This window comes from Pleurodeles waltl, chromosome 7, assembly GCF_031143425.1.
Source record: "Pleurodeles waltl isolate 20211129_DDA chromosome 7, aPleWal1.hap1.20221129, whole genome shotgun sequence".
NCBI lineage: Eukaryota > Metazoa > Chordata > Amphibia > Caudata > Salamandridae > Pleurodeles > Pleurodeles waltl.
The window spans coordinates 1,551,110,866-1,551,182,954 of record NC_090446.1 but is presented as its reverse complement, the minus strand read 5'-3'; the positions used below and the strand labels follow the sequence as shown (position 1 = coordinate 1,551,182,954).

Here is a 72,089-nt window from a genome sequence, read left to right as displayed (position 1 = left end):
AATGATGACTACCTGCCTGCAAATGATATTGCCCAGTAACCACTGTCTGCTCAAAGATATTGCTCAATAACCACTGACCACTAATGATACTGCCCAATAACCACAGCTGCCCACCAATTATATTGCCCAATAGCCATTGCCTGACCACCACGGATACTGCCCAATAACAGCCAACTGCCCACCAATGATACCGCCCATTAGCCACTGTGTGCCCACCAATGATACTGCCCAATAACCACCAACTGCCCACGAATGACACTGCCCAATAACCACAGCCCACCAATGATACTGCCCAGAAAACACTACCCACCATGATACTGCCCAAAAACCATGCCTGCCCACCAATGACACTGCTCTATAGCCACTGGCTGCCCACCAATGACAGTGCCAAATAGCTACTGCCCACCTATGATACTGCCCAGTAACCATTGCTCACCAATGATACTGCCCAAAAACCACTGCCCACCAATGATACTGCCGAACAATGACACTGCCCAATAATCATGAGTGCCCACCAATGATACTGCCCAACAACAACGACTAATGTGAGAAGCTGGCCTGGTTTGTAGTGGGTACCAGGGGTACTTACACCTTGTGCCAGGTCCAGTTGTCCCTTATTAGTGAAGTAGTAGTGTTCCAGCAGCTTAGGATAGAGTATTTATTTTCTCTTTTCTAATCTATTTAGGTGTCGCTGTCCCATTATAGTCCTGATGACGCCTAAAATTAAATAGGCCGAAACGCGTCAACACCATGCGGATTTCGGCAGGGTTGGGTAAAAAATATAATTGACCCCATAGAAGTACATTGGAGAGTGCAAGAAACCTCAGGAAATAACTCATCTGGACTTGGCACTTGCTTATTTTACCACAAGCATTGCTAAAAAGTGGATAACACCTTTATGTTCACTCTGTACCACTATCTCCAAAGGAGGAGAATGAATTGGGACAAGTTACAGAATGAACTGATGATTATTTCGATGTTGTTCTGTGTAAATGTTGAAGTTTGATGTGATACAAATGTTTTGTGTGTGTTATATCGTTTACGTTACAGGGACAATTTGTCTCATTGGGGATTCTCTTTGCCTTATATGAGTAACAAATTTAATTTCACAAAGAAATAACTTTGCCAAGAAAATATTGAGTATTTTACTTGTTAGAAATGAGATTTTCCCAGCCGTATGACCGATGTTTACCCAGGTCAGGTAGGGATTTTTTGGGTAAACCTCTTTTTTGTTTTTGCTTTAGGTACACCTGTTGAGGTGTGAGGGATTTTGCTACTAAGCGGCAGTGCTCGTCTGCTTTCCAACACTCTCGTGGAAAGGGTTAATCATGAATAGCCAGTTCAGGACAAAGAGAACCCAGAGGCAAAGAATATCGATTTTGCCCATAGAGTTTTAAGTTTTAATTATCAGACTAGGTTGCGAGATTTGTGGTACAGTTAAAGGATGTCAGAGCCTCATACAGTTTGCGACACGGAAGATCAGATCACGAAACTGTTGGAGCTCCCCTCTTTATTAAGTGGGGAGCGACCCCCGAGTGAAACGCCAAGATTTGATAAAATAGAAAGATTAAAACAACTAAAAAAGAAAAATATACGTACTCAATTGCACGCGCAGGTATTATTGGAACACTTAAAAAACAACACTATCCCTGTAGGTTTACAAGTAAAAAACATACCAGTCATTTTTACGGGTGACCTGTTATACCTCACTCAATTTAGTGGAGTTGGGACCAAGTGCTCAAGAGATTGGTTAGCTCTCTCTGTTGAAACACATTTAGGCCCTCATTCCGACCCTGGCGGTTTCAAACCGCCAGGGTGGAGGACCGCGGGAGCACCGCCGACAGGCCGGCGGTGCTCCAATGGGCATTCCGACCGCGGCGGTAAAGCCGCGGTCGGACCGGCAACACTGGCGGTCTCCCGCCAGTGTACCGCGGCCCCATTGAATCCTCCGCGGCGGCGCAGCTTGCTGCGCCGCCGAGGGGATTCCGACCCCCCCTACCGCCATCCAGTTCCCGGCGGTTCTCCCACCGGGAACCGGATGGCGGTAGGGGGGGTCGCGGGGCACTGCAGGGGCCCCTGCAGTGCCCATGCCACTGGCATGGGCACTGCAGGGGCCCCCGTAAGAGGGCCACTAAATGTATTTCACTGTCTGCTTCGCAGACAGTGAAATACGTGACGGGTGCAACTGCACCCGTCGCACAGCTTCCACTCCGCCGGCTCGATTCCGAGCCGGCTTCATCGTGGAAGCCTCTTTCCCGCTGGGCTGGCGGGCGGCCTGAAGGTGGCCGCCCGCCAGCCCAGCGGGAAAGTCAGAATCACCGCCGCGGTCTTTCGACCGCGGAACGGTATTCTGGCGGCCCCCGACAGGCCGGCGGCGACCGCCGCCGGCCAATGTCGGAATGAGGGCCTTAGTCCGAAAGCCTGAAAGATCAGATCTATTATAGAGAGGAATTGGAAGTTAGTGAGAGCTTTAGGAATAACAAAACCTTTGTTCGCATTTAAAAGAGCCCGTAGTCTACGAGATCAATGGGTGCGAGCAGATAGCACCCAAATGTAAGAAAGCGGACTTAGGACTATGTTTCAGTTACCATCTATACAAGGACACTATAGATGTAGTAAATGTTTGGCGTGTAGGTTCACAAAAGAAGTGACAATAAATGGGAAAGTACATTCTCAAAGGCATTTTTCAAATTGTAAAACCAAGAATGTTATTTATTGTATCAGATGTCCATGTGAAAAGGTGTACGTTGGTCAAACGTCGCAGTTGGTGAAGACACCGACACTACAACACAGATGAAGAATAAAATGCTCAACAAAAGGAGCACCATTGGTGGAACATTATATGGAAATGAAGCATTCAGCAGATGACATCAATTGGACTGTGTGGACGTAGTTCAAACCAAGATGAATGGACAGCCTACAACAACAACAAAATTGCTCAGGTTGGAAGCATGACTGATAGAAAAATATCAAACAGCCCGGCAGGGGTTAAATGATATTGATGAAATGTGGACATTGATTGAATAACATGCCGATGCGTGCTTGTCTTTGGATTGTCAAAGGTCCTTGTAAAATATGGGTCCATGCTTATATTACAGCAGACTTGTTAATGATTTCTGAAAATAATTTAACGGGCATATGAATGGTGAGTCTAAGCAGCTGGTTTCCGAGTTGGGATTTAAAACACCTTCAATTAGTGCCACCCGGAGGGCGAAAATCTGTATTTATAGGCAAAGTGTTGCCGTTTATATGTGTGCAGTCAGAGAAGCATACTTAAGATTAGGTAAAGTTGCAATAGAGCTTGGCCCTGGACTTTGTACACATGTATAGTGGGCCTTATAGACTCAATGCAGCTTTACGATTTATTAACATAATGGAGTAAATGCTTCTTCTTTTTTTAACCTTGAGGACGTTGAAAATAGCAGCCAGTTTCTTATATAGCAAGTCTTGTGGCAGGTTTGTGTTGGTTTCTAACCACTTTAAGATTGCGCCACAGACATGTGATCTTGCAGCGCCCACCCCGTTCTTTCAGTCGCCGAGCGACTGAAGCCTTGAACTCGGGAGGAGTTTGTAAAGCGCCTAGGTGAGTCCGGAGCACGGGGCGGCCGAAGGATGCAGCTCCCACGAGAAGCTTTGTGAGCGTGCACAAGTAGATTCTAGTTACAGTAAAGGTTGCAGCTAGTGTAACAAGCTAGGCTAGGGACTTCTGCTTACTCGGGAGAGTTAGAAAGGCTTTAAACATACGAGAGATAATCAACTAATGCTCTCTTCTTTCTACAGGATTGTTTGCAGTAGAGACCATTCACAAACTGCTCCTAGGTACAATTAATATTGATACTAGTTTGAGTGAAGTGGATTTGTCATTGAAGTTACATTTTTGCAGAGCACAACATTGGGCAACACAGGAGGGCGTTTCTCCCTTTCACTGTCGTTTGCAGCCGTAAAACAATTGATTGGGCAACACTACCTGTCAAGCATCTTAAACACATTGCAAGAAAGGTGTTCGCCATCAGTGTCACAGGTCGAGCACGAGCTGATGTCATCGTTGGTTTTAACATAAGAGGTTGATATGGTTTTAGAGTATTTATTTTCTCTTTTCTAATCTATTTAGGTGTCGCTGTCCCATTATAGTCCTGATGAGGCCTAAAATTAAATAGGCCGAAACGTGTCGACACCATGCGCATTTCGGCAGGGTTGAGTAAAACATATAATTGACCCCATAGAAGTATATTGGAGAGTGCAAGAAACCTCAGGAAATAACTCATCTGGACTTGGCACTTGCTTATTTAAGTTTACCACAACCATTGCTAAAAAGTGGATAACACCTTTATGTTCATTGCGTACCACTAACTCCAAAGGAGGAAAATGAATTGGGACAAGTTTCAGAAGGAACTGATGATTATTTCGATGTTGTTCTGTGTAAATGTTGAAGTTTGATGTGATACAAATGTTTTGTATGTGTTATATCGTTCACGTTACAGGGACAATTTGTCTCATTGGGGATTCTCTTTGCCTTATATGAGTAATAAATTTCATTTCACAAAGAAATAACTTTGCCAAGAAAATATTGAATATTTTACTTGTTAGAAATAAGTTTCATTTTTCCCAGCCGTATGACCAATGTTTATTGCATATATGATAGAGGTAGCTATAGGCTGAACTAGGAGACATGCAAAGCTCTTGCAATACCACTATAGTTATACAGTACTTATACACAAGTAAAGACAATACTTAGGGGGGCAGGCGCCCCCCAAGGTCTGACTGTCGGACGGCCGGCAATGCAGCTGCACTCCCACCGCGGCCATCAGGAGATCACAGCCGCAACACAGGAGCACATGAAAAGGCTGGCAGTAAGGGGACTCGTAATCCGCTGGGCAGCTGGCGGATTAAAACCGTCGGGACCGGCAGTGGTCCCGACGGTTGTAGGAGGCTGGACTGGCTTGTAGTGAGTACCAAGGGGTACTTACACCTTGCACCAGGCCCAGGTATCCCTTATTAGTGTATAGGGTGTCTAGCAGCTTAGGCTGATAGATAATGGTAGCTTAGCAGAGCAGCTTAGGCTGAACTAGGAGACGAGTGAAGCTCCTACAGTACCACTAGTGTCACTTGCACAATATCATAAGAAAACACAATACACAGATATACTAAAAATAAAGGTACTTTATTTTTATGACAATATGCCAAAGTATCTCAGTGAGTACCCTCAGTATGAGGATAGCAAATATACACAAGATATATGTACACAATACCAAAAATATGCAGTATAGTCTTAGAAAACAGTGCAAACAAAGTATAGTTACAATAGGATGCAATGGGGACACATAGGGATAGGGGCAACACAAACCATATACTCCAAAAGTGGAATGCGAACCACGAATGGACCACAAACCTATGTGACCTTGTAGAGGGTCGCTGGGACTGTAAGAAAACAGTGAGGGTTAGAAAAATAGCCCACCCCAAGACCCTGAAAAGTGAGTGCAAAGTACACTAAAGTTCCCCAAAAGACAAAGAAGTCGTGATAGGGGAATTCTGCAGGAAAGACATAAACCAGCAATGCAACAACGATGGATTTCCAAATGAGGGTACCTGTGGAACAAGGGGACCAAGTCCAAAAGTCACAAGCAAGTCGGAGATGGGCAGATGCCCAGGAAATGCCAGCTGTGGGTGCAAAGAAGCTGCTACTAGGCAGTAGAAGCTGAGGATTCTGCAGGAACGACAAGGGATAGAACCTTCCCCTTTGGAGGATGGATGCCCCACGTCGTGAAGAGTCGTGCAGAAGTGTTTTCCCGCCAAAAGACCGCCAACAAGCCTTGATAGCTGCAAATTGTGCGGCTAGGGGTTTTGGATGCTGCTGTGGCCCAGGAGGGACCAGGATGTCGCCAATTGCGTCAGGGTACAGAGGGGGCGCCCAACAAGACAAGGAGCCCTCTCAGAAGCAGGCAGCACCTGCAGAAGTGCCGGAACAGACACTACAAGGAGGAGTGAAACGGTGCTCACCCAAAGTTTCACAAAGGAGTCCCACGCCGCCGGAGGACAACTTAGAAAGTCGTGCAATGCAGGTTGGAGTGCCGTGGACCCATGCTTGGCTGTGCACAAATGATTTCCACTGGAAGTGCACAGAGGCCGGAGTAGCTGCAAAAGACGCGGTTCCCAGCAATGCAGTCTGGCGTGGGGAGGCAAGGACTTACCTCCACCAAACTTGGACTGAAGAGTCATTGGACTGTGGGAGTCACTTGGACAGAGTTGCTGGATTCAAGGGACCTCCCTCGTCGTGCTGAGAGGAGACCCAGGGGACCTGTAATGCAGTTCTTTGGTGCCTGCGGTTGCAGGGGGACGATTCCGTCGGCCCACGGGAGATTTCTTCAGAGCTTCTAGTGCAGAGAGGAGGCAGACTACCCCCACAGCATGTACCACCAGGAAAACAGTTGAGAAGGCGGCAGGATCAGCGTTACAGAGTTGCAGTAGTCGTCTTTGCTACTTTGTTGCAGTTTTGCAGGCTTCCAGCGCGGTCAGCAGTCGATTCCTTGGCAGAAGGTGAAGAGAGAGATGCAGAGGAACTCTGATGAGCTCTTGCATTCGTTATCTAAGGAATTCCCCAAAGCAGAGACCCTAAATAGCCACAAAAGAGGGTTTGGCTACTTAGGAGAGAGGATAGGCTAGCAACACCTGAAGGAGCCTATCAGAAGGAGTCTCTGACGTCACCTGCTGGCCCTGGCCACTCAGAGCAGTCCAGTGTGCCAGCAGCACCTCTGTTTCCAAGATGGCAGAGGTCTGGAGCACACTGGAGGAGCTCTGGGCAACTCCCAGGGGAGGTGCAGGTCAGGGGAGTGCTCACTCCCCTTTCCTTTGTCCAGTTTCGCGCCAGAGCAGGGCTGAAGGGTCCCTGAACCGGTGTAGACTGGCTTATGCAGAAATGGGCACCATCTGTGCCCATGAAAGCATTTCCAGAGGCTGGGGGAGGCTACTCCTTCCCTGCCTTAACACCTTTTTCCAAAGGGAGAGGGTGTAATACCCTCTCTCTGAGGAAGTCCTTTGTTCTGCCATCCTGGGCCAAGCCTGGCTGGACCCCAGGAGGGCAGAAACCTGTCTGAGGGGTTGGCAGCAGCTGCAGTGAAACCCCTGAAAAGGCAGTTTGGCAGTACCACGGTCTGTGCTACAGACCCGTGGGATCATGGGATTGTGCCAACTATGCCAGGGTGGCATAGAGGGGGCAATTCCATGATCATAGACATGTTACATGGCCATATTCTGAGTTACTATTGTGAAGCTACACATAGGTAGTGACCTATGTGTAGTGCATGCGTGTAATGGTGTCCCCGCACTCACAAAGTCCGGGGAATTTGCCCTGAACAATGTGGGGGCACCTTGGCTAGTGCCAGGGTGCCCACACACTAAGTAACTTTGCACCTAACCTTTACCAGGTAAAGGTTAGACATATAGGTGACTTATAAGATACTTAAGTGCAGTGGTAAATGGCTGTGAAATAACGTGGACGTTATTTCACTCAGGCTGCAGTGGCAGGCCTGTGTAAGAATTGTCAGAGCTCCCTATGGGTGGCAAAAGAAATGCTGCAGCCCATAGGGATCTCCTGGAACCCCAATACCCTGGGTACCTTAGTACCATATAGTAGGGAATTATAAGGGTGTTCCAGTATGCCAATGTAAATTGGTGAAATTGGTCACTAGCCTGTTAGTGACAATTTGGAAAGAAATGAGAGAGCATAACCACTGAGGTTCTGGATAGCAGAGCCTCAGTGAAACAGTTAGTCATAACACAGGTAACACATTCAGGCACACTTATGTGCACTGGGGCCCTGGCTGGCAGGGTCCCAGTGACACATACAACTAAAACAACATATATACAGTGAAAAATGGGGGTAACATGCCAGGCAAGATGGTACTTTCCTACCCCCCCCCCCCCCAAACGAAGGACAATAAGACTAGTCATTACCTGATGGGTCTTCATTGTCTAAGTAGAAATATCTGGAGAGTCCATCTGCATTGGAGTGGGTACTCCCAGGTCTATGTTCCACTGTATACTCCATTCCCTGTAGGGATATGGACCACCTCAAAAATTTTGGATTTTCACCTTTCATTTGTTTTAGCCAAAGTAGAGGTTTGTGGTCTGTCTGAACAATGAAGTGAGTGCCAAACAGGTATGGGCTCAACTTCTTCAGTGCCCAGACCACAGCAAAGGCCTCCCTCTCTATGGCTGACCAACGCTTTTCTCTAGGGGTCAACCTCCTACTAATAAAAGCAACAGGTTGATCCTGGCCCTCAGAATTAAGTTGTGATAGGACTGCCCATACTCCTAATTCAGATGCATCAGTTTGGACATAGAATTTTTTTAGAGTAACAGGGGCTTTTCAGGACAGGTGCAGAGCACATGGCCTGCTTCCGCTCCTCAAAAGCTTTCTGACAGTTTGCTGTCCATAATACCTTCTTAGGCATTTTCTTTGAAGTGAGGTCATTAAGAGGGGCTGCAATGGAGCCATAGTTCTTTATGAACCTCCTATAGTACACAGTGAGGCCTAAAAAGGCTCTCACCTGAGTCTGAGTAGTAGGGGGAACCCAATCTAAAATAGTTTGGATTTTCCCCTGTAGTGGTGCAATCTGTTCCCCACCAACCAGGTGTCCCAGATAAACCACCTTCCCCTGCCCTATCTGGCACTTTGAAGCCTTGATAGTGAGGCCTGCCTTTTGCAGGGCCTCCAAAACTTTCCATAGGTGGACCAGGTGATCATCCCAGCTGGAGCTAAAGACAGCTATATCGTCCAAATATGCTGCACTAAAAGCTTCCAGCCCTTGCAGGACTGTGTTCACCAACCACTGAAAAGTGGCAGGTGCATTTTTCAATCCAAAAGGCATTACTGTGAATTGGTAATGGCCTCCAATGGTTGAAAATGCAGTTTTTGCTTTTGCATCTTCTGATAATTTGATCTGCCAATTCCCTGCAGTCAAATCAAAAGTGCTTAGATACTTGGCAGATGCCAGTGTATCTATAAACTCATCTGCCCTGGGAATAGGGTGAGCATCAGGTTGGGTTACCTGTTTGAGACCTCTGTAGTCTACACAAAACCGCATTTCATTCTCTCCATCCTTGGAATGAGGTTTTGGTACAAGTACCACAGGAGAGGCCCTTGGACTTTGAGTGCTCAACCACTCCCAGTTCAAGCATTTTCTGCACCTCTTGCTTTATGCAGTCTCTGACATGGTCAGGCTGCCTATAGATCTTACTTTTGACAGGCAAGCTGTCTCCAGGGAGTCCCATAATCATGCCTTTGAGAGTTTTGTTAAATCTCTCCACCAGTCCATTTGTTTGTGGATGATAGGGTGTGGTGAACTTGTATGTAACACCACACTCCTTCCACATGGCCTTTAAGTAAGCAGACATGAAATTGCTTCCCCTGTCTGATACCACCTCTTTTGGGAAGCCCACCCTGGAAAAGATTCCCAGGAGGGCCTTTGCCACTGCAGGAGCTGTAGTGGTCCTTAGAGGAATTGCTTCAGGATATCTGGTGGCATGGTCCACTACCACCAAGATAAACCTATTGTCTGAAGCAGTAGGAGGGTCAAGGGGGCCAACTATGTCAACCCCTACCCTTTCAAAGGGAACCCCAACCACAGGCAGTGGAATAAGGGGTGCCTTTGGAGTGCCACCTGTCTTGCCACTGGCTTCACAGGTTTCACAGGACTTACAAAATTCCTTTGTGTCCTCTGACATTCTAGGCCAATGAAACAAGGGAACAAGCCTGTCCCAAGTTTTCATTAGCCCCAAATGTCCAGCTAAGGGAATGTCGTGAGCAAGAGTTAGGAGGAACTTTCTGTACTCCTGAGGAGTCACCAATCTCCTGGCAGCTCCAGGTTTTGGATCCCTTGCTTCAGTGTACAAGAGGTTGTCCTCCCAGTAAACTATGTGAGAGTCACTGACATCCCCATTTGCTTGTTTGACAGCTTGCTGTCTTAGACCCTCTAATGTGGGACAGGTCTGCTGTGCCACACTCAGCTCCTCCCTGGCAGGCCCCCCTTCATCCAAAAGCTCAACAGTGTCTGCTTCCAGCTCCTCTGGTGTAGGTTCTGCACAGGGTGGAAATTCTTCTTCCTCTGAAGAAGAATCCACTGTAGAGGGAGGGATAGTAGGTAGTGATTTACTCCTACTAGCCCTAGCTTTAGGGAGCACTTGGTCCATTCTTCCAGGATCCAAGTCACCCTGTCCTTTTTGCTTTTTGGCCTGAGCCCTGGTCAAAGCAAAAATATGCCCTGGAATGCCCAGCATTGCTGCATGAGCCTCCAACTCCACTTCTGCCCAAGCTGATGTCTCCAAATCATTCCCTAATAGACAGTCTACAGGTATATCTGAGGCAACCACAACTTTCTTTGGGCCAGTAACCCCCCCCCCCCCCAGTTGAGATTCACAACAGCCATGGGGTGGCTAAGGGTGTTGTTATGAGCATCGGTTACTTGGTACTGGTGACCAAGTAGGTGTTGTTCAGGGTGGACCAGTTTCTCTATTACCATTGTAACACTGGCACCAGTGTCCCTGTAGGCCTGAACCTCAACACCATTTATTAGAGGTAGTTGCTTGTACTTATCCATGTTAAGGGGACAAGCAACCAAGGTGGCTAAATCAATAGCCCCCTCAGAGACTAACACAGCCTCTGTGGTGTCCCTAATCAGACCAACCCCAACTAAGTTACCAATACTGAGCCCAGCTACTCCCTTGGATTGGCTATTAGTAGGTTTGCTCCCACCACCACTGCTATTAGTAGGGACACTAGGTGTAGCAGTAGGGGTTGTAGTGGTAGGAGGCTTGGTGCTTTTCTTTGGACAACTGGGATCTGTTGTCCAATGGCCTTTTATTTTACATAAATAGCACCATGGTTTCTTTTCTTTGTTTTGATTAGAAGAGGATTTGGGCCCACCACCCCCACCAGAGTGTTTTTGTGGGCCTGATGAATACTCATTTTTAGATTTGTCCCCACCCATGTCAGAAGACTTACCATCCTTCTTCTTATTGCCATCTTTGTCACCCCCTGTATGAACTTTTCTGTTCACCCTTGTTCTGACCCATTTGTCTGCCTTCTTTCCCAATTCTTGGGAAGAGGTCAGATCAGAGTCCACCAAGTACTGGTGCAACAAATCAGACACACAATTATTAAGAATATGCTCTCAGGAATAAGTTATACAGGCTTTCATAATCAGTAACTTTACTGCCATGTAACCACCCCTCCAAGGCCTTCACTGAATGGTCAACAAAGTCTACCCAGTCTTGTGAAGACTCCTTTTTGGTCTCTCTGAACTTCATCCTGTACTGTTCAGTGGTTAAGCCATAACCATCCAGGAGTGCATTCTTAAGAACTGTAAAATTATTGGCATCACTTTCTTTCACAGTAAGGAGCCTATCCCTACCCTTTCCACTAAATGATAGCCATAGGATAGCAGCCCACTGCCTTTGAGGGACATCCTGTACAACACAGGCCCTCTCAAATGCAGCAAACCACTTGTTAATGTCATCCCCCTCCTTATAAGGGGGAACTATCTTGTGCAGATTCCTAGAATCATGCTCTTTTGCAGGATGACTATGGGGAATACTGCTGCTGCCACCATGGGATTCAAATCCCAGTTTCTGTCTTTCTCTTTCTACTTCTAAGGACTGTCTATCCAAATCCAGCTGTTGCTTCTTGAGCTTCAGTCTGGTTTGATCCACTCTCAATCTATTGAGCTCCCTTTCTAACACTCTGTCATCAGGGTGGGTGGGTGGTACATGCCTTGAAACAGAAGTATGGTGAGAATGAACAGAAGGAGACCTGTCCCTAACAGAAGGCATCCTAACAGCTTGGCTAACAGAAACATCACTTCTACTATGATGAGAAGGAATACTCTTGCTATGATGTGAGACCACACTATCAGTATGGTGTGACTCTACATCAGTACCAGATATGCTAGGTTGTCTGATAATGGGCAGGCTAGGAAGTTTCCTTTCTGAATCTTTTTCTAGGGGTGTCCCAGGGTCAGATTGGGAACTATTAGCTACTTTTTCAACAGAAGTGGCACCTCTGGCCTTATCCTGTTCAACAAGCATGTTAACTAACAGTTCTCTAGAAGGATTCTTCCCTACACTTAAACCTCTTTCTATGCAGAGACTCCTTGCTCCTTTCCAGCTAAGGTGATCATAAGCAAGTTTGGACAGATCAACAGTTTGGCCTGTGCCAGACATTTTTAGAAAGTGTTTAAGTGATAGAAAAAGTGAGAAAAAAAAAACTTTCAGAACTTTTGGAAAGACAGAAAAAAACTTTTAAAACTTTTTAAGAACTTTTTAGAAAGTTTAGAAGTACTTTTCAGCACTTTAGTAAAGAAGTGAAAGGAGAAAAGCAAAACTTTTTGGTTAGGTGTACATACACTGAACTTGTTTTGTATATTTTTCTCTTATGAAAAGTACAATGACAAAAGTGGTAAGTAGTTACAAAGCACTTATCCCACCGCTGCACAACCAATGTAGGAAGGTGGACTGGCTTGTAGTGAGTACCAAGGGGTACTTGCACCTTGCACCTGGCCCAGGTATCCCTTATTAGTATATAGGGTGTCTAGCAGCTTAGGCTGATAGATAATGGTAGCTTAGCAGAGCAGCTTAGGCTGAACTAGGAGACAAGTGAAGCTCCTACAGTACCACTAGTGTCACTTGCACAATATCATAAGAAAACACAATACACAGATATACTAAAAATAAAGGTACTTTATTTTTATGACAATATGCCAAAGTATCTCAGTGAGTACCCTCAGTATGAGGATAGCAAATATACACAAGATATATGTACACAATACCAAAAATATGCAGTATAGTCTTAGAAAACAGTGCAAACAAAGTATAGTTACAATAGGATGCAATGGGGACACATAGGGATAGGGGCAACACAAACCATATACTCCAAAAGTGGAATGCGAACCACGAATGGACCCCAAACCTATGTGACCTTGTAGAGGGTCGCTGGGACTGTAAGAAAACAGTGAGGGTTAGAAAAATAGCCCACCCCAAGACCCTGAAAAGTGAGTGCAAAGTACACTAAAGTTCCCCAAAGGACAAAGAAGTCGTGATAGGGGAATTCTGCAGGAAAGACATAAACCAGCAATGCAACAACGATGGATTTCCAAATGAGGGTACCTGTGGAACAAGGGGACCAAGTCCAAAAGTCACAAGCAAGTCGGAGATGGGCAGATGCCCAGGAAATGCCAGCTGTGGGTGCAAAGAAGCTGCTACTAGGCAGTAGAAGCTGAGGATTCTGCAGGAACGACAAGGGCTAGAACCTTCCCCTTTGGAGGATGGATGTCCCACGTCGTGAAGAGTCGAGCAGAAGTGTTTTCCCGCCAAAAGACCGCCAACAAGCCTTCATAGCTGCAAATTGTGCGGCTAGGGGTTTTGGATGCTGCTGTGGCCCAGGAGGGACCAGGATGTCGCCAATTGCGTCAGGGTACAGAGGGGGCGCCCAACAAGACAAGGAGCCCTCTCAGAAGCAGGCAGCACCTGCAGAAGTGCCGGAACAGGCACTACAAGGAGGAGTGAAACGGTGCTCACCCGAAGTTGCACAAAGGAGTCCCACGCCGCCGGAGGACAACTTAGAAAGTCATGCAATGCAGGTTAGAGTGCCGTGGACCCAGGCTTGGCTGTGCACAAAGGATTTCCGCCGGAAGTGCACAGAGGCCGGAGTAGCTGCAAAAGACGCAGTTCCCAGCAATGCAGTCTGGTGTGGGGAGGCAAGGACTTACCTCCACCAAACTTGGACTGAAGAGTCACTGGACTGTGGGAGTCACTTGGACAGAGTTGCTGGATTCAAGGGACCTCGCTCGTCGTGCTGAGAGGAGACCCAGGGGACCGGTAATGCAGTTCTTTGGTGCCTGCGATTGCAGGGGGACGATTCCGTCGGCCCACGGGAGATTTCTTCAGGGCTTCTAGTGCAGAGAGGAGGCAGACTACCCCCACAGCATGCACCACCAGGAAAACAGTCGAGAAGGCGGCAGGATCAGCGTTACAGAGTTGCAGTAGTCATCTTCGCTACTTTGTTGCAGTTTTGCAGGCTTCCAGCGCGGTCAGCAGTCGATTCCTTGGCAGAAGGTGAAGAGAGAGATGCAGAGGAACTCTGATGAGCTCTTGCATTCGTTAACTAAGTAATTCCCCAAAGCAGAGACCCTAAATAGCCAGAAAAGAGGGGTTGGCTACTTAGGAGAGAGGATAGGCTAGCAACACCTGAAGGAGCCTATCAGTAGGAGTCTGACGTCACCTGCTGGCCCTGGCCACTCAGAGCAGTCCAGTGTGCCAGCAGCACCTTTGTTTCCAAGATGGCAGAGGTCTGGAGCACACTGGAGGAGCTCTGGTCACCTCCCAGGGGAGGTGCAGGTCAGGGGAGTGGTCACTCCCCTTTCCGTTGTCCAGTTTCACTCCAAAGCAGGGCTGAGGGGTCCCTGAAACGGTGTAGACTGGCTTATGCAGAAATGGGCACCATCTGTGCCCATTAAAGCATTTCCAGAGGCTGGGGGAGGCTACTCCTCCCCTGCCTTAACACCTTTTTCCAAAGGGAGAGGGTGCAACACCCTCTCTCTGAGGAAGTCCTTTGTTCTGCCATCCTGGGCCAAGCCTGGCTGGACCCCAGGAGGGCAGAAACCTGTCTGAGGGGTTGGCAGCAGCAGCAGCTGCAGTGAAACCCCTGAAAAGACAGTTTGGCAGTACCAGGGTCTGTGCTACAGACCCGTGGGATGATGGGATTGTGCCAACTATGCCAGGATGGCAGAGGGGGCAATTCCATGATCATAGACATGTTACATGGCCATATTCGGAGTTACCATTGTGAAGCTACACATAGGTAGTGACCTATGTGTAGTGCACGCGTGTAATGGTGTCCCCGCACTCACAAAGTCCGGGGAATTTGCCCTGAACAATGTGGGGGCACCTTGACTAGTGCCAGGGTGCCCACACACTAAGTAACTTTGCACCTAACCTTTACCAGGTAAAGGATAGACATATAGGTGACTTATAAGTTACTTAAGTGCAGTGGTAAATAGCTGTGAAATAACGTGGACGTTATTTCACTCAGGCTGCAGTGGCAGGCCTGTGTAAGAATTTTCAGAGCTCCCTATGGGTGGCAAAAGAAATGCTGCAGCCCATAGGGATCTCCTGGAACCCCAATACCCTGGGTACCTTAGTACCATATACTAGGGAATTATAAGGGTGTTCCAGTATGCCAATGTGAATTGGTGAAATTGGTCACTAGCCTGTTAGTGACAATTTGGAAAGAAATGAGAGCATAACCACTGAGGTTCTGGTTAGCAGAGCCTCAGTGAGACAGTTAGTCATAACACAGGGAACACATACAGGGCACACTTATGAGCACTGGGGCCCTGGCTGGCAGGGTCCCAGTGACACATACAACTAAAACAACATATATACAGTGAAAAATGGGGGTAACATGCCAGGCAAGATGGTACTTTCCTACAACGGTGCAACCGCGGCGCTTCCGCCGGTGTCGTAATTCCCTGTGAAGCACCGCCAGCCTGTTGGTGGTGCTTCCTCCAGAACAGCCCTGGAGGCCTTTGGTAGTTTATTTTAGTGACACAGGCCAAAAATATCTTAGAGGCAATACTCCTTCTGGAGGTAAGTATTATACACAATATATACACTAGACACCAAAATAAGGTAAGTACACAGTAAGAAAATAGTGCAAACTGAAAAACCTACTAATCACTGACTGCCCACCAATGATACTGCCCAATACCCAGACTGCCTGCCAATGACCCACCAATGATACTGCCCTATAACCATTGCCTGCCCACCAATGATACTGCTCAATAACCACTGCCTGCCCATCAAAGATACTGCTAAATAACCAATGCCTGCCCACTAATGATACTGCCCAATAACCACAGCTCACCCAACAATAATACTGCCCAATAACCACTGCCTGCCCACCGGTGATACTGTTCAATAACAACTGGCCACCCAACAATAATACTGCCTGTTAGCCCTCAAGTGCCTACCAATGGTACTCCTCAGCAACCATCCACTGCCACCAATGATACTGCCCAGTAACCAACAACTGCCCACCAGTAATAGTGCCCAATAACCATTACCTGCTCACAAATGATACTGGCCAATAACCACTGTCTGCCCACAAATTATACTGCTCAATTACTAATGTCTGCCCACAAATGATACTGCCCAATAGCCACTGTAGGCCTACAAATGATACTGCCCAATAGCCATCACCTGCCTACAAATGATACTGCCCAAAAACCACTGCCTGCTCACTGATACTTCCCAACAACTGCCTGTCATCAATGATACTCCCCAATAACTACTGCCTGCCCACCAATGATATTCACCAGTAACCATTGCCTGCCCACCAATAATACTGCCCAATAATCAATGCCCACCCAATGATAATTCTGCCAATAATCGCAGCCTGCCCATCAGTGATACTGTCCAGTAACTAGTGCCTTTGTACAAATGATACTGCCCAATAACCACTGACTGCCCATCAATAATACTGCGAAATGACCACTGCCTGCCCTAAATGATACTGCCCAATGACTACTGCCTTCCCACCAATGATACTGGACAAAACTCACTGCCTGCCCACCAATGACACTGCCCAATAGCCACCACATGCCTATCAATGATACTGCCCAATGACGACCACCCGTCTGAAAATGGTACTGCCCAAACACCACTACCTGCCCACCAACGATATTGCTCAGTAACCACTGCTTGCCCATGAATGATACTGCTCAATAATCACTGCCCACCCCAAACCCAGAGTAAAGCCAAGCACATCAGAGAAAAGAAGAAAATCTGTTGTAAATATTTGTAAGTTTAATGAGTATCTGAAGGGTAAAGAATGATTCTAGTAAAATACACAAGATTAAAAGTCCTGTAGCTGAGGGAGTGCTGTCCTACAGCCCTCTGGCGCCATCTACTGCCTCTGGTCTGCAGGCGCTCCCAGTCTCTCTACTTGGATTTGATGTTGAGAGCATCTTTTGCTTTCTGAAACGTTTCCGTAATCCAGTTTCTGCAACAAAAACAGAGCACAGAGTGAGCACTGCCCCTGCCGTGGGCACAGTCGGCAGCGTTAGGCACTGGTGTGGAACGGTTAGATGCTGGGGCCATGTGTCTGGCCACGTGACAGCGCCGCAGGTCCCCTTGCTGTGCTGCGTTACAGGGAAAGGGCAGGGATGTGCAGTATTTAAAAGAATACGGTGCGTTCCTGTAGTTTACTCAGCATCAGCACCCTTCTGGTGCAAGGCAGGACTGTACTTGTGCAGAAAGGGGTACGTACCTTCCTGCACAACTACAATCCTCAGAGGCTCCATCCCCTATATGCCCTGCAGCACACATGGAAAGAGGAAGTAATGAGAAACATCTCCTTGTGACACCTCACCTGGGGAGGATGAGCATTTGTGGCTCATTACCAGGTTTACCACTCCTCATAAATCTGGGAATGCATCAAAATCCATGGAAGGTGGGCGGGAACACCCTTACTCGACCCATGGAGCACCTCCCTGTGGCAGAGTAAGGTAATGCAGGGATTTGCGCTGCCCTGCATTACTCTGGATTTATCAAGCCACTCAGGGTCACACAAGGAAGTATGGAAGAGTTAGAGACTACTAAGGAGCTGTTACACTAGTATGGAAGAGTTAGAGACTAGTAAGGAGCTGTTACACTAGTATGGAAGAGTTAGAGACTAGTAAGGAGCAGTTACACTAGTATGGAAGAGTTAGAGACTAGTAAGGAGCAGTTACACTAGTATGGAAGAGTTAGAGACTAGTAAGGAGCAGTTACACTAGTATGGAAGAGTTAGAGACTAGTAAGGAGCTGTTACACTAGTATGGAAGTGTTAGAGACTAGTAAGGAAGTGTCACACTAGTATGGAAGAGTTAGAGACTAGTAAGGAGCTGTTACACTAGTATGGAAGAGTTAGAGACTAGTAAGGAAGTGTTACACTAGTTTGGAAGAGTTAGAGACTAGTATGGACAGAAGGAAGAGCATGATGTAAAGGCTTAGGCACCATTATAGACCGAAGACCAGGACTCAGTGCTGAGGCCCTCTCCACTGGCACAAACGCACCAGAGCTAACAGGAGCGATACAGAAAAGAGTGCAGGGAGCAAAAAAGGGAGGGATACAGGAAGGAGCAATAAAGGGAGGGATACAGGAAGGAGCAATACAGAGAGAGATACAGGAAGGAGCAATAAAGGGAGGGATCAATACAGCAAGGGATACAGAAGGAGAGCAGAGAGCAATAAAGGGGGGATACAGGAAGGAGTGCAGGGAGCAATAAAGGAAGGGATACAGGAAGGAGCAATACAGAGAGGGACACAGGAAGAAGCAATGCAGGGATGGGTTGATACAGCAAGGGATACAGGAAGGAGTGCAGAGAGCAATAAAGGGAGGGATACAGGAAGGAGCAATACAGAGAAGGATACAGGAAGGAGCAATGTAGGGATACAGGAAGGAGCAATGCAGGGAGGGATCAATACAGCAAGGTATACAGAAGGAGTGCAGAGAGCAATAAAGGGAGGGATACAGGAAGAAGCAATACAGAGAGGGATACAGGAAGGAGCAATACAGAGAGGGATACAGGAAGGAGTGCAGGGAGCAATACAGGGACCGATACAAGAACTAGTGGAGGGAGCAATACAGGGACGGATACAAGAACTAGTGGAGGGAGCAATACAGGGAGGGATACAGGAAGGAGTGTGGGGAGCAATACAGGAACCGATGCAAGAACTAGTGGAGGGAGCAATACAGGGAGGGATACAGGAAGGAGTGCGGGGAGCAATACAGGAATACAGTGAGGGATGCAGGAAGGAGTGCAGGAAGTAATACATGGAAGGATGCACAAGGTAAACATGAAGGAGTGCTGGGTGCAATACAGGGAGGGATACAAGAAGGTGTGCAGGTAGTAATACAGGGAGGATCAATGCAGGAGGGATAAAGCAAAAAGTGCACAGAGCAATACAGGGAGGGATAGAAGAAATAGTGCAGGGAGCAATACAGGAAGGAGTGCAAGAAACAATATAGGGAGGGATACAGGAAGGATCAATACAGCCACAGATATATACGAAGGAGTGCAGGGAGCAATACGGTTAGGGATACAGGAAGGAGTGAAGGGAGCAGTAAAGGGGGATACAGGAAGGAGTGCAGGGAGAAACAGAGGGACACAGGAAGGATCAATACAGCAACGGATACACAAAGGAGTGCAGGGAGCAATACAGGGAGGGATACAGGGAGAAGCAATACAAGGAGGTATACGGTATACAGGAGGGAATACAGGGAGCAGTACAGGGAGGGATACAGAAGGTATACAGGAAGGAGTGAAGGAAGTAATATAGGTAGGGACACGAGAAGAAGAAATACAGGGAGGGATGCAGGAGGGAGCAATACAGGAAGAAGCAATGCAGGGGGATACAGGAAGGAGTGCAGGGAGTAATACAGGAAGAAGCAATGCAGGGGGGATTCAGGAAGGAGTGCATGAAGCAGTGTAGATAGCAATACAGACAGGAATACACAAGGTAGACAAGAAGGAGTGCAAGGAGCAATACAGGTACGGATAGAGAAGGTATACAGGAAGGTATGCAGGGAGTAATAAAGGAGGTATACAGAAAGGAGTGCAGGGAGCAAGACATGGAGGGCTACAGGAAGGAGCAACCCAGGGAGGTATATAGGAAGGAGTGCAGGAAACAATAGAGGGAGGGACACAGGAAGGAGTGAAGGGACCATTACAGGTGGGGGCGGAATAGAGGGCGGACGCTTACTCGTCCCATGGGCCAGTGATGGTGCTAGGCGGGCCAGTAGTGGATACTGCACTTGCCCAAAGGGCAAGTGATATTGTTGGTGGAAATGTAATGCTGGGCGCTGCACTCAAGCAATGGGCTAGTGGCCATGCTGAGTGGATCGATACTGGACGCTGCCCTGGTCCATGGGCCAGTGATGGTGCAGGAAGCCCAATGTCAGATGCTGGCTTCACCGCCACACAGGGTGAAGTACAGGTCAGTGGTCCCCCTCCACCCCCTCCCGAGACCACAAGGCCAGTGGTTTGCAGTGGACTTTACCTGGTCTTTGTAGCAGGTTCACTGTGGTGGATTTTGTTAAATACGTCCTTGGTTTTCTCACCAACATGAGAGGCTACTTCCCGAACCTTGCCACCGAATTCCCTCAGGCGGTCGCCAATGCTGGGGGAGTCGTCAGCAGTGGTGACATCTGTGGCGGGAGGGTATAAACACTTCATTAGCAAGCATTGTAGTCACTGAGAATCAAGCACCATAAGCGAGCAGAGCAGCCTAGAGTCAGTGTGTGAATGGAAAGATCTAGATTAAGACTTCCTGCGCCAAGCCACAGGGAGCAGGAGGTTTACTGGGTGGTCATGTGGGTAGGAGATCCAGCTGAGGGGCCAAGAAAGTGCTGATGGTGTAAGAGAGTTTCCAGCATCCCTTGAATAGTCTAGTTATGGGCACAAAGCCTGAGCTTGGATTCAAGTGAGAATGTGCCGTTCATTCATTCGTTCTTGGTTTCCTTGTATCATGCAGTCGAACGTCGCAATGATTTACAAGGTTGCAATGGAGCAAACATTAGACAGTTTGAGGGTTGAACAATCTACCGATGTATCTGAAGCACCTGGTAACAGCACAGGCAGGCACTAGAAGCCCTAACCCAAGACACAGGCAGAGGAGGGAGACCTTGTTGCAGCGCTATCTGAGAGTAAGAAGACCAAAGGGCTTATCACTTTGCATGCGCTAAAATGTGCTTGGTGGGGTTGTAAAAGGATTTTAGCTGGGAGAGAAGACAGAGGGTCAGGACAGAGGGGAGGGAAGGGAGTTTGATAAGTAGTGGAGGGAAAGGGCAGAAATGAAGCAAGAGGCTGGGAGATGATGGGGAAGAAATGTCCTGACAGGAGTCTGAGGTCACAACCGGTCTGTAGAGATGTTAGGTTTGTTCTGAGCACCATAGACCTCATGCAGATCATGTCTGCTGTCAGTGTTTTGTCATGTCAAACCCACAGCTGCCAATCGAAGAGAAGCAGCTTTAGGTCTCGCCTACAACAGTGCAAGCCCTGCATGCACTTGCGCTTACGAGAGATTGAATACAATAAGTGGCTTGGAGCCCGTCTGTTGCTAAACATTTGTTGGCTTCATTGTCACTCTTTTATGCTGCCTTCTAATTGGCCAGAACATGCTGGCTTCACTTCCTTTTCTTTTGGCTGGAGCATGGACCAAGTATTGATTGTTTCAGCTCGATTGGTGCCCCTCTACTGATCACACTGTGTTAGAGGTACTATTTTTATTTCTTTCCTGTTGTCCTTGTTGAACCTCTTGCTGTTTGTAGCTGTGTTTTACTTGCCACACACTTCACAGGAGCCCTCTTCTCCTTTGAAATGGAAGTTTACTCTGACAGAGGTTATCTACTTCTAAATTTCCCTTATGGTTTTTCTTTTTCGCACATGGGGAGATTAACTGATTTGCTCAGAATCACAGGAGTATTGTGCAGAGACCTAACAAACACTGGCAAAGCAAATAAGTCTGGCCTTTGAGACTATTGGTTCTGCCATTGCCTTTTGTTCCTGCTGCACAGCATGGCCGTTGCTGCCTGTGTAGCGTTGCTGTTTAGCAGAGGGGCTGCTGTGCAGCATGGCTAAAAATCTAAATAAAAAGTGATTATGGTGCATCCAGAGATAATGCACTAAAATAAACACATTAGTCCTTGCTTTATCATGGCACTTTTTAAAATTAGTTAAACTACATTGTAAAGCTGGCGGGGGGGTCTTCTGGTCCTGGCTCTTATTTGGAAAGAGCAAGATGGGGTCTGTGGTGCCTTGCAGGCCCAGGCTATGGCTTTCATGGATCCCCAAGTGCTCTGAGACATGGGGCGGACTTCGTCAGCACTGTCAATCAGGCTTCGTTGATACATCAATGTCTTTTTGCTGCACTTAGGGCCGGACACACAAAGGTAACGTTAGACTAAAAATCTTACTGAGATCAAAAAGTAGTATATTTAGACTTTTGGTCTAAGTTAGACTTTTTGTCTGAGTCACCCTTTTGGTCTAAGTTTACCTTTGTGAACCAGGCCCTTAGTATTTACTATAACGGGTCTTGTACCAGGGGTGAGTTTAGAAGATGACATTATTCCAGACACATGTGGTCTGGTGTTCTGTTTATTCCTCCTGACCTCATCTGACAGAATCCTTGTGGAGGCTGGGCGTGCAGTGACCCCCAAGAGACTGGGTGTGCAGTGACCCCCAAGAGACAGCACAGGCCTCAATGGCTCGGGGTGTCTGCACCACAGTTTTAATGGAGACTTGTTTCTTTGGGATGAAGGGTCTGCCTGAAGTTTCTGGGTCTGTCTCCTGGGTGCAGACCCCGATCATGGCTGAGACATCACTCAGTGTATAAGGGTTCTCTGGTCAGAGGAACTCAAACTCCTGAGTGGTCTCCATCTAACCCGTGACGGTGTTTTTTCAGCCAGTTTGATACATTAACAGCCAGGTCTTGAGCAGTCCAGTCTGGTTTGGGGGGGGGGGGGGGGTGGGGGGGGAGGAGGGGAACACCACGATTCTTCTGGGGCCCATCTAGGTTCTGGTGATATGTGGTTGCATTCCTGGATTGCTGGTGTCAGAGGTCTGTAGCCAGGGTATGTACGACTCCAAGGTGCGGAGAGGCCACTGAGACCTGAGGTCTGTAGCCAGAGAGTGTAGGGTTCCCAGGTGCAGTGCGGCCAGTGACACCTGAGGACTGTAGCCAAGGTGGGTAGGGCTCCCAAGGTGTAAGGCCACCAGCATGACCTGGGGTCTGTAGCCAGGGTGTGTAGGGCTTCCAAGGTGCGGAGCAGCCTCTGAGACCTGGGGTCTGTATTCAAGGAGTGTATGACTCTCAAGATCCAGGGCGGCCCGGTGAGACCTAGGATCTGTAGCCAGGGCATGTTGGGCTCCCAAGGTGCATGGTGGCCCAGTGAGACCTGGGGTCTGTGGATATTGCGCATAGGGCTTCCAAGATGCACGGTGGCCGGCGAGGCCTGGGGTGTGAAACCAGGGCATGTTGGGCTCCCACGGTGCAGGGCAGACAGTGAGGCCTGGGGTCTGTATTCAGGGCGTGTAGGGCTCACAAGGTGCAGGATGGCTACTGAGGCCTGGTTTCTGTAGGTAGGGCGTGTAGGGCTCCCAAAGTGCAGGGTGGCCAGTGAGTCTGTATTCAGGGCATGTAGGACTCCCAAGGTGCAGAATGGCCGGTGAGAACTGGTGTCTGTAACCAGGGCGTGTAGGGCTCCCAAGGTGCTGGGTGGCTGGCGAGGCCTGGGTTCTGTATTCAAGGCGTGTAGGGCTCCGACGGTGCAGGATGGCCAGTGAGGCACGGGGTCTGTAACAAGGGCATATAGGGTTTCCAAGATGCAGGGCAGCCAGTGACGCCGGGGATCTGTATTCAGGGCGTGTCGGGCTCCCAAGGTGCAGGGCAGCCAGTGAGGCCTGAGGTCTGTAGCCAGAGCGTGTAGGGCTCCCACGGTGCAGGGAGGCCAGTGAGACCTGGGGTCTGTAGCCTAGGGCGTGTAGGGCTCCCACGGTGCAGGGCAGCCAGTGAGGCCTGGGGTCTGTAAACAGAGCATGTAGGCCTCCCACGGTGCAGGGTGGCCCGTTGAGACCTGGGGTCCGTAGCCAGGGCGTGTAGGGCTCCAACGGTGCAGGGCAGCTTCTGAGACCTGGAGTCTGTAGCCAGGGCATATAGGGTTCCCAAGGTGCACGGTGGCCAGTGAGTCCTGGGGTTTGTAGCCAGGGTGTGTAGGGCTCCCACAGTGCAGGGTGGCCCGGTGAGACCTGGGGTCTGTAGCCAGGGCGTGTAGGGCTCTCATGGTGCAGGGAGGCCGGCGAGGCCTGGGTTCTGTAGCCAGGGCGTGTAGGGCTCCCACGGTGCAGGGCAGCCAGTGAGGCCTGGGGTCTGTAGCCAGGGCGTGTAAGGCTCCTACAGTACAGGGCAGCCTCTGAGACCTGAGGTCTGTACTCAGGGCGTGTAGGGCTCTCACTGTGCAGGGCAGCCAGTGAAGCCTGGGGTCTATAGCCAGGGCGTGTAGGGCTCCCACAGTACAGGGCAGGCAGTGAGGCCTGGGGTCTGTATTCAGGGCGTGTGGGCTCCCAAGGTGCAGGGTGGCCGGTGAGGCCTGGTTTCTGTAGGTAGGGCGTGTAGGGCTCCCAAGGTGCAGGGTGGCCAGTGAGGCCTGGGGTCTGTAGCCAGGGTGTGTAGGGCTCCCACGGTGCAGGGCGGCCAGTGAGAACTGGAGTCTGTAGCCAGGGCATGTAGGGCTCCCATGGTGCAGGGCAGCCTCTGAGACCTGTGGTCTCTATTCAGGGCGTGTAGGGCTCCCACGGTGCAGGGCGGCTAGTGAGACGTGGTGTCTAGCCAGGGAGCATAGGGCTCCCATGGTGCAGTGTGGCCTGGTGAGACATGGGGTCTTTAGCCAGGGCGTGTAGGGCTCCCACGGTGCAGGGCGGCTAGTGAGACGTGGTGTCTAGCCAGGGAGCATAGGGCTCCCATGGTGCAGTGTGGCCTGGTGAGACCTGGGGTCTGTAGCCAGGGCGTGTAGGGCTTCCATGGTGCAGGGCAGTCTGTGAGGCCTGGGGTCTGTATTCAGGGAATGTAGGGCTCCCAAGGTGCAGGGCGGCCTCTGAGACGTGGGGTCTGTATTCAGGGTGTGTAGGGCTCCCACAGTGCACAGGTGGCCGACGCAACCTGGGGTTTGTATCCAGGGGGTGTATGGCTCCCACTGTGCAGGATGCCCAGTGAGGCTTGGGTCTGTAGTCAGGGCGTGTAGGGCTCCCACAGTGCAGGGCAGCCGGTGAGACCTTGGGTCTGTATTCTGGGATTGTAGGGCACCCAAGGTGCAGGGCAGCCGGAGAGGCCTGGGTCTGTATTCAGGGAGTGCAGAGCTCCCACGGTGGCCGGCGAGGCCTGGGGTCTGTAGCCAGGGCGTGTAGGGCTCCCAAGGTGCAGGGTGGCCAGTGAGTCTGTATTCAGGGCATGTAGGACTCCCAAGGTGAAGAATGGCCGGTGAGAACTGGTGTCTGTAACCAGGGCGTGTAGGGCTCCCAAGGTGCCGGGTGGCTGGCGAGGCCTGGGTTCTGTATTCAAGGCGTGTAGGGCTCCGACGGTGCAGGATGGCCAGTGAGGCACGGGGTCTGTAACAAGGGCATATAGGGTTTCCAAGATGCAGGGCAGCCAGTGACGCCGGGGATCTGTATTCAGGGCGTGTCGAGCTCCCAAGGAGTCAGGGCAGCCAGTGAGGCCTGAGGTCTGTAGCCAGAGCGTGTAGGGCTCCCACGGTGCAGGGAGGCCAGTGAGACCTGGGGTCTGTAAACAGAGCATGTAGGCCTCCCACGGTGCAGGGTGGCCCGTTGAGACCTGGGGTCCGTAGCCAGGGCGTGTAGGGCTCCAACGGTGCAGGGCAGCTTCTGAGACCTGGAGTCTGTAGCCAGGGCGTATAGGGTTCCCAAGGTGCACGGTGGCCAGTGAGTCCTGGGGTTTGTAGCCAGGGTGTGTAGGGCTCCCACGGTGCAGGGTGGCCCGGTGAGACCTGGGGTCTGTAGCCAGGGCGTTTAGGGCTCTCATGGTGCAGGGAGGCCGGCGAGGTCTGGGTTCTGTAGCCAGGGCGTGTAGGGCTCCCACGGTGCAGGGCAGCTATTGAGGCCTGGGGTCTGTAGCCAGGGCGTGTAAGGCTCCTACAGTACAGGGCAGCCTCTGAGACCTGGGGTCTGTAGTCAGGGCTTGTAGGGCTCTCACTGTGCAGGGCAGCCAGTGAAGCCTGGGGTCTATAGCCAGGGCGTGTAGGGCTCCCACAGTACAGGGCAGGCAGTGAGGCCTGGGGTCTGTATTCAGGGCGTGTGGGCTCCCAAGGTGCAGGGTGGCCGGTGAGGCCTGGTTTCTGTAGGTAGGGCGTGTAGGGCTCCCAAGGTGCAGGGTGGCCAGTGAGGCCTGGGGTCTGTAGCCAGGGTGTGTAGGGCTCCTACGTTGCAGGGCAGCCTCTGAGACCTGGGGTCTGTAGTCAGGGCATGTAGGGCTCCCACGGTGCACGGTGGCCGGCGAGGCCTGGGGTCTGTATTCTGGTCATGTAGGGCTCCCACGGTGCAGGGCGGCCAGTGAGAACTGGGGTCTGTAGCCAGGGCATGTAGGGCTCCCATGGTGCAGGGCAGCCTCTGAGACCTGTGGTCTCTATTCAGGGTGTGTAGGGCTCCCACGGTGGCCAGTGAGACATGGGGTCTTTAGCCAGGGCGTGTAGGGCTCCCACGGTGCAGGGCGGCTAGTGAGACGTGGTGTCTAGCCAAGGAGCATAGGGCTCCCATGGTGCAGTGTGGCCTGGTGAGACCTGGGGTCTGTAGCCAGGGCGTGTAGGGCTTCCATGGTGCAGGGCAGTCTGTGAGGCCTGGGGTCTGTATTCAGGGAATGTAGGGCTCCCAAGGTGCAGGGCGGCCTCTGAGACGTGGGGTCTGTATTCAGGGTGTGTAGGGCTCCCACAGTGCACGGTGGCCGACGCAACCTGGGGTTTGTATCCAGGGGGTGTATGGCTCCCACTGTGCAGGATGCCCAGTGAGGCTTGGGTCTGTAGTCAGGGCGTGTAGGGCTCCCACAGTGCAGGGCAGCCGGTGAGACCTTGGGTCTGTATTCTGGGATTGTAGGGCACCCAAGGTGCAGGGCAGCCGGAGAGGCCTGGGGTCTGTATTCAGGGAGTACAGAGCTCCCACGGTGGCCGGCGAGGCCTGGGGTCTGTAGTCAGGGCGTGTAGGGCTTCCACAGTGCAGGGTGGCCGGCGAGGCCTGGGGTCTGTAGCCAGGGCGTGTAGGGCAGCCAGTGAGGCCTGGGGTCTGTAGCCAGGACATGTAGGGCTCCCACAATGCAGGGTGGCTGGCGAGGCCTGGGGTCTGTATTCAGGGTGTGTAGGGCTCCCACGGTGGTCGGCGAGGCCTGGGGTCTGTAACCAGGGCATGTAGGGCTCATAAGGTGCAGGGCAGCCAGTGAAGCCTGGGGTCTGTATTCAGGGCGTATAGGGTGCCCAAAGTGCTGGGCAGCCAGTGAGGCCTGGGGTCGGTATCCAGGGCATGCAGAGCTCCCAAGGTGCAGGGTGGCCGCCAAGAGCTGGGGTCTGTAGCCAGGGTGTGTAGGGCTCCTACGGTGCAGGGCAGCCTCTGAGACCTGGGGTCTGTAGTCAGGGCGTGTAGGGCTCCCACGGTGCAGGGCGGCCCAGTGAGACCTGGGGTCTGTAGCCAGGGCATGTAGGGCTCCCACGGTGCAGGGCGGCCCAGTGAGACCTGGGGTCTGTAGTCAGGGCGTGTAGGGCTCCCACAGTGCAGGGCGGCCAGTGAGAACTGTGGTCTGTAGCCAGGGCATGTAGGGCTCCCACAGTGCAGGGCAGCCTCTGAGACCTGGGGTCTGTATTCAGGGTGTGTAGGGCTCCCACGGTGCAGGGTGGCTGGCGAGGCCTGGGGTCTGTAGCCAGGGCGTGTAGGGCTCCCACGGTACAGGGTGGCCAGTGAGGCCTGGGGTTTGTAGCCAGGGCGCGTAGGGCTCCCACAGTGCAGGGCGGCCCGGTGAGACCTGGAGTCTGTAGCCATAGTGTGTAGGGCTCCCACGGTGCAGGACAGCCTCCTAGACCTGGGGTCTGTAGCCATGGCGTGTAGGGATCCTACGGTGCACAGTGGCCGGCGAGGCCTAGGGTCTGTAGCCAGGGCGTGTAGGGCTCCCATGGTGCAGGGTGGCAGGTAAGGCCTGGGGTCTGTAGCCAGGGCGTGTAGGGCTCCCACGGTGCAGGGCAGCCAGTGAGGCCTGGGGTCTGTAGCCAGTGTGTGTAGGGCTCCCACGGTGCACAGTGGCTGGTGAGGCCTGGAGTCTGTAGCCAGGGCGTGTAGGGCTCCCACGGTGCAGGGTGGCTGACGAGGCCTGGGGTCTGTAGCCAGGGCGTGTAGGGCTCCCACGGTACAGGGTGGCCAGTGAGGCCTGGGGTTTGTAGCCAGGGCGCGTAGGGCTCCCACAGTGCAGGGCGGCCCGGTGAGACCTGGAGTCTGTAGCCATAGTGTGTAGGGCTCCCATGGTGCAGGACAGCCTCCTAGACCTGGGGTCTGTAGCCATGGGGTGTAGGGTTCCCGAGGTGCATGGTGGCTGGCGAGGCCTGGGGTCTGTATTCAGGGCGTGTAGGGATCCTACGGTGCACAGTGGCCGGCGAGGCCTGGGGTCTGTAGCCAGGGCGTGCAGGGCTCCCATGGTGCAGGGTGGCAGGCAAGGCCTGGGGTCTGTAGCCAGGGCGTGTAGGGCTCCCACGGTGCAGGGCAGCCAGTGAGGCCTGGGGTCTGTAGCCAGAGTGTGTAGGGCTCCCACGGTGCACAGTGGCTGGTGAGGCCTGGAGTCTGTAGCCAGGGTGTGTAGGGCTCCCACGGTGCACGGCGGCCGGCAAGACCTGGGGTCTGGAGCCAGGGCGTGTAGAGCTCCCACGGTGCAGGGTGGCCAGTGAGGCCTGGGGTCTGTAGCCAGGGTGTGTAGGGCTCCCACAGTGCAGTGCAGCCACTGAGGCCTGGGGTCTGTAGCCAGGGCGTGTAGGGCTCCCACGGTGCACAGTGGCTGGTGAGGCCTTGGGTCTGTATTCAGGGCGTATAGGGTGCCCAAAGTGCTGGGCAGCCAGTGAGGCCTGAGGTTGGTATCCAGGACGTGCAGAGCTCCCAAGGTGCAGGGGGGCCGGCAAGAGCTGGGGTCTGTAGCCAGGGTGTGTAGGGCTCCTACGGTGCAGGGCAGCCTCTGAGACCTGGGGTCTGTAGTCAGGGCGTGTAGGGCTCCCACGGTGCAGGACAGCCTCCTAGACCTGGGGTCTGTAGCCATGGCGTGTAGGGTTCCCGAGGTGCAGGGTGGCTGGCGAGGCCTGGGGTCTGTATTCAGGGCGTGTAGGGATCCTACGGTGCACAGTGGCCGGCGAGACCTGGGGTCTGTAGCCAGGGCGTGTAGGGATCCCATGGTGCAGGGTGGCAGGCAAGGCCTGGGGACTGTAGCCAGGGCGTGTAGGGATCCCACGGTGCAGTGCGGCCCAGTGAGACCTGGGGTCTGTAGCCAGGGCGTGTAGGGCTCCCACTGTGCACAGTGGCCGGCGAGGCATGAGGTCTTTAGCCAGGGCGTGTAGGGCTCCCACGGTGCACGGTGGCCGGCAAGACCTGGGGTCTGTAGCCAGGGCGTGTAGAGCTCCCACGGTACAGGGTGGCCAGTGAGGCCTGGGGTCTGTAGCCAGGGTGTGTAGGGCTCCCACAGTGCAGTGCAGCCACTGAGGCCTGTAGCCAGGGCGTGCAGGGCTCCCACGGTGCAGAGTGGCTGGTGAGGCCTGGAGTCTGTAGCCAGGGCGAGTAGGGCTCCCACGGTGCACGATGGCTTGCGAGGCCTGGGATCTGTAGCCAGGGCGTGTAGGGCTCCCACGGTACAGGGTGGCCAGTGAGGCCTGGGGTCTGTAGCCAGGGCGTGTAGGGCTCCCACAGTGCACGATGGCCGGTGAGGCCTGGGGTCTGTAGGACTACCATGGTGGTCAGCGAGGCTTTGGGACTGTAACCAGTGTGTGTAGGGCTCCGACGGTGCACGGTGGCCAGCGAGGCCTGGGTTCTGTAACCAGTGTGTGTAGGGCTCCCACGGTGGCCAGCGAGGCCTGGGTTCTGTAACCAGTGTGTGTAGGGCTCCCACGGTGCAGGGTGGCAAGTGAGACCTGAGGTCTGTAACCAGGGAGTGTAGGGCTCCCACGGTGCAGGGTGGCAGGTGAGACCTGAGGTCTGTAACCAGAGAGTGTAGGGTTCCCAAGGCGCAGGGCGGCCGGCAGGGCCTGGGGTCTGTAGACAGGGCGTGTAGGGCAACCATGGTGCAGGGTGGCCGGCGAGGCCTGGGGTCTGTAGCCAGGGTGTGTAGGGCTCCCATGGTGCAGGGTGGCCGGCGAGGCCTGGGGTCTGTAGCCAGGGCGTGTAGGGCCCCCATGGTGCAGGGTGGCTGGCGAGGCCTGGGGACAGGATCCAGACAGAGAGGATTCACCTGCACGGCTGGTTTGAGTGTCCCGGTTCTGCAGGGGTTCACAGGTCTCAGCAGGGGTAGCTGGACCTGGCTGCTCTGCACATGGGATTCGTCACCTCGGACCCGGTGTGGTCATTTAATGCTGCTCACAGAGGCCGCACACTGTCCAGCGCTGAAGGTGGCTGGAGGGACAGTCCTACTCCTGGTGGGAGGAGGAGCGACAGTCCCACTCTTGGGGTAGGAGGAGCGACTGTCCTACTCCTGGGGTAGGAGGAGCGACTGTCCTACTCCTGGGGTAGGAGGAGCGACTGTCCTACTCCTGGGGTAGGAGGAGCGACTGTCCTACTCCTGGGGTAGGAGGAGCGACTGTCCTACTCCTGGTAGCTTATAAGGAACTCATTCTATCCTGGGTTTGGTTGTGATTGTCCTTGTGTCAGGGATTCCTGTATTTGGTGAGGACCTTGTGTAATGGAGGTGTCTGGGTCACTTCTGAGTAACATGTCAAAGGTCGCCGATATGTCCCATAGGAATGGGTTGTAAGTGTATGGAGACAACTACATGGGGTGGGTAGAAGTTAGCTCAGTGCGATGGGTAGAAGGAGGCAGAGAAGGGTGGGTAGACACTGGCTTCTTGGTATGGGTAGATAGCTGGCTGCATGTATGGGTAGAAACTAACTTGGTACAGTGAGCAGTAGCTGGCTCACATAGAAGAGTAGAAGCTAACTCAGTATCTCATTCTTATAGGTAAAAGGGCTGAGTAGAAAGGCACTCCATAGTATGGGTAGAAGCTGGCTCAGTCTTATAGTTAGAAGGGATGGGTCGAAAGTGGCTCCAGGGTATGGGTAGAAGTTAGATCAGTCTTATAGGTAAAATGGCTGGAAGAAAGGCACTCCTTGGTATGGGTAGAAGATGGCTCAGTCTTATAGGTAGAAGGGATGGGTAGAAAGGGACTCCATTGTATTGGGAGAAGGTAGCAGGGATGGATAGAAAGTTGCTCCAGGGTATGGGTAGAAGATAGCTCAGTTTTATAGGTAGAAGGGGCTCCGGGTGTGGGTAGATGTTAGCTCAGTCTTATAGGTGGAAATGATGGGTAGAAGGGGCTCCACGGTATGGGTAGAAGCTAGCTCAGTCTTACAGGTAGAAAGGCTGGGTAGAAAGGGGCTCCACGGTATGGGTAGAATCTATTGTAATCTTAAAGGTACAAAGGCTGCATAGAAAGGGGCTCAAGGTATCAGTAGGGGCTAGCTAATTCTTATAGGTAGAAGGGATGGGTAGAGAGCGGTTCCAGGGTATGGGTAGAAGCTAGCTCAGTCTTATAGGTAGAAGGGGCTCCGGGTATGGGTAGAAGCTAGCTCAGTCTTATAGGTGGAAGGAATGGGTAGAAGGGGCTCCACGGTATGGGTAGAAGCTAGCTCTGTATTACAGGTAGAAGGGATGGGTAGAAAGGGGCCCCACGGTATGGGTAGAATTTATTAGGTACAAGGGCTGCATAGAAAGGGGCTCATGGTATTGGTAGGGGCTAGCTCATTCTGATAGGTAGAAAGGATGGGTAGAAAGGGGCTCATGGTATTGGTAGGGGCTAGCTCATTCTTATTGGTAGAAGGGATGGGTAGAAAGGGGCTCATGGTATCAGTAGGGGCTAGCTCATTCTTATTGGTAGAAGGGAGGGGTAGAAAGGGGCTCATGGTATTGGTAGGGGCTAGCTCATTCTTATTGGTAGAAGGGATGGGTAGAAAGGGGCTCATGGTATCGGTAGGGGCTAGCTAATTCTTATAGGTAGAAGGGATGAGTAGAACGGGGCTCCACTGTATGGGTAGAAGCTAGCTCATTCTTATAGGTAGAAGGGCTGGGTAGAAAGAGGCTCCAAGATATCAGTAGACGTTATCTCATTCTTATAGGTGGAAGGGATGGGTAGAAAGTGGCTCCAGGGTATGGGTAGAAAGCTAGCTCAGTCTCCCAGTCTTATAGGTAGAAGGGATGGGTAGAACGGGGCTCCACTGTATGGGTAGAAGCTAGCTCATTCTTATAGGTAGAAGGGCTGGGTAGAAAGAGGCTCCAAGATATCAGTAGACGTTATCTCATTCTTATAGGTGGAAGGGATGGGTAGAAAGTGGCTCCAGGGTATGGGTAGAAAGCTAGCTCAGTCTCCCAGTCTTATAGGTAGAAGGGATGGGTACCAAGGGGCTCCATGGTATAGGTAGGTTCTGGCTGGTGGTCTAAAAGTATGAGGCTAAGTGGCACGGGTAGAAACTGGCACAGTGTTGTGGGTAGAAGCTTGCTTCAAGAGATGGATATTTAAAGTGGGTGGAAGTTGGCTTAGTGGTATGGATGTGGTTAGAGGCTAGTTCATGCTATGGGTAGAAGTCGGCTCTATGGCATGATATGGGTAGAGGCTAGTTCCATGCTATGGATAGAAGTGGGCTCTACGGTATGGAATTGGGTAGAGGCTAGTTCGATGCAGTGGGTAGATGTTGTTTCTATAGCATGGATATAGGTAGAGACTAGTTCCATGCAGTGGGTAGAAGTTGGCTTGGTGGTATAGATATGGAAGAGATTAGTTCCATGCAGTGGGTAGACGTTGGCTCGGTGGTATGGATATGGGTAGAGGTTAGGTCCATGCAGTTGGTGGAAGTTGGCTTAGTGGCATGGATGTGGGTATAGGTTAGTTCCATGCTATGGGTAGAAGTTGGCTCTATGGTATGGAATTGGGTAGAGGCTAGTTCGATGCAGTGGGTAGATGTCTCTATGGCATTGATATGGATAGAGACTAGTTCCATGCAGTGGGTAGAAGTTGGCTTGGTGGTATGGATATGGAAGAGGTTAGTTCCATGCAGTGGGTAGAAGTTGGCTTGGTGGTATGGATATGGAAGATGTTAGTTCCATGCAGTGTGTAGAAGTTGGCTTGGTGGTATGGATATTGGTAGAGGCTAGTTCCATGCAGTTGGTGGAAGTTGGCTTGGTGGTATGGCTGTGGGTAGAGGTTAGTTCCTTGCTATGGGTAGAAGTGGGCTCTATGGTATGGAATTGGGTAGAGGCTAGTTCGATGCAGTGGGTAGAAGTTGGCTCTGTGGCATGGATATGGGTAGAGGCTAGTTACATTCAGTGGGGAGCAGTTGGCTCAGTGGTATGGATATGGGTAGAGGTTAGTTCCATGCAGTGGGTAGAAGTTGGCTTGGTGGTATGGATATGGTAGAGGTTAATTCCATGCAGTGGGTAGAAGTTGGCTTGGTGGTATGGATATGGTAGAGGTTAGTTCCATGCAGTGGGTATAAGTTGGCTTGGTGGTATGGATATGGTAGAGGCTAGTTCCATGCAGTGGGTAGAAGTTGGCTTGGTGGTATAGATATGGAAGAGGTTAGTTCCATGCAGTGGGTAGAAGTTGGCTTGGTGGTATGGATATGGAAGAGGTTAGTTCCATGCAGTGGGTAGAAGTTGGCTTTGTGGTATGGATATGGTAGAGGTTAGTTCCATGCAGTGGGTAGACGTTGGCTCGGTGGTATGGATATGGGTAGAGGTTAGGTTCATGCAGTTGGCGGAAGTTGGCTTAGTGGCATGGATGTGGGTATAGGTTAGTTTCATTCAGTGGGTAGAAGTTGGCTTGGTGGTATGGATATGGTAGAGGTTAATTCCATGCAGTGGGTAGAAGTTGGCTTGGTGGTATGGATATGGTAGAGGTTAATTCCATGCAGTGGGTAGAAGTTGGCTTGGTGGTATGGATATGGTAGAGGTTAATTCCATGCAGTGGGTAGAAGTTTGCTTGGTGGTATGGATATGGTAGAGGTTAGTTCCATGCAGTGGGTATAAGTTGGCTTGGTGGTATGGATATGGTAGAGGTTAATTCCATGCAGTGGGTAGAAGTTGTCTCTATGGCATGGATATGGGTAGAGACTAGTTCCATGCAGTGGGTAGACGTTGGCTCGGTGGTATGGATATGGTAGAGGTTAGGTTCATGCAGTTGGCGGAAGTTGGCTTAGTGGCATGGATGTGGGTATAGGTTAGTTCCATGCTATGGGTAGAAGTTGGCTCTATGGTATGGAATTGGGTAGAGGCTAGTTCGATGCAGTGGGTAGATGTTGTCTCTATGGCATGGATATGGGTAGAGACTAGTTCCATGCAGTGGGTAGAAGCTGGCTTGGTGGTATGGATATGGAAGAGGTTGGTTACATGCAGTGGGTAGAAGTTGGCTTGGTGGTATGGATATGGTAGAGGTTAATTCCATGCAATGGGTAGAGGTTGGCTCTATGGTATGGATATGGGTAGAGGTTAGTTCCATGCTATAGATAGAAGTGGGCTCTATGGCATGGAATTGGGTAGAGGCTAGTTCGATGCAGTGGGTAGAAGTTGGCTCTGTGGCATGGATATGGGTAGAGGCTAGTTCCATTCAGTGGGGAGCAGTTGGCTTGGTGGTATGGATATGGGTAGAGGTTAGTTCCATGCAGTGGGTGGAAGTTGGCTTGGTGGTATGGATATTGGTAGAGGCTAGTTCCATGCAGTTGGTAGAAGTTGGCTTGGTGGTATGGATGTGGGTAGAGGTTAATTCCATGCTATGGGTAGAGGTTGGCTCTATGGTATGGATATGGGTAGAGGCTAGTTCGATGCAGTGGGAAAAAGTTGGCTCTCTGGCATGGATATGGGTAGAGGCTAGTTCCATTCAGTGGGGAGCAGTTGGCTTGGTGGTATGGATATGGTAGAGGTTAATTCCATGCAGTGGGTAGAAGTTGGCTTGGTGGTATGGATGTGGGTAGAGGTTAGTTCCTTGCTATGGGTAGAAGTGGGCTCTATGGTATGGAATTGGGTAGAGGCTAGTTCGATGCAGTGGGTAGAAAATGGCTCTGTGGCATGGATATGGGTAGAGGCTAGTTACATTCAGTGGGGAGCAGTTGGCTCGGTGGTATGGATATGGGTAGAGGTTAATTCCATGCAGTGGGTAGAAGTTGGCTTGGTGGTATGGATATGGTAGAGGTTAATTCCATGCAGTGGGTAGAAGTTGGCTTGGTGGTATGGATATGGTAGAGGTTAGTTCCATGCAGTGGGTATAAGTTGGGTTGGTGGTATGGATATGGTAGAGGCTAGTTCCATGCAGTGGGTAGAAGTTGGCTCTATGGCATGGATATGGGTAGAGGCTAGTTCGATGCAGTAGGTAGAAGTTGGCTTGGTGGTATGGATATGGTAGAGGTTAATTCCATGCAGTGGGTATAAGTTGGCTTGGTGGTATGGATATGGGTAGATGCTAGTTCCATGCAGTGGGTGGATGTGGGCTCTATGGCATGGATATGGGTAGAGGCTAGTTCTATGCTATGGGTAGAAGTTGGTTTGGTGGTATCGATATGGGTAGAGGCTAGTTCCATTCAGTGGGGAGCAGTTGGCTCGGTGGTATGGATGTGGGTAGAGGTTAGTTCCATGCAGTGGGTAGAAGTTGGCTCTATGGCATGGATATGGGTAGAGGCTAGTTCGATGCAGTGGGTAGAAGTTGGCTTGGTGGTATGGATATGGTAGAGGTTAATTCCATGCAGTGGGTAGAAGTTGGCTTGGTGGTATGGATATGGTAGAGGTTAGTTCCATGCAGTGGGTAGAAGTTGGCTTGGCGGTATGGATATGGGTAGAGGCTAGTTCGACACTGTGGGGAGAAGTTGCTTCAGTGACATGTATATATTGGTAGAGGCTAGTTCCATGCAGTGGGTAAACGTTGGCTCGGTGGTATGGATATGGGTAGAGGTTAGTTCCATGCATTGGGTAGAATTTGGCTTGGTGGTATGGATATGGGTAGATGCTAGTTCCATGCAGTGGGTGGAATTAGGCTCTATGGCATGGATATGGGTAGCGGCTAGTTTCATGCTATGAGTAGAAGATGGCTCGGTGGTATGGATATGGGTAAAGGCTAGTTCTATGCTATGGGTAGAAGTTGGTTTGGTGATATCGATATGGGTAGAGGCTAGTTCCATTCAGTGGGGAGCAGATGGCTCGGTGATATGGATATGGGTAGAGGTTAGTTCCATGCAGTGGGTAGAAGTTGGCTCGGTGGTATGGATATGGGTAGATGCTAGTTCCATGCAGTGGGTAGAAGTTGGTGCAATGACATGGATATGGGTGGAGGCTAGTTCCATGCAGTGGGTAGAAGTTGTCTCGGTGGTACTGATGTGGGTAGATGCTAGTTCCTTGCAGTGGGTAGAAGTTGGTGCAATGACATTGATATGGGTAGAGGCTACTCCCATGCTATGGGTAGAAATTGGCTCGGTGGTATGGATGTGGGTAGAGACTAAGTCCATGCTATGGGCAGAAGTTGACTCAATGGTATGGATGTGGGTTGGGGTAGATCCATGACGTGGATAGAAGTTGACGCAGTGACGTGGATATGGGTAGAGGCTAGTTTAATGGTATGGGTAGAAGTCAGCTTAGTCTTATAGGTAGAAGGGCTGGGGAGAAAGGGACTCCATGATATGGGTAGAAGCTAGCTCCATGACGTGGGTAGAAGTTGACGCAGTGACATGGATATGGGTAGAGGCTAGTTTAATGGTATGGGTAAAAAGTCAGCTTAGTCTTATAGGTGGAAGGGCTGAAGAGAAAGGGACTCCATGATATGGGTAGAAGCTAGCTCCATGATGTGGGTAGAAGATGGGGCAGGGACATGGATATGGGTAGAGGCTAGTTCCATGGCATGGGTAGTAGCTGGCTCGGTGGTATGGATGTGGGTAGAGGCTAGTTCCATGCCATGGGTAGAAGCTGGCTCAGTGCTCTAGGTAGAAGGGGTGGGTAGAAACAGGCTTCGTGGTATTTGTGAGGGTGACTAAGCAGATTTGGGTAGAAGCTGGCTCAGAGGAATGAAGAATAGTGCCGAGGAGCGACCATAAAGCACATTACCGGTCATCACCGCTAGGGTGACCAGGAGCACAGCCAGGGACAGGAGCAGCTTCATGGTGGCCTCTGATGACCTCCTCTCAAGTCAATCTCTGCAGGGGAGAAGCACAGGGCAAAGCTGAGAAAGTCATGGCACCTCAGACTCAGCAAACTCAAGAGGACTCCCAGAGGCCCACAGGGCACTGAATCCCACAGCCCAAGACACCCTTGAAACCAGCACACAGCCCCACACACACAGCCCCTGAAACCAGCACACAGCCTCACACACACAGCCCCTGAAACCAGCACACAGCCCCGAAACCAACACACAGCCCCTGCAACCAGCACACAGCCTCACACACACAGCCCCTGAAACCAACACACAGCCCGAAACCAACACACAGCCCCACAGGCCCTGAAACCAGCACACAGACTCACACACTAGACCTGAAACCTACACACAGCCCTCACACACAGCCCTCACACACACACAGTCCCTGAAACCAACACACAGCCCCACACACAGTCCCTGAAACCAACACACAGCCCCACACACACAGTCTCTGAAACCAACACACAGCCCCACACACACAGGGCCTGATTCTAACTTTGGAGGACGGTGTTAAACCGTCCCAAAAGTGGCGGATATACCACCTACCGTATTACGAGTTCCATAGGATATAATGGACTCGTAATACGGTGGGTGGTATATCCGCCACTTTTGGGACGGTTTAACACCGTCCTCTAAAGTTAGAATCAGGCCCACAGTCTCTGAAACCAACACACAGCCCCACACACACACACAGTCCCTGAAACCAACACAGCCCCACACACAGTCCCTGAAACCAACACAGCCCCACACACAGTCCCTGAAACCAACACACAGCCCCCACACACACAGTCCCTGAAACCAACACACAGCCCCACACACACAGTCCCTGAAACCAACACACAGCCCCACACACACAGTCCCTGAAACCAACACACAGCCCCACACACACAGTCCCTGAAACCAACACACAGCCCCACACACACAGTCCCTGAAACCAACACACAGCCACACACACACAGTCCCTGAAACCAACACACAGCCACACACACAGTCCCTGAAACCAACACACAGCCACACACACACACAGTCCCTGAAACCAGCACACATCCCCACACACTAGCCCCACACACACAGTCCCAGAAACCAACACACGGCCCCACACACACAGTCCCAGAAACCAACACACGGCCCCACACACACAGTCCCAGAAACCAACACACGGCCCCACACACACAGTCCCAGAAACCAACACACGGCCCCACACACACAGTCCCTGAAACCAACACACGGCCCCACACACACAGTCCCTGAAACCAACACACGGCCCCACACACACAGTCCCTGAAACCAACACACGGCCCCACACACACAGTCCCTGAAACCAACACACGGCCCCACACACACAGTCCCTGAAACCAACACACGGCCCCACACACACAGTCCCTGAAACCAACACACGGCCCCACACACACAGTCCCTGAAACCAACACACGGCCCCACACACACAGTCCCTGAAACCAACACACGGCCCCACACACACAGTCCCTGAAACCAACACACGGCCCCACACACACAGTCCCTGAAACCAACACACGGCCCCACACACAGTCCCTGAAACCAACACACGGCCCCACACACAGTCCCTGAAACCAACACACGGCCCCACACACACAGTCCCTGAAGCCAGCACACAGACCCACGCACAGCCTTGAAACCAACATGCAACCCCACAGGCCCTGAAACCAACACACAGCCCCACGCACAGCCTTGAAACCAACATGCAACCCCACAGGCCCTGAAACCAACACACAGCCCCACACATGACCCCTGAAATAAACACACAGCAGCACATGGCCCTGAAACCAGCAACACAGCCCCACACACTTCCTTGAAACCAACACAGCCCCTCACACTGCTTTGAAACCAACACACAGCAGCATACGCAGCCCTGAAACCAACACACAGCCCCACACACAGCCCTGAAACCAGCACACAGCCCTGAAACCAGCACACACAGCCACACACACAGGCCCTGAAACCAACACACAGCCCCACAAACAGCCCTGAAACCAGAACACAGCCCCACACACACAGTCCCTGAAACCAACACACAGCCCCACACACACACAGTCCCTGAAACCAACACATAGCCCCACACACACAGTCCCTGAAACCAACACACAGCCCCACACGCACAGTCCCTGAAACCAACACACATTCCCACACACACAGTCCCTGAAACCAACATACAGCCCCACACACACACAGTCCCTGAAACCAACACACAGCCCCACACACACAGTCCCTGAAGCCAGCACACGGCCCCACACACACAGTCCCTGAAGCCAGCACACGGCCCCACACACAGCCTTGAAACCAACATGCAACCCCACAGGCCCTGAAACCAACACACAGCCCCACGCACAGCCTTGAAACCAACATGCAACCCCACAGGCCCTGAAACCAACACACAGCCCCACACATGACCCCTGAAATAAACACACAGCAGCACATGGCCCTGAAACCAGCAACACAGCCCCACACACTTCCTTGAAACCAACACAGCCCCTCACACTGCTTTGAAACCAACACACAGCAGCATACACAGCCCTGAAACCAACACACAGCCCCACACACAGTTCCTGAAACCAACACACAGCCCCACACACAGTTCCTGAAACCAACACACAGCCCCACACACAGTTCCTGAAACCAACACACAGCCCCACACACAGTCCCTGAAACCAACACACAGCCCCACACACACACACACAGTCCCTGAAACCAACACACAGCCCCCACACACACAGTCCCTGAAACCAACACACAGCCCCCACACACACACAGTCCCTGAAACCAACACACAGCCCCACACGCACACAGTCCCTGAAACCAACACACAGCCCCACACACACACAGTCCCTGAAACCAACACACAGCCCCACACACACACAGTCCCTGAAACCAACACACAGCCCCACACACACACAGTCCCTGAAACCAACACACAGCCCCACACACACACAGTCCCTGAATCCAACACACAGCCCCACACACACACAGTCCCTGAATCCAACACACAGCCCCACACACACACAGTCCCTGAAACCAACACACAGCCCCACACACACACAGTCCCTGAAACCAACACACAGCCCCACACACGCAGTCCCTGAAACCAACACTCGGCCCCACACACGCAGTCCCTGAAGCCAGCACACAGCCCCAGAGGCCTTGAAGCCAGCACACAGCCCCAGAGGCCTTGAAGCCAGCACACAGCCCCATGCACAGCCTTGAAACCAACATGCAACCCCACACACCGCCTTGAAACCAGCACACAGCCCCACACACAGCCCTCACACACCGCCTTGAAACCAGCACACAGCCCTCACACACCGCCTTGAAACCAGCACACAGCCCTCACACACCAGCCCTCACACCAACACACAGCCCCACACACACAGTCCCTGACACCAACACACAGCCACACACACAGTCCTTGACACCAACACACAGCCACACACACAGTCCCTGAAACCAACACACAGCCACACACACACACAGTCCCTGAAACCAGCACACATCCCCACACACTAGCCCCACACACACAGTCCCAGAAACCAACACACGGCCCCACACACACAGTCCCAGAAACCAACACACGGCCCCACACACACAGTCCCTGAAACCAACACACGGCCCCACACACACAGTCCCTGAAACCAACACACGGCCCCACACACACAGTCCCTGAAACCAACACACGGCCCCACACACACAGTCCCTGAAACCAACACACGGCCCCACACACACAGTCCCTGAAACCAACACACGGCCCCACACACACAGTCCCTGAAACCAACACACGGCCCCACACACACAGTCCCTGAAACCAACACACGGCCCCACACACACAGTCCCTGAAACCAACACACGGCCCCACACACACAGTCCCTGAAACCAACACACGGCCCCACACACACAGTCCCTGAAACCAACACACGGCCCCACACACACAGTCCCTGAAACCAACACACGGCCCCACACACACAGTCCCTGAAACCAACACACGGCCCCACACACAGTCCCTGAAACCAACACACGGCCCCACACACACAGTCCCTGAAGCCAGCACACAGACCCACGCACAGCCTTGAAACCAACATGCAACCCCACAGGCCCTGAAACCAACACACAGCCCCACGCACAGCCTTGAAACCAACATGCAACCCCACAGGCCCTGAAACCAACACACAGCCCCACACATGACCCCTGAAATAAACACACAGCAGCACATGGCCCTGAAACCAGCAACACAGCCCCACACACTTCCTTGAAACCAACACAGCCCCTCACACTGCTTTGAAACCAACACACAGCAGCATACGCAGCCCTGAAACCAACACACAGCCCCACACACAGCCCTGAAACCAGCACACACAGCCCTGAAACCAGCACACACAGCCACACACACAGGCCCTGAAACCAACACACAGCCCCACAAACAGCCCTGAAACCAGAACACAGCCCCACACACACAGTCCCTGAAACCAACACACAGCCCCACACACACACAGTCCCTGAAACCAACACATAGCCCCACACACACAGTCCCTGAAACCAACACACAGCCCCACACGCACAGTCCCTGAAACCAACACACATTCCCACACACACAGTCCCTGAAACCAACATACAGCCCCACACACACACAGTCCCTGAAACCAACACACAGCCCCACACACACAGTCCCTGAAGCCAGCACACGGCCCCACACACACAGTCCCTGAAGCCAGCACACGGCCCCACGCACAGCCTTGAAACCAACATGCAACCCCACAGGCCCTGAAACCAACACACAGCCCCACGCACAGCCTTGAAACCAACATGCAACCCCACAGGCCCTGAAACCAACACACAGCCCCACACATGACCCCTGAAATAAACACACAGCAGCACATGGCCCTGAAACCAGCAACACAGCCCCACACACTTCCTTGAAACCAACACAGCCCCTCACACTGCTTTGAAACCAACACACAGCAGCATACGCAGCCCTGAAACCAACACACAGCCCCACACACAGTTCCTGAAACCAACACACAGCCCCACACACAGTTCCTGAAACCAACACACAGCCCCACACACAGTTCCTGAAACCAACACACAGCCCCACACACAGTCCCTGAAACCAACACACAGCCCCACACACAGTCCCTGAAACCAACACACAGCCCCACACACACACACACACAGTCCCTGAAACCAACACACAGCCCCACACACACACACACAGTCCCTGAAACCAACACACAGCCCCCACACACACAGTCCCTGAAACCAACACACAGCCCCCACACGCACACAGTCCCTGAAACCAACACACAGCCCCACACGCACACAGTCCCTGAAACCAACACACAGCCCCACACACACACAGTCCCTGAAACCAACACACAGCCCCACACACACACAGTCCCTGAATCCAACACACAGCCCCACACACACACAGTCCCTGAAACCAACACACAGCCCCACACACACACAGTCCCTGAAACCAACACTCGGCCCCACACACACACAGTCCCTGAAACCAACACTCGGCCCCACACACGCAGTCCCTGAAACCAACACTCGGCCCCACACACGCAGTCCCTGAAGCCAGCACACAGCCCCAGAGGCCTTGAAGCCAGCACACAGCCCCAGAGGCCTTGAAGCCAGCACACAGCCCCAGAGGCCTTGAAGCCAGCACACAGCCCCATGCACAGCCTTGAAACCAACATGCAACCCCACACACCGCCTTGAAACCAGCACACAGCCCCACACACAGCCCTCACACACCGCCTTGAAACCAGCACACAGCCCTCACACACCGCCTTGAAACCAGCACACAGCCCTCACACACCAGCCCTCACACCAACACACAGCCCCACACACACAGTCCCTGACACCAACACACGGCCCCACACACACAGTCCCTGAAACCAACACACGGCCCCACACACACAGTCCCTGAAACCAACACACGGCCCCACACACACAGTCCCTAAAACCAACACACGGCCCCACACACACAGTCCCTAAAACCAACACACGGCCCCACACACACAGTCCCTAAAACCAACACACGGCCCCACACACACAGTCCCTAAAACCAACACACGGCCCCACACACAGTCCCTGAAACCAACACACGGCCCCACACACAGTCCCTGAAACCAACACACGGCCCCACACACACAGTCCCTGAAGCCAGCACACGGCCCCACACACACAGTCCCTGAAGCCAGCACACAGCCCCACGCACAGCCTTGAAACCAACATGCAACCCCACAGGCCCTGAAACCAACACACAGCCCCACGCACAGCCTTGAAACCAACATGCAACCCCACAGGCCCTGAAACCAACACACAGCCCCACACATGACCCCTGAAATAAACACACAGCAGCACATGGCCCTGAAACCAGCAACACAGCCCCACACACTTCCTTGAAACCAACACAGCCCCTCACACTGCTTTGAAACCAACACACAGCAGCATACGCAGCCCTGAAACCAACACACAGCCCCACACACGGCTCTGACACCCACCCACAGCCCCACACATGACCAAGAAATCCTCCCACAGCCCCCCATATGACCTGGACACATACCCACAGCCCCACACACGGCCCTGAAACCAACACACAGCAGCACACACAGCACTGAAAGCAACACAGCCCCATACATGACCCTGAAACCAATACACATCCCTGATCATGGCCTTGACACCCACCCATTGGTGCACACATGGCACTGACATCTACCTACAGCCCCAAACACAACTGTGAAACCCCCCCCACCCCCCCCCCCCCCCCACTGCCCTGAAACCCAAGCACAGCCCCACACATGGCCTTGAAACCCACAGCCCCACACACAGCTCTGAAACACAGAACCTAAGACAATCTTCAACCTTGAGTCAGAAGTCAAGCCTCCCTGTGGAATGAACCTCAGTTCTAAAAAGGCCCTCACCCACTGGAAGTATCTAAGTAACTGCAAACCCACACTCAAGAACCTCAGCCATGTGAAGACCCTTTGCCACACAAAAACCCTCTGTCACAAAAGGACCCAGAGCAACAGAAAGACTGTTAGCCACAGAAAGACCTTCAGCCACAGGAGCGTCCAGGTAACAGCAAGACCGACACGCAAGACCCTCAGCCCCTGGACCGCCCTCAGTCCTAGACCACCAGTCTTGAGGACCAGTTGTGCCAGGTAAGAAGTGAGCTTCACTTCTAAGAAAAAAGCCAGACAGAAAAAAGCATCCCCTTTGTACCTACAACCTCAGGAAGACCTGGTGGCTCCAGAAGCAGAGATCCCCAACAGCCACATCCTGAGGGCACACTGACGGCCCCCATCCTTAGGAAGTGCATGTGAGGATCCTTCAGAGCACATAACGAGAGCACACTGAGAGTCCCAGCCCTCACTGAGTGTATGTGGAACCCCTCGGCCATATCCTGAGGGTGCAATAAAAGTCCCTGCCCGCAGGGACCCTCAACCTGAGGGGGGCATATAAGGACCTATCACAAACCTCACACTAAGGGCACACTCACATCTCACAGTGATAGTCACTCAGAATCCAGTGTCTAGGAGCACACGTCAGAATCCATCATAGCCTCTCACTAAGGGCCCACTAACATCCCACACACTGACAGTCACTCAGAGTCCAGTAGCACACATCAGGGATACTCAGAGTCTCACACTGACAGCCCACAGTGATGGTCACTCAGAGTCCAGTGTCTAGGAGCACACGTCAGGACTCCTCATAGCCTCTCACTAAGGGCACACTAACATCCCACACACTGACGGTCACTCAGAGTCCAGTAGCACACATCAGGGATACTCAGAGACTCACACTAAGGGCACACGGACAGCCCACAGTGATACACTGACAGTCACTCAGAGTCCAGTGTCTAGGAGCACACATCAGGGATACTCAGAGTCTCACATTAAGGGCACACTGACAACCCACAGTGATTGTCACTCAGAGCCCAGTGTCTAGGAGCACACGTCAGGGACAGTCAGAGCCTCACACTAAGGGCACACTCACATCCCACATTGACGGTCACTCAGAGTCCAGTGTCTAGGAGCACACATCAGGGATACTCAGTCTCACACTAAGAGCACACTGACAGCCCACAGTGATAGTCCCTCAGAGTCCAGTGTCTAAGAGCGCACGTCAGAACCCCTCATAGCCTCTCACTAAGGGCACACTAACATCCCACACACTGACAGTCACTCAGAGTCCAGTAGCACACATCAGGGATACTCAGAGTCTCACACGGACAGCCCACAGTGATGGTCACTCAGAGTCCAGTGTCTAGGAGCAAACATCAGGGATACTCAGAGTCTCACATTAAGGGCACACTGACAACCCACAGTGATTGTCACTCAGAGTCCAGTGTCTAGGAGCACACGTCAGGACTCCTCATAGCCTCTCACTAAGGGCACACTAACATCCCACACACTGACGGTCACTCAGAGTCCAGTAGCACACATCAGGGATACTCAGAGACTCACACTAAGGGCACACTGACAGCCCACAGTGATACACTGACGGTCACTCAGAGTCCAGTGTGTAGGAGCACACATCAGGGATACTCATGCTCACACTAAGAGCACACTGACAGCCCACAGTGATGGTCACTCAGAGCCCAGTGTCTAGGAGCACACGTCAGGGACAGTCAGAGCCTCACACTAAGGGCACACTCACATCCCACATTGACGGTCACTCAGAGTCCAGTGTCTAGGAGCACACATCAGGGATACTCAGTCTCACACTAAGAGCACACTGACAGCCCACAGTGATAGTCCCTCAGAGTCCAGTGTCTAAGAGCGCACGTCAGAACCCCTCATAGCCTCTCACTAAGGGCACACTAACATCCCACACACTGACAGTCACTCAGAGTCCAGTGTCTAGGAGCACACATCAGGGATACTCCGAGTCTCACATTAAGGGCACACTGACAACCCACAGTGATTGTCACTCAGAGTCCAGTGTCTAGGAGCACATGTAAGGACCCCTCAGAGCCTCTCACTAAGGGCACACTTGATGGTCACTCAGAGCCCAGTGTCATTCCCCAGCCCTCAACCCAGGAGAAGTCCTAACCCTGCCCTCATCACAGGAGATATCCCACTCCAGTCATAGGCGATATCTCACCCCAGTCCCAGGAAAGATCCTGCCCCAGCCATAGCAATGACTCTGCCCCGGTCATAGGAGATATCCTGCCCCAGTCATAGGCGATATCCTGCCCCAGCCCTAGGCGATATCCTGCCCCAGCCCTAGGCGATATCCTGCCCCAGCCCTAGGCGATATCCTGCCCCAGCCCTAGGCGATATCCTGCCCCAGTCATAGGCGATATCTCACCCCAGTCCCAGGAGGTATCTAGCCCCATGTCATAGAACATATCGAGCCCCAAGCCATGGGAGATGTCCCGCCCCAGCCCCGGGAGATGTCCCGCCCCAGCCCATGTCCAGCCCAAGGAGATGTCCTGCCCGAGCAGATGTCAAGCCACAGGAGATGTCCTGCCCCAGCCCCAGGAGGTGTCCTAACCCTGCCCTCATCACAGGAGATATCCCACTCCAGTTACAGGAGAGATCCTGCCCCAGCCATAGCAATGACTCTGCCCCAGCCATAGGAGATATCCTGCCCCAGTCATAGGCGATATCCTGCCCCAGTCATAGGCGATATCCTGCCCCAGCCATAGGAGATATCCTGCCCCAGTCCTAGGAGATATCTCACCCCAGTCCCAGGAGGCATCTAGCCCCATGTCATAGAACATATCCCCCCCAGCCATGGGAGATGTCCTGCCCCAGCCCCAGCCGATGTCCAGCCCCGGGAGGTGTCCTGCCCCAGCCCCGGGAGGTGTCCTGCCCCAGCCCCGGGAGGTGTCCTGCCCCAGCCCCGGGAGGTGTCCTGCCCCAGCCCCGGGAGGTGTCCTGCCCCAGCCCCGGGAGGTGTCCTGCCCCAGCCCCGGGAGGTGTCCTGCCCCAGCCCCGGGAGGTGTCCTGCCCCAGCCCCGGGAGGTGTCCTGCCCCAGCCCCAGGAGATGTCCAGCCCCAGCAGATGTCCAGCCCCAGCAGATGTCCAGCCCCAGGAGGTGTCCTGCCCCTGCCCCAGGAGATGTCCTGCCCCTGCCCCAGGAGATGTCCAGCCCCAGGAGATGTCCAGCCCCAGCCCCAGGAGATGTCCAGCCCCAGCCCCAGGAGATGTCCAGCCCCAGGAGGTGTCCAGCCCCAGGAGGTGTCCTGTCCCAGCCCCAGGAGATGTCCAGCCCCAGGAGATGTCCTGTCCCAGCCCCAGGAGGTGTCTTGCCCCAGCCCCAGGAGGTGTCCTGCCCCAGCCCCAGGAGGTGTCCAGCCCCAGCCCCAGGAGGTGTCCAGCCCCAGGAGGTGTCCTGCCCCAGCCCCGGGAGGTGTCCAGCCCCAGCCCCAGGAGATGTCCAGCCCCAGGAGGTGTCCAGCCCCAGGAGGTGTCCTGTCCCAGGAGGTGTCCAGCCCCAGGAGGTGTCCTGTCCCAGGAGGTGTCCTGTCCCAGCCCCAGGAGATGTCCAGCCCCAGGAGATGTCCTGTCCCAGCCCCAGGAGGTGTCCTGCCCCAGCCCCAGGAGGTGTCCTGCCCCAGCCCCAGGAGGTGTCCTGCCCCAGCCCCAGGAGGTGTCCAGCCCCAGGAGGTGTCCTGCCCCAGCCCCGGGAGGTGTCCTGCCCCAGCCCCGGGAGGTGTCCAGCCCCAGGAGGTGTCCTGTCCCAGCCCCAGGAGATGTCCAGCCCCAGCCCCAGGAGATGTCCAGCCCCAGGAGGTGTCCTGTCCCAGCCCCAGGAGGTGTCCTGCCCCAGCAGGTGTCCTGCCCCAGCCCCAGGAGGTGTCCAGCCCCAGGAGGTGTCCTGCCCCAGCCCCGGGAGGTGTCCAGCCCCAGGAGATGTCCAGCCCCAGTCGCCCCAGTCGCCCCCTCGCCCCCTCGCCCTTGGCAGGCACGGTCTGCACTCACCTTCGCACGTGAAGAGGAATCTGTGCTGAGGCTGAAGGTTGGAGCCTTATATTCAGCTCCTGACACCCCCTCCCCCCCCAAACAACATGTGAAAAACAAAAAATTACATTCAGCTGCGGCAAATACCCCGCTCCCCTCTGAGTGCACATGGGGTGGGCGGGGCTGGGGGCGGGGTCTGCGGGGGGGGGGCGGGGGTGACACGGGGTGTTTTCCTACATTTCACTCTGATCCTTTAGTTGCCATCGGAGCACTATTTGAACAAAGGTTCTCTTCAAAGCAGAGATAAGAGGGATCTGTGGCAACAGGAAATGACGTGTGTGTAGGGGGGATCAAGTCTCACTCCCTCCAGTATACTCTAGGCGGAATGTGTCACGCATGGGCCGTGAGCCTCACAGTAAGGAGCACAGATTCCATTACTGAGCGTAAGGCTGATAACTGCAGGAAAGTCTCTCTCACAGGGGGTCAGTCTGACACCCTGGAGCAGTGTCACTCATTGAGAGTGAGGCTCGCACCATGGTGCAGCCTCACTCACAGGGGGTCACTCTCACACCTTGGATAGGAGGGTCACTCACTGGGAGTGAGGCTCACACATTGGTCCAGTCTCACTCACAGGGGGTCAGTCTGACACCCTGGAGCAGTGTCACTCATTGGGAGTGAGGCTCACAAATTGATGCAGTCTGTAGGAAGGTAGCCTCTTTCTAGCCTTGTTACCCCCACTTTTGGCCTGTTTGTGAGTATATGTCAGGGTATTTTCACTGTCTCACTGGGATCCTGCTAGCCAGGGCCCAGTGCTCATAGTGAAAACCCTATGTTGTAAGTGTGTTTGATATGTGTCACTGGGACCCTGCTAGCCAGTAATTTTACCAATTCTCATTGGCATACTGGAACACCCTTATAATTCCCTAGTATATGGTACTGAGGTACCCAGGGTATTGGGGTTCCAGGAGATCCCTATGGGCTGCAGCATTTCTTTTGCCACCCATAGGGAGCTCTGACAAATACTACACAGGCCTGCCAGTGCAGCCTGAGTGAAATAACGTCCACGTTATTTCACAGCCATTTACCACTGCACTTAAGTAACTTATAAGTCACCTATATGTCTAACCTTCACCTGGTGAAGGTTGGGTGCAAAGTTACTAAGTGTGAGGGCACCCTGGCACTAGCCAAGGTGCCCCCACATTGTTCAGGACAAATTCCCCGGACTTTGTGAGTGCGGGGATACCATTACACGCGTGCACTACATATAGGTCACTATCTGTATGTAGCGTCACCATAGTAACTCCGAACATGGCCATGTAACATGTCCAGAATCATGGAATTTTCACCCCAATGCCATTCTGGCATTGGGGTGACAATTCCATGATCCCCCGGGTCTCTAGCGCAGAACCCGGGTACTGCAAAACTGCCTTTCCGGGGTCTCCACTGCAGCTGCTGCTGCTGCCAACCCCTCAGACAGGTTTCTGCCCTCCTGGGGTCCAGCCAGGCTTGGCCCAGGAAGGCAGAACAAATAATTTCCTCTGAGAGAGGGTGTTACACCCTCTCCCTTTGGAAATAGGTGTGAAGGGCTGGGGAGGAGTAGCCTCCCCCAGCCTCTGGAAATGCTCTGAAGGGCACAGATGGTGCACTCCTTGCATAAACCAGTCTACACCGGTTCAGGGGCCCCTTCTCCCCTGCTCTGGCGCAAACTGGACAAAGGAATGGGGAGTGATCACCCCTCAGTAGGGTCAGTTTCACACCTTGGGGAGTGAGGCTCGCACCTTAGTGCAGTGTCACTTACTGGGTGTCAGGGTCACTGTAGGAAGCTGGCTCTGTATATACTATCTCAAAGTGAGAGATAGTGTGCACATAGTCCAGGGGTTCCCCAGAGGCTGAACAGAGGCAAAAATAGATCATTCTAATGCTCTATCTTGTGGTAGTGTGGTCGAGCAGTTAGGCTTATCATAGGGTAGTGTTAAGCATTTGTTGTACACATACAGGCAATAGAGGAAAGACACTCAGTGAAAACTCCAGACAAATAGGTTTTTATATAAAAAAATATATTTTGTTAATTTATTTCTAGAACCACAAGATTCAGTATGTATGTAAGTACATAACATTTAAGGAACTTTGCATAGTTATCAGAACTTTGAATAGAATCAACAGTGCATACAGTTTTCTTTAAAATGGCAAAAAGCTATTTTAAAAGTGGACACACTGCAATTTTCAGCAGTTCATGGGGGAAGAAAAGATTGTAGTTTTACAGGTAAGTATTCAACTTACAGTTCCTATCTCTGGGTTTTGGTAGTCCCTCGTTGGGGGTTCAGGTTAACCCTAAACACCCACCACCAGCAACACGGGACTGGTCGGTGCAGAGGTCAAAGAGGAACCAAATTAATGTTGGCTCCTATGGAGACAGGGGGGGTACTCGGATTCTGGTCAGCCCGAGAGTAAGTACCCGCGACTCGGAGGCCAGACTAGGGGGGTTCAAGAAGAACTGGAGGGGCCCCAAGTAGGCAACAAACGCACACCCTCAACTGCACTAGGGCGGCCGGGTGCAAACAGGACATCAGGTTCTCAATGCACTTCAACGAGGGGACCCTGGGGATCACTCTGAGGCTGCAGAAGAGGTCCAGGGGGGCTTCCCCGGCAAACTACCAGCTGGGTAGGAAAGAGATCTGCCTGCAGTTTGATGCTACACTGGGCGGTCAGGTTCTCCAAGGCCTGGGGGCTGCGGGTGCAGTGTTTCCTTTGGTCGTCGGATACCTTTATCCAGAGCTCGCAGTCAAAGGGGTCCTCTGGATCCCCTCTGCAGCCGACGTCGTGGGGGCTTGGAGGGGTCAACCCAGGGTAGGCTCTTGTTCCCAGTCACCTGGGGACCCTTTCTTGCTGGGTTGATTACTTGGACACGGGCCTTGGGCGCCGAGTGCAAAGGGGTCAGGACTCACGCATCCGGCGTGAGGTGGGAGTACTTCGTTGAAAGTTTCTTTTGGACAGGGCCTCTGTCCTCAGGAGTTCTTGATCCTTTTTGGTGCAGGGCAGTCCTCTTGAGGTGGCAGAGGTTGCTGGGTCCACTGGATCTATCGCTGGTCGTGGTGCAGGTTCTTTGAAGCAGGAGACAGGCCAGTAAGGCTGGGGCCAAAGCAGTTGTTCCTAATTCTCTGCTAGGGTTTTCAGATTAGCAGTCCTTCTTCTCTTTGTAGGTCACCAGGGATATGGTGATCTGGGTTCAGGGAGGCCCTTAAATCTTAGATTTAGGGGCGTGTTAGGTGTCACAAGGCAGTAGCCAATGGCTACTGTCCCTGAGGGTGGCTACACCCTCCTTGTGCCCACCCCTTTTGGTGAGGGGAGCACATTCCTATCCCTATTGGTCCCTGTCCTCCAAACCAAGATGGAGGATTCTGCAGGAAGTGTGTCACCTCAGCTCTAGACACCTTAGGAGTGGTCCTGGCTGGGGTGGTCACTCCTCCCTGTATTCCCTAAGTTTCCCACCAGACTTGCCGCCAAAAGTGGGACTTTGTCCATGAGCGGGCATCTCCACTAGCTGGAGTGCCCTGAGGCACTGTAATCCAAGACTTGAGCCTTTGAGGCTCACCGCCAGGTGTTACACTTCCTGCAGGGGGAGGTGTGAAGCACCTCCACCCAGGACAGGCTTTTCTTCTGACCACAGAGTGCACAAAGGCACTCACCCCATGTGGTCAGAAACTCATCTGAAAGTGGCAGGCTGGCACAGACCGGTCAGTCCTACACTAGTAGTGGGGCTAACATACAGGGGCCATCTCTAAGATGCCCTCTGTGTGCATTTTTCAATAAATCCCACACTGGCATCAGTGTGGGTTTATTGTGCTGAGAAGTTTGATACCAAACTTCCCAGTATTCAGTGAAGCCACTATGGTGCTGTGGAATTTGTAATGACAAACTCCCAGACCATATACTCAATATGGGTACACTGCACTTACAATGTCTAAGAATGGACTTAGACCCTGTAGGGGCATATTGCTCATGCAGCTATGCCCTCACCTGTGGTATAGTGCACCCTGCCTTAGGGCTGCAAAGCCCGCTAGAGGGGTGACTTACCTATGCCACAGGCATTGGTTTGTCGACTTTGTTTTTTTCTCCCCACCAGCACACACAAGCTGCAAGGCAGTGTGTATGTGCTGAGTGAGGGGTCCCCAGGGTGGCATAATACATGCTGCAGCCCTTAGAGACCTTTCCTGGCCACAGGGCCCTTGGTACCATGGGTACCTTTTACATGGGACTTAACTGTGTCAGGGCTGTGCCAATTGAGTTTCAGGCGGTTAACAAGGATCACCCTCTTTGGGGTCCTGCCAGTGACCAGTTCCTCTTTGGAGCTCTGACCAACCTCCAGGTGGTCATTTCCATGGAGACAGTCGAGGGGGGGGGGGCTTGTAGGAAAGTACCATCTTGCCTGGCATGTTACCCCCATTTTTCACTGTATATATATTGTTTTAGTTGTATGTGTCACTGGGACCCTGCCAGCCAGGGCCCCAGTGCTCATAATTGTGCCCTGAATGTGTTACCTGTGTTATGACTTACTGTCTCACTGAGGCTCTGCTATCCAGAACCTCAGTGGTTATGCTCTCTCATTTCTTTCAAATTGTCACTAACAGGCTAGTGACCAATTTTACCAATTTACATTGGCATACTGGAACACCCTCATAATTCCCTAGTATATGGTACTGAGGTACCCAGGGTATTGGGGTTCCAGGAGATCCCTATGGGCTGCAGCATTTATTTTGCCACCCATAGGGAGCTCTGACAATTCTTACACAGGCCTGCCACTGCAGCCTGAGTGAAATAACGTCCACGTTATTTCACAGCCATTTACCACTGCACTTAAGTAACTTATAAGTCACCTGTATGTCTAACCTTTACCTGGTAAAGGTTAGGTGCAAAGTTACTTAGTGTGTGGGCACCCTGGCACTAGCCAAGGTGCCCCCACATTGTTCAGGGCAAATTCCCCGGAGTTTGTGAGTGCGGGGACACCATTACACGCGTGCACTACACATAGGTCAATACCTATGTGTAGCTTCACAATGGTAACTCCGAATATGGCCATGTAACATGTCTATGATCATGGAATTGCCCCCTCTATGCCATCCTGGCATAGTTGGCACAATCCCATGATCCCACGGGTCTGTAGCTCAGACCCTGGTACTGCCAAACTGCCTTTCCCGGGGTTTCACTGCAGCTGCTGCTGCTGCCAACCCCTCAGACAGGTTTCTGCCCTCCTGGGGTCCAGCCAGGCTTTGCCCAGGATGGCAGAACAAAGGACTTCCTCCGAAAGAGGGTGTTACACCCTCTCCCTTTGGAAAAAGGTGTCAGTGCTGGGGAGGAGTAGCCTCCCCCAGCCTCTGGAAATGCTATCATGGGCACAGATGGTGCCCATTTCTGCATAAGCCAGTCTACACCGGTTAAGGAACCCCTCTACCCTGCTCTGGCGTGAAACTGGACAAAGGAAAGGGGAGTGACCACTCCCCTGACCTGCACCTCCCCTGGGAGGTGCCCAGAGCTCCTCCAGTGTGCTCCAGACCTCTGCCATCTTGGAAACAGAGGTGCTGCTGGCACACTGGACTGCTCTGAGTGGCCAGGGCCAGCAGGTGACGTCAGAGACTCCTTCTGATAGGTTCCTTCAGGTGTTGCTAGCCTATCTTCTCTCCTAAGTAGCCAAACCCTCTTTTCTGGCTATTTAGAGTCTCTGCTTTGGGGATTTCCTTAGATAACGAATGCAAGAGCTCATCAGAATTCCTCTGCATCTCTCTCTTCACCTTCTGCCAAGAAATCGACTGCTGACCGCGCTGGAAGCCTGCAAAACTGCAACAAAGTAGCGAAGACGACTACTGCAACTCTGTAACGCTGATCCTGCCGCCTTCTCGACTGTTTTCCTGGTGGTGCATGCTGTGGGGGTAGTCTGCCTCCTCTCTACACTAGCTCCGAAGAAATCTCCCGTGGGTCGACGTAATCTTCCCCCTGCTACCGCAGGCACCAAAGAACTTCATCACCGGTACTCTGGGTCTCCTCTCAGCACGACGAGCGAGGTCCCTTGAATCCAGCAACTCTGTCCAAGTGACTCCCACAGTCCAGTGACTCTTCAGTCCAAGTTTGGTGGGGGTAAGTCCTTGCCTCCCCACGCCAGACTGCATTGCTTGGAACCGCGACTTTTGCAGCTACTCTGGCCTCTGTGCACTTCCGGCGGAAATCCTTTGTGCACAGCCAAGCCTGGTCCACGGCACTCTAACCTGCATTGCACGACTTCCTAAGTTGTCCTCCGGCGACGTGGGACACCTTTGTGTGACTTCGGGTGAGCACCGTTTCACTCCTCTTTGTAGTGCCTGTTCTGGCACTTCTGCGGGCGCTGCCTGCTTCTGAGAGGGCTCCTTGTTTTGCTCGATGCCGCCTCTGTCCCCTGACGCAATTGGCGACATCCTGGTCCCTCCTGGGCCACAGCAGCATCCAAAAACGCTAACCGCAGGACTTGCAGCTAGCAAGGCTTGTTGGCGGTCTTTCGGCAGGAAAACACTTCTGCACGACTCTCCACAGCGTGGCGGATCCATCCTCCAAGGGGAAGTCTCTAGCCCTTGTCGTTCCTGCAGAATCCTCAGCTTCTACTGTCCAGTAGCAGCTTCTTTGCACCCACAGCTGGCATTTCCTGGGCATCTGCCCATCTCCGACTTGCTTGTGACTTTTGGACTTGGTCCCCTTGTTCCACAGGTACCCTTGACTGGAAATCCATTGTTGTTGCATTGCTGGTTTGTGTCTTTCCTGCAGAATTCCCCTATCACGACTTCTATGTCCTTTGGGGAACTTTAGTGTACTTTGCACTCACTTTTCAGGGTCTTGGGGTGGGTATTTTTCTAACCCTCACTGTTTTCTTACAGTCCCAGGGACCCTCTACAAGGTCACATAGGTTTGGGGTCCATTCGTGGTTCGCTTTCCACTTTTGGAGTATATGGTTTGTGTTGCCCCTATCCCTATGTGTCCCCATTGCATCCTATTGTAACTATACATTGTTTGCACTGTTTTCTAATACTATACTGCATATTTTTGGTATTGTGTACATATATCTTGTGTATATTTGCTATCCTCATACTGAGGGTACTCACTCAGATACTTTTGGCATATTGTCATAAAAATAAAGTACCTTTATTTTTAGTATATCTGTGTATTGTGTTTTCTTATGATATTGTGCATATGACACTTGTGGTACTGTAGGAGCTTCACTCGTCTCCTAGTTCAGCCTAAGCTGCTTTGCTAAGCTACCATTATCTATCAGCCTAAGCTGCTAGACACCCTATACACTAATAAGGGATACCTGGGCCTGGTGCAAGGTGTAAGTACCCCTTGGTACTCACTACAAGCCAGTCCAGCCTCCAACAGGGCTGTACTGACTACCACCCTTCTCGAGTTAAGGGACCCATCTATCTCTATAGGCACTACAGCTACTGGCCTATCAGTGACTTTTTCTGGGATAACCTTTACCCTGGCAGTCTCTCCTGGGATATAATGGTTTGAGAGCACCAGCCTGTCATGCACAATTGTGTGACTGGCACAGGTGTTTCTCTGGGCAGTGGCTGAGATTTCATTCACCAGTAGGTGGTGGAAGTGTCTCCCTCATCTGGAATCTCCAACTCACCTGTGGGGCCCACTTTCCCATTAAAGGCTATGCGGACCTCCTCATCTGAGGAGTCATCCCAACGGCTACACTGGTTACCCCTGGGGTCTTATCAGTGGGTTGGTTTTTGGGACAAGAAGTGTCCTTGGTGTGGTGCCCTGTCTTTTGACATTTGTGGCACCATGCCTTAGTGGCACCCCAGTTTTAACCCTGGTACCCACCTTTGTTTTGTGAGGTGTCTTGTGGCCCACCCTCCTGGACAGATTTTAGGGGGCCTTGTAACGCTGCGCCTTGACGCGGCGTCTCTCTCTGCCTTCGCGGCAGGAACGTGCTGCGACACTCGGAGCGCCGTTCCCCGCGTTTTTTGGTAGCGCGTCCTGGGAAGCGTGTATTACGCTCTCGGTCGCATTACCCTTACCTGTAGACATTTTTCTTCTTTTCTGTTGGTGGTGGTTTTCCCAATTCAAGATGGTGTTCTTTCCCTTTCCTGTGATGTCACTTCCCCTTTTTCAGTCTATAAGTCAGTCAGTCTTGCTCTACCTTGCTTTGCAAACACTTCCTTTTGGTTGTGCTCTTCGCTCCTGTTCTTCTATTCCTGCTTTTTTGCCTTGGAATATTTTTGCCTATTTTTTTTCCTGTTGTCAAGTCCTGTTTTTTCTTCTTTTCTTCAGGGGTTCCTGTTTGAGGTTTTTCCCAGTGTTTGGGCTTTTTTCCCTCTGGGACTGCTTCTGGAAGGTTATGGTCTGCTTTGGCGTTTCCTGTCAAGTGGCACCGTGGCTACTAGAAAGGGTCGCTCTTATCTGGGATTATCCTGAACCTGCAGAAGACCGGGTGTATTCGCCAACCCTGCATCGAGAGGTGAGAAGTCAAGTGCAGTTCGTAACAGGCCTAAGGACTCATTTTCGTTATTTCTAGGATGATCCACCTTTTTCTCTGAGGGGAGGGAGTGGGCCCTCTTTCTTTTGGTCACTGTAGGAGGCTGGCCTGGCTTGTAGTGGGTACCAAGGGGTACTTACACTTTGCACCAGGTCCAGTTATCCCTTATTAGTGTAGAAGAGTTGTCTAGCAGCTTAGGCTGATAGAAAAGGTAGCTTAGCAGAGCAGCTTAGGATGAACTAGGAGACATGCAAAGCTCCCACTATACCACTGGTGTCATATGCACAATATCATAAGAAAACACAATACACAGATATACTAAAAATAAAGGTACTTTATTTTTATGACAATATGCCAAAAGTATCTCAGTGAGTACCCTCAGTATGAGGATAGCAAATATACACAAGATATATGTACACAATACCAAAAATATGCAGTAATAGCAAAAGGAAGTAATGCAAGCAGTGTAAAGTTGCAATAGATTGCAATAGGAGCACATAGGTATAGGGGCAACACAAACCATATACTCCAAAAGTGGAATGCGAATAACGTATGGACCCCAAACCTATGTGAGCTTGTAGAGGGTTGCTGGGACTGTAAGAAAACAGTGAGGGTTAGAAAAATAGCCCACCCCAAGACCCTGAAAAGTAGGTGTAAAGTGCACCTAAGTTCCCCAAAGAGCACAGAAGTCATGATAAGGGAATTCTGCAAGGAAGACCAACACCAGCAATGCAACAAAGGTGGATTTCCGGACGAGAGTACCTGTGGAACAAGGGGACCAAGTACAAGTGTCACGACAAAGTAGAGATTGGGCAGATGCCCAGGAAATGCCAGCTGAGGATGAAAGAAGCTGCCACCGGATGGAAGAAGCTGTGGATTCTGCAAGAACGAAGAGGACTAGGAACTTCCCCTTTGGGAAGCCAAGGTGCCCCCACATCGTTCAGGGCAAATTCCCCGGACTTTGTGAATGCGGGGCACCATTACACGCGTGCACTATACATAGGTCACTACCTATGTATAGCGTCACAATGGTAACTCCGAACATGGCCATGTAACATGTCTAAGATCATGGAATTGTCACCCCAATGCCATTCTGACATTGGGGAGACAATTCCATGATCCCCGAGTCTCTAGCACAGACCCGGGTACTGCCAAACTACCTTTCCCGGGGTTTCACTGCAGCTGCTGCTGCCAATGGCGCTTTGAAATCTACAATATTTCACTGCATAATTTTTGGCATCATTTTTAATGCCTGCTCAAAGCGGGCATTAAAATGAGGCACCCATAGACACCTATGGGCCTCCCTGCACTTTGCTGCACTGATGTCAAACATTTTGACGTTAGTGTAGCAAAGTGCAGCAATAGCGTGAATAATTTCACTGCTATTGTCCTAACGAATACGGCGTATCCATGCTGTTGTTAGGTGGGGAAGGGGCGGCGCAACAAACACTGGTGTATCAGGGCTGGTGCGCCAGGTTCTTTTAAATCTGCCCCTGGTTCACCAGGCTTTGGAAAATGGCAGGTACATTCTTTAGTCCAAAGGGTGTAACAGTGAACTGAAAATGCCCACTAGAAATGGGGAATGCTGACCTCTCTTTGGCTCCTAGGGTCAGACCAATCTGCCAGTACCCTGATGTTAAATCAAAGGCACTCTGTTATGTGGCTGCCCCATGTATGTCAATTAGCTCATCAGCTTTTGGGATTGGGTGTGCATTGGTTTTTGTTACAGAATTGACACTCACGTAATCCACACAAAACCTTTTCTCTACTTTTGAGTGGTTTGGTGATTAAAACTACTGGACTAGCCCAGGGACTCTCTGGGGGTTCAATGACACCCAAATCCATCATCTTTTTGATTCCGTTTGTATGCTCTCCCTGACATGATCTGACTGTCTGTAAATTTACTTTTTGACAGGCAAGCTGTCACCAGTGTCCACATCGTGGGTACATCAATCAGTCTTTCCAGGTGGTCAGGGAATATAACTCAGCATACTGGTAAAGAATTTCCTGCAATCAGCTTGCAGTTGTTCTGTGAGGGCGTCTGACAAGACCACTCCATCCACAGAACCATCTTGTGGGTTGCTGCAGAGGAGATCAGGGAGAGGCTCACTCTCTTCTTCTTGGCCCTCATCTGTAACTATGAGTGTATTCACATCAGCTCGGTCATAATAGGGTTTTAGGTGGTTGGCATTGATAATACTTTTTGGGTTTTTGCAACTGCCTAAGTCAACCAAGTAGGTTACTCCCCCTTTCTTTTCAAGAATGGGATAGGGCCCAGACCATTTGTCCTGAAGAGACCTTGGAGCCACAGGTTCCAACACCCAAACTTTCAGCCCTGGTTTGAACTCAACCATAGCAGCTTTTTGGCCATACCAGAGCTTTTGCCCTGGTTTGAACTCTACCATAGCAGCTTTTTTGTCATACCAGAGCTTTTGCAGCTCCTCGCTGGCCTGAAGGTTATGGCTTGCTTTTTCCATGTCTTCTGCCATCCTTGAACATAGGCCAAGTGCATAGTCCACAATGTCTTGCTTAGGCTCTTTGAGAGATTTCTCCCAGCCTTCCCTTGAAAGATTTGGTGGTCTCCTATCAGGATGCCCAAACAATAGCTCAACTGGAGAGAATCCTACTCCTTTTTGTGGCACTTCCATGTAGATGAAAAGCAGACATGGACGTAGGACATTCCATCTCCCTATGAGTTTTTCAGGGAGTCCTCCAACCATGCCTTTTAGGGTCTGGTTAGATCTTTCAACCAACCCCTTTCTTTGAGGATGGAATGGGGTAGTGAACTTTTAGGTCACACCACATTCCTTTCACATGTGTTTTTAGTATGCAGACATGATGTTTGAACCTCTGTCTGACACTACCTCCTTAGGGAACCCTACTCTGGTAAAAAATACCCAGGATGACTTTTGAAACTGCAGGAGCAGTGATGGTACTATGGGGTATGGTCTCAGGATATCTAGTGGCATGATCCACTACCACTGGTACAGAGGTCTGCATCTGTGGGTCACGACCTCCAGGGGGGCTGTGGAGTCCTGGGCAGGGGGGAGGCATTCCTCCTGCCTCACTTCGTCGGATCATTAAAATGCCTCAGCTGAACTTTGATTTATTGAGTCTCCTGTGCTGTGAAAGGAAGCCACGCAGAAAGCTTAAGATGCCTTTGTGCCAAGGCGCCTGCTTCCTGAATGAAATGCAAATGTGCACTACGATTGATCTGCAAATGTAAAGGGTAATCTACAACTGTAAAGGGTGTTTAGGAGACGGCTCTGACTTTAAGCGTTCGAGTAACTCAAAGCTTAATGATGACAAACATTTATTCTTTTTGAGTGGTAGTACAAAGAGGTAACAACTGTGCTGTGAAGTATGTGCTTCTATTTCCTCTTCTAATTGTAGAGTTTCTTTACATTGTGCTTAATTCACCTGGAGGTGTTGAAGGGACAGCTATTAAAAATGGTATTGTATATGCTCTGGTATTACTTTAATCTACATTTTGGAAGCACCGTCTTATCTTAAATCTTTTATGTAGTGGTCTATCTTATACGGGGTGTAATGCAGGTATACAGTAATGCCTTGCATATTCACAGTGTTTTATGTCACATGGTTTGACTTTGTGGCACTAAAAATACACTTCACTATTCTCCACTCCACAAACCAAGATTTAATTCTGTTGCTCTCCGCTTACACACAGACCTCTGCAGTGCATTAACAGCTTTCTTTTATTTATTTTTCATTGAAGCGTGCTGTTATTTTATATGTAGCTGCCTGAGGGTGAAATACTTAAAAAACATACAGAATATTTTGGGGCTTATTTTTGAGAGGCTGCATCTCCTGGGAGATCACTCTTTTTGACGCTCTGGCAGCGCAAGCCTCTCTGTCATACCTACGAGGCACCGTAAAGCCCCTCTACATGGCATTGAATGGCCTCATCGATATGGGGTAAGACAAAGCAGCGCAAGTCGCTGTGTTGCCTTATTTTGCATCAAGGAGGCATATCATGGGCATTGTGGTGGGTTTTCCCACACAGTCCCCATAGATTTGACGCTGCCCCTGATTTACATAATCACGTAAACTGGAGCAGTGCCAAAACCTTACGCCTCCCCAGAGCAAGGGCGTAGGAAAGTACCATCTTTCTTGGCATGTTACCCCCATTTTTACCTCTATATCAGTTTGTTTTTGCCTGTCTCACTGGGATCCTGATGGTCAGGATCCCAGTGCTCATAGTTTATGGCCTAAAGTGTGTGGTGTGTATAGTGTTTGACTGTGTCACTGAGTCTCTGCTAAGCAGAACCTCAGTGCTTATGCTCTCTCTGCTTTAAAACTTGTCACTGTAGGCTAGTGACTTAATTTACCAATTTCAATTGGCACACTGGACCCCCCTTATAAGTCTCTAGAATATGGTACCTAGGTACCCAGGGTATTGGGGTTCCAGGAGATCCTTATGGGCTGCAGCATTTCTTTTGCCACCCATAAGGAGCTCAGACAAACCCTTCCACAGGCCTGCCATGGCAGCCTGCGTGAAATAGTAAACACACTATGTGCACAGCCATTTTCACTGCACTTAAGTAACTTATAGGACACCTATATGTCTAACCTTCACTTGCTGAAGGTTAGGTGCAAAGTTGCTAAGTGTGAGAGCACACTTGCACTAGCAAAGGTGCCCCCACATAGTTCAGGACCATTTCCGGGGAATTTGTGAGTGCAATGACGCCATTACACATGTGCACTACATATAGGTCAATACCTATATGTAGCTTCACAATGGTAACTCCAAATATGGCCATGTAAGGTGTCTAAGATCATAGAATTGTCCCCCCATACCAATTATGGCCTTTGGGAGCCAATTCCCTACATCCTGGGGGCTCCACTATGGACCCCCAGTACTGCCAAACCAGCTCTCTGAGGCTTGCACTGCAGCTACAGCTGCTGCCACCTCACAGACAGGGTTCTGCCCTCCTGCGGTTTGAGCAGCTCAGGACCTAACAATCACCACTGAGGAGTTGAGAGGACTACTGGACCTCTCTACAAAAACCCCAGAGGACCCCCATGCTTCACAAATCACCAGAGAACTCTCTCCAGATTGGAGGTACCACTCCAAAACCCAAGGAAACCATCAAGTCAGTGAGGATCACTTCATTGACCAGCCACTAGCTCCTGAACTAGGCACCACAGCTAGACAAATCTGCATTCCAATGATGGTGAGGACAAACCCTGCCAGTGTGCCAATTGTTGCGGCACTGTGCCCTCCAGCGGCCAAACCATGCCAATGCCATAGGTATTGGTCAGCTAACATCGGACATCAAGACTAACAGTCCGCCCGGGGCTTCAAAAGGACCAGGATGAACCCGCAGTTGAGGGACTTCAGGAACACCCTGGACATCCCTCCAGAGTGCCTCCTTTGTTTTGCAAATGACCCACGAACCAACTTTCCTCCTACTCCTGTGGGCATACTTGTGCACAGCTCCTGGCTCACTGATTCGCTCAGAACCTGGCCACCCTGTGCCCTGCACCAAAGAACCAGCTGTACCCTAAGGGTCATCCACCTCTTGTGACCTTGGTGCTACAAGGGGACCCCAAGGAACCATATTTAAACTTACCTGTGCAGAGCTTTTCCATGTGGTCCCCCGCAGTGGCCCTGCACCAGCTCCAGAAACCTTCTCCTGATGCTCCTGGCAGAACTTGGGGCCGTCCAAACTTCTCCAGCTGGGACAGTGTTTTCACCGACGACCTTGGCCAACCTGCAGAAGAAGAACTTGGTAAGCCAAGTGTCCGATTTATATGTATTTTTAAAGGTGATCCTTCATTGATTACACATAAAAAGACTATTGCTATTCAACTTCAAAAATGCATATCTTGAAAAGTACTCATCCAATTCTGATGATCTTGGTCTTAAAATGTATATAAAAATGTGAAGTATTTTTATAATTTGATCTTGAGTTATTGAGTGTGAGTTGCAAGATTGATGCTGTTAGTTCCACAAATGCTTTCCACTTCTCCAAGATTGGCCTAACTGCTCGATCAAGCTACCGCAGAAATTAGAGCACTAGGTGATCTCGTTTTTGCCCCTGTAAACCAACGTGTGGTTGCCAGCACCCCTGCAGTGTGCCTAGCTTTGCACACTACATAGAGGGCCAGCCTCCTACATTTGGTATATCAGCGGTGGAATAAGCACTGTACATTTGCTGATAGCACTTTGTCAGTTTTGTGAGCACACGGATAACTCTCCAAATTGCCTTTAGCTAATTATTTTTTGATTTTCAATTGGGTAAACGTGTTTTGCAATTTTTTAAAATAATTGTTAGGGCCCTGGTTAGATCCCTACTGTAGGAGGCTGGCCTGGCTTGTAGTGGGTACCAAGGGGTACTTACACTCTGTACCAGGTCCAGTTATCCCTTATTAGTGTATAGGGTGTCTAGCAGCTTAGGCTGATAGATAATGGTAGCTTAGCAGAGCAGCTTAGGCTGAACTAGGAGACGTGTGAAGCTACTACAGTACCACCTAGTGTCATATGCACAATATCATAAGAAAACACAAAACTCAGAGTTACTAAAAATAAAGGTACTTTATTTTTATGACAATATGCCAAAAGTATCTCAGTGAGTACCCTCAGTATGAGGATAGCAAATATACACAAGATACATGTACACAATACCAAAATATGCAGTAATAGTATTAGAAAACAGTGCAAACAATATATAGTTACAATAGGATGCAATGGGGACACATAGGGATAGGGGCAACACAAACCATATACTCCAAAAGTGGAATGCGAACCACGAATGGACCCCAAACCTATGTGACCTTGTAGAGGGTCGCTGGGACTATTAGAAAATAGTGAGAGTTAGAAAAATAGCCCACCCCAAGACCCTGAAAAGTAGGTGTAAAGTGCACCTATAAGCCCCAGAGAGCACAGAAGTCGTGATAGGAGGATTCTGCAAGGAAGACCAACACCAGCAATGCAACCAAAGTGGATTTCCAGACCTGAGTACCTGTGGAACAAGGGGACCAAGTTCAAGAGTCGCGACAATGTTGAGAGTGGGCAGATGCCCAGGAAATGCCAGCTGAGGGTGCAAAGAAGCTGCCACCGGATGGTAGAAGCTGTGGATTCTGCAAGAACGAAGAGGGCTAGAAACTTCCCCTTTGGAGGATGGATGTCACACGTCGTGATGAAGCTTGCAGAGGTGTTCCCATGCAGAAAGACCGCAAACAAGCCTTGCTAGCTGCAAGGGTCGTGGTTAGGGTTTTTGGATGCTACTGTGGCCCAGGAGGGACCAGGATGTCGCCACTTGGATGAGGAGACTGAGGGGGCACCCAGCAAACCAGGGAGCCCTCACAGAAGCAGACAGCACCCGTAGAAGTACCGGAACAGGCACTTGGAAGAGGAGTGAACCGGAGTCAACCCAAAGTCAGAAAAGGGAGTCCCACAACGCCGGAGGACAACTCAGAAGGTTGTGCACTGCAGGTTAGAGTGTCGGGGACCCAGGCTTGGCTGTGCACAAAGGAAATCCTGGAAGAGTGCACAGGAGCCGGAGCAGCTGCAAATCACGCGGTACCCAGCAATGCAGTCTAGCGTGGGGAGGCAAGGACTTACCACCAAACTTGGACTGAAGAGTCACTGGACTACGGGAGTCACTTGGACAGAGTTGCTGAGTTCCAGGGACCACGCTCGTCGTGCTGAGAGGGGACCCAGAGCACCAGTGATGCAGTCTTTTGTTGCCTGCGGTTGCAGGGGGAAGATTCCGTCGAACCCACAGGAGATTTCTTCAGAGCTCCTGGTGCAAGAAGGAGGCAGGCTACCCCCAGAGCATGCACCACCAGGAAACAGGCGAGAAAGCCAGCAGGATGAAGCGATACAAGGTTGCAGTAGTCGTCTTTGCTACTGTGTTGCGGTTTTGCAGGCGTCCTGAGCAGTCAGCGGTCGATCCTTTGGCAGAAGGTGAAGAGAGAAGTGAAGAGGAACTCTGGTGAGCTCTTGCATTCGGTATCTGAAGAATTCCCCAAATCAGAGACCCTAAATAGCCAGAAAAGGAGGTTTGGCTACTTAGGAAGGAGGATAGGCTAGTAACACAGGTGAGAGCCTATCAGAAGGAGTCTCTGACGTCACCTGCTGGCCCTGGCCACTCAGAGCAGTCCAGTGTGCCAGCAGCACCTCTGTTTCCAAGATGGCAGAGGTCTGGGGCACGCTGGAGGAGCTCTGGGCACGTCCCCTAGGAGGTGCAGGGCAGGGGAGTGGTCACTCCCCTTTCCTTTGTCCAGTTTCGCGCCAGAGCAGGGCTGGGGGATCCCTGAACCGGTGTAGACTGGCTTATCCAGGGATGGGCACCATCTGTGCCCATCAAAGCATTTCCAGAGGCTGGGGGAGGCTACTCCTCCCCAGCCCTGACACCTTTTTCCAAAGGGAGAGGGTGTAACACCCTCTCTCTGAGGAAGTCCTTTGTTCTGCCTTCCTGGGCCAAGCCTGGCTGGACCCCAGGAGGGCAGAAACCTGTCTGAGGGGTTGGCAGCAGCTGCAGTGAAACCCAGGGAAAGGCAGTTTGTCAGCACCCGGGTCTGTGCTAGAGACTCGGGGGATCATGGAATTGTCTCCCTAATGCCAGAATGGCATTGGGGTGACAATTCCATGATCTTAGACATGTTAGACATGTTACATGGCCATGTTCGGAGTTACCATTGTGACGCTATACATAGGTAGTGACCTATGTATAGTGCACGCGTGAAATGGTGTCCCCGCACTCACAAAGTCCGGGGACTTTGCCCTGAACAATGTGGGGGCACCTTGGCTAGTGCCAGGGTGCCCACACACTAAGTAACTTTGCACCCAACCTTCACCAGGTGAAGGTTAGACATATAGGTGACTTATAAGTTACTTACGTGCAGTGGTAAATGGCTGTGAAATAACGTGGACGTTATTTCACTCAGGCTGCAGTGGCAGGCCTGTGTAAGAATTGTCAGAGCTCCCTATGGGTGGCAAAAGAAATGCTGCAGCCCATAGTGATCTCCTGGAACCCCAATACCCTGGGTACCTCAGTACCATATACTAGGGAATTATAAGGGTGTTTCAGTATGCCAATGTGAATTGGTGAAATTGGTCACTAGCCTGTTAGTGACAATTTAGAAAGCAGAGAGAGCATAACCACTGAGGTTCTGGTTAGCAGAGCCTCAGTGAGACAGTTAGTCATCACACAGGAAACACATACAGGGCACACTTATGAGCACTGGGGCCCTGGCTAACAGGGTCCCAGTGACACATACACTAAAACAACATATATTCAGTGAAATATGGGGGTAACATGCCAGGCAAGTTGGTACTTTCCTACACATTATGACAGAGTTAACCCAGCACACATTTGCCTGATGGTGTACTTCATACTTTCCATTTGTGTGGGTTACCTACGTGTCACACTTATAAAAATACAGTGACATCATGGGATGCAAGTGTATGTTGACACTCATATTGTGTTCTTTCCTCCCGTTAGGTACAGACTCTTGCGGTGAGGGATGGCCCCATCTATATACAGACCTCTGGTTGATTTGGAAACTATGGAGGAACGTCACATCATTGTCACCTGCAGACTCAATAGAGCTACTATCCATGACCTCAGTGCATTAAAGGATCCTGTTCTGAAACCGGCAATCGGATTCAGCATTCCATCCCTCCAACTGTGCAAGTGCTATCTGTGCTCCATTTTTTGGCTGCGGGCTCATTTCAGGTGACAGTGGGCATGCTTGCAGGGGTCTCACAGCCAATGTTCAGCCTCATCCTCTCCCAATCCTCGATGCCTATGTTAAACATTTGCAGACATTCTCCACAGGCAGACATGGGACAGTAATGCGCAGGCAGACATGGGACAGTGCTGCACAGGCAGACGTGGGACACTACTGCACGGGCAGACGTGGGGCAGTGCTGCACGGGCAGATGTGGGAGAGTCCTGCACAGAAAGATGAAGGAGAGTGCTGCACAGGCAGACGCGGGAGAGTGCTGCACAGGCAGACTTGGGACAGTGCTGCACAGGCAGACGAGGGGCAGTGCCGCACAGGCAGACGTGGGACAGTAATGCACAAGATGACATGGGGACAATGCTGCGTAGGATGACAGGGGGCAGTGCTGCGCAGGCAGACATGGGGCAGTGCTGAGCAGGCAGATGTTGGGACACTGCTGCACGGGCAGACGCGGGACAGTGCTGCACGGGCAGCCGTGGGACTGTGCTGCACAGGCAGACGTGGGGACAGTGCTGCACGGGCAGACGTGGGGACAGTGCTGCACGGGCAGACATGGGACACTGCTGCACAGGCAGACATGGAACAGCACTGCACAGGCAGACATGGGGCACTGCTGCAAGGGCAGACATGGGGCAGTGCTGCATAGGCAGACATGGGGCACTGCTGCAAGGGCAGACTTGGGGACACTGCTGCACAGGCAGATATGGGGCAGTGCTGCGCAGGCAGACGTGGGGACAGTGCTGCTCAGGCAGCCATGGGACACTGCTGTGCAGGCAGACGTGGGAGAGTGGCAGACGTGGAACAGAGCTGCACAGGCAGACATGGGGACAGTGCTGCACAGGCAGACGTGGGACAGTGCTGCACAGGCAGACGTGGGGCTTTGCTGCGCAGGCAGATGTGGGACAGTGCTGCGCAGGCAGACGTGGGGCAGTGCTGCGCAGGCAGACGTGGGGACAGTGTTGCCTAGGCAGACGTGGGACAGTGCTGCACTGGCAGACGTGGGGCAGTGCTGCGCAGGCAGACATGGGAGAGTGCTGCGCAGGCAGCTGTGGAACAGTGCTGCACAGGCAGACATGGGGACAGTGCTGCACAGGCAGACGTGGGACAGTGCTGCACAGGCAGACGTGGGGCAGTGCTGCGCAGGCAGACGTGGGACAGTGCTGTGCAGGCAGACGTGGGGCAGTGCTGCACAGGCAGACGTGGGGACACTGCTGCACAGGCAGACATGGGAGAGTGCTGCAAAGGCAGACATGAGGAGAGTGCTGCAAAGGCAGACAGGGGGACAGTGCTGCACAGGCAGACAAGGGACAGTGCTGCACAGGCAGACGTGGGACACTGCTGCGCAGGCAGACGTGGGAGAGTGCTGCAAAGGCAGACGTGGGAGAGTGCTGCAAAGGCAGACGTGGGGACAGTACTGCGCAGGCAGCAATGGGACAGTGCTGCGCAGGCAGACATGGGGACTGTGCTGCACAGGCAAACGTAGGACAGTGGTGCCCGTGCAGACATGGGAACAGTGCTGCACGGGCAGACATGGGACAGTGCTGCACAGGCAGACACGGGACACTGCTGCACGGGCAGACATGGGGACACTGCTGCACGGGCAGACATATAACAGTGCTTCGCAAGCAGACGTGGGGATAGTGCTGCAAGGACAGCCATGGGACAGTGCTGCACGGGCAGCCATGGGGACATTGCTGTGCAAGCAGCCATGGGACAGTGCTGTGCAGGCAGCCATGGGACAGTGCTGCGCTTGCAGACATGGGGACACTGCTACGCGGGCAGACATTGGACACTGCTGCGCGGGCAGCCATGGGAGAGTGCTGCAAAGGCAGACATGGGACAGTGCTGCACAGGCAGACAAGGGACAGTGCTGCACAGGCAGACGTGGGACACTGCTGCGCAGGGAGACGTGGGAGACTGCTGCGCAGGAAGACGTGGGAGACTGCTGCACAGGCAGACGTGGGAGAGTGCTGCAAAGGCAGAGTGTGGACAGTACTGCGCAGGCAGCAATGGGACAGTGCTGCACAGGCAGACATGGGGACTGTGCTGCACAGGCACACATAGGACAGTGGTGCACAGGCAGACATGGGAACAGTGCTGCACGGGCAGACATGGGACAGTGCTGCACGGCCAGACATGGGGACACTGGTGCACGGGCAGACATGGAACAGTGCTGTGCAGGCAGACGTGGGGACAGTGCTGCAAGGGCAGCCATGGGACAGTGCTGCGTGGTCAGACATGGGGACACTGCTGCGCGGGCAGACATTGGACACTGCTGCGCGGGCAGCCATGGGGGAGTGCTGCAGAGGCAGACATGGGACAGTGCTGCATGGGCAGACATGGGGACACTGCTGCACGGGCAGAACTCGGGCACTGCTGCGCAGGCAGACGTGGGAGAGTGCTGCAAAGGCAGACATGAGGAGAGTGCTGCAAAGGCAGACATGGGGACAGTACTGCGCAGGCAGAAATGGGACAGTGCTGCGCAGGCAGAAATGGGGACTGTGCTGCACAGGCAAACGTGGGACAGTGCTGCACAGGCAGACATGGGAACAGTGGTGCACGGGCAGACATGGGAACAGTGCTGCACGGGCAAACATGGGACACTGCTGCACGGGCAGACATGGGGACACTGCTGCACGGGCAGACATGGAAAAGTGCTGCGCAGGCAGACGTGGGGACAGTGCTGCAAGGGCAGCCATGGGACTGTGCTGCACGGGCAGCCATGGGGACAGTGCTGTGCAAGCAGCCATGGGACAGTGCTGCGCAGGCAGCCATGGGACAGTGCTGCGCGGGAAGACATGGGGACACTGCTGCGCTGGCAGACATTGGACACTGCTGCGCGGGCAGACATGGGACAGTGCTGCACGAGCAGACATGGGAGACTGCTGCACGGGCAGATGCGGGACACTGCTGTGACACTGCTGCACAGGCAGACGCGGGACACTGCTGCAAAGGCAGACACGGGCAGTGCTGCACAGGCAGACGCGGGGCAGTGCTGCACAGGCAGACATGGGACAGTGCTGCACAGACAGACATGGCACAGTGCTGTGCAGGATGGCATGAGACACTGCTGCGCGGGCAGACATTGGACACTGCTGCGCGGGCATCCATGGGGACAGTGCTGCCATGGGACAGTGCTACGCGGGCAGCCATGGGAACAGTGCTGCGCGGGCAGCCATGGGAACAGTGCTGCGCGGGCAGCCATGGGAACAGTGCTGCATGGGCAGACATGGGGACAGTGCTGCGCGGGCAGACATGGGGACAGTGCTGCGCGGTCAGACATGGGACAGTGCTGCACGGGCTGACGTGGGACACTGCTTCACAGGCAGACGTATCACAGTGCTGCGCGGGCAGACGTGGGACAGTGCTGCGCAGGCAGACAAGGGGACTGTCCTGCACAGGCAAACGTGGTACAGTGCTGCGCAGGCAGACGTGGGGACAGTGCTGTGCGGGCAGCCATGGGACAGTGCTGCACAGGCAGCCATGGGGACAGTGCTGCGTGGTCAGCCATTGGACAGTGCTGCACAGGCAGCCATGGGAACAGTGCTGCGCAGGGAGCCATGGGGACAGTGCTGCGCAGGCAGCCATGGGAACAGTGCTGCGCAAGCAGCCATAGGACAGTGTTGCGCAGGCAGACATTGGACAGTGCTGCGCGGTCAGACGTGGGACTGTGCTGCGCGGGCAGATGTAGGACACTGCTGCACGGGCATACGTGGGACACTGCTGCACAGGCAGAACTGGGGCACTGCTGCGCAGCCAGACATGGGAGAGTGCTGCAAAGGCAGACATGAGGAGAGTGCTGCAAAGGCAGACATGGGGACAGTGCTGCACAAGCAGACATGGGACAGTGCTGCACAGGCAGACAAGGGACAGTGCTGCACAGGCAGACGTGGGACACTTCTGCGCAGGCAGACGTGGGACACTTCTGCGCAGGCAGACGTGGGATAGTGCTGCAAAGGTAGACGTGGGGACAGTACTGCGCAGGCAGACATGGGACAGTGCTGCGCAGGCAGACATGGGAACTGTGCTGCACAGGCAAACGTGGGACAGTGCTGCACAGGCAAAAGTGGGACAGTGCTGCACAGGCAGCAGTGCTGCACAGGCAGACATGGGAACAGTAGTGCACAGGCAGACATGGGAAAAGTGCTGCACGGGCAGACATGGGACACTGCTGCACGGGCAGACATGGGACACTGCTGCACGGGCAGACATGGGGACACTGCTGCACGGGCACACATGGAACAGTGCTGCGCAGGCAGACGTGGGGACAGTGCTGCGCAGGCAGCCATGGGACAGTGCTGCACGGGCAGCCATGGGGACAGTGCTGCGCGGGCAGCCATGGGACAGTGCTGCGCGGCCAGCCATGGGACAGTGCTGCGCGGGCAGCCATGGGGACAGTGCTGCGCTGGCAGCCATGGGGACAGTGCTGCGCTGGCAGCCATGGGGACAGTGCTGCGCAGGGAGCCATGGGGACAGTGCTGCGCAGGGAGCCATGGGGACAGTGCTGCGCAGGCAGCCATGGGGACACTGCTGCGCGGGCAGCCATGGGGGAGTGCTTCAAAGGCAGACATGGGGGAGTGCTGCACGGGCAGACATGGGAGAATGCTGCACAGGCAGACGCGGGACACTGCTGCACAGGAATAGGAGGCTGGCCTGGTTTGTAGTGGGTACATACAGTTCCTTCTGGAGGTGTTATACACAATATATACACTAGACACCAAAATAAGGCAAGTAATTAGACATAGGATAGTGCAAACAACAGGAAATGCTATAGAATGCAACAGGAGAAAATAGGCCTGGGGCAACACAAACCATATACTAAGAAAGTGGAACGCCCTAGATAAGTGTAGTGTATAGAGAATCACTGGGAGAGTGAGAATTCAGTAAAGGTAAGTAAATTACCCCACCTCAGAGCCCAGAAAAACAGGAGTAAAGTACTGCACATTTCCTTATGACACACTACAAGTCGTCATTAGAGTTATTGCAAGAACCAAGCAAGACTGCAAACAACAAAAAGTGGATTCCTGGACCTGAAGACCTGCAAAAGAAGGGGACCAAGTCCAGAAGTCAAAAGAAGTTCTAGGAAGGACAGGAGCCCCTGCCTACCCAGAAGCGGGTGCAAAAGAAGAGTCCCCGGATAGACGAAGACTGCAGAAATGCACCCTAGGAAGATGCCAGAGGGTTTCTGCGTGATGCAAAGGATGTCCCACGTAGTGAAGTTGGATGCAGGCGAGTTTTGGCATTGGATTGCTCCAACAGGCCTTGGTTCCGGCAAAGTCGCTTTTTGCGTCAACTAGGCGGTATCTGGTCCCAAGAGGGACATGGGGGCCTCAACTCTGTGTGAGCACTTCAGAGAGCCCTCAGAGCACCAGATGGCACCTACTAGTGGCCCAGGAAACGGGGACAAAAAGGTTCAAAATGTGGTTGGTGCAGCACTACAAAGGAAGGTCCCACGCCGCCGAAGATCAACTCAGCGAGTTGAGCATCACAGGATAGAGTGCTGGGACCTGGGCCAGGCTGTGCACAAAGGAATTTGCAAATAGTGCACAGAGGCACCAGGAGGTGAAGAAGACACGGTGCACAGGGGTACTGTCACAAACGGGGAAGGCAAGGTCTTACCTCCTCCAAGTTAGGACAGCAGGACCTCAGGACAGTCTGTGTTGATGGGGTCCACCCTCAGTGTTCCAAGGAGCACGCTCGTCGCCAGGAGAAGAGTCCAAGAGAACCGGTCGTCGACTGAGAAGGTGCCTGCGTGAGCAGGGAAGTGACTCTGTCACTGCACAGGAGATTTCTCTGGTCCTTCTGGTGCAAGGTGAAGACAGGGAGTCCCCAGAGCACGCACACCATGGAAACTGTTGCAGTTGCTGGCTGGAGCTGAAGTTGAAGGTGAAAAGTATCCCTTGTGGATACTTTGTTGCTGTTACAGCGGTTCCTGGAGCCG

The 72,089-nt window shown here is 52.3% G+C and overlaps 1 protein-coding gene across 1 annotated transcript; it reads right to left on the bottom strand.

Moving 5' to 3' along the window:
- Positions 1–16,839: 16,839 nt before the first annotated feature.
- APOC1 (apolipoprotein C1) lies at positions 16,840–48,080 on the bottom strand. Its single transcript, XM_069201465.1, has 4 exons — positions 47,947–48,080; positions 36,894–36,982; positions 20,095–20,242; positions 16,840–17,053 (listed from the first exon to the last, which is right to left on the bottom strand). The coding sequence occupies exons 2-4, from the start codon at positions 36,946–36,948 to the stop codon at positions 16,993–16,995; spliced, it is 264 nt and encodes an 87-aa protein (XP_069057566.1). The 5' UTR covers positions 36,949–36,982; positions 47,947–48,080; the 3' UTR covers positions 16,840–16,992.
- Between the last annotated feature and the right edge of the window lie 24,009 nt (positions 48,081–72,089).

Bases quoted from the DNA above. Each gene is read 5' to 3' on its own strand.
- APOC1 (XM_069201465.1), bottom strand. From the start codon at position 36,948: ATGAAGCTGCTCCTGTCCCTGGCTGTGCTCCTGGTCACCCTAGCGGTG. The intron at 20,243-36,893 runs GTAATGTGCTTT...CTCCCGCCACAG, and splicing joins CACCCTAGCGGTGATGACCG to ATGTCACCACTGCTGACGAC. The intron at 17,054-20,094 runs GTAAAGTCCACT...TTTTTGTTGCAG, and splicing joins GAACCTGCTACAAAGACCAG to AAACTGGATTACGGAAACGT.